General features: G+C 36.0%; 1 protein-coding gene across 1 annotated transcript; it reads left to right on the forward strand.

The window, feature by feature from the left end:
- The first annotated feature begins 11,342 nt into the window (after window positions 1-11,342).
- Window positions 11,343-33,931, forward strand: LOC131733193 (ras-related protein Rab-28-like). The gene is made up of 5 exons (XM_059021156.1): window positions 11,343-11,579; window positions 26,658-26,754; window positions 30,734-30,822; window positions 32,129-32,258; window positions 33,900-33,931. The coding sequence occupies exons 1-5, from the start codon at window positions 11,505-11,507 to the stop codon at window positions 33,914-33,916; spliced, it is 408 nt and encodes a 135-aa protein (XP_058877139.1). The 5' UTR covers window positions 11,343-11,504; the 3' UTR covers window positions 33,917-33,931.
- The last annotated feature ends 20,677 nt before the right edge of the window (window positions 33,932-54,608 follow it).

The raw sequence follows: 54,608 nt of genomic DNA on the forward strand, positions 1-54,608 counted from the left end.
AGTTCTGTAACATTATCAATTTTTTTTTTTTTTTTTTTTTTACAAAAAAAAAGTACTTGGGTAATGCTACAATAAGTGTAGCCCCAGATCTCAAAAAAAAAAAAAAAAAAGTAAAACGCTTTTAGAGTCTCCATGTCTTAACATTTCTTTCATCCGTATAACTGAGAACAAAACTGGAACTGGGTGTTGTGCATTTACTACCATTGTAAGAGACTGAGCCGAAGATATCTCCAAAAACAAACCCGACATTACCCCATTACATTTTACATTTAAATAGAGATAACTTAAAATATATAGATATAATCAGACTACCGTAATATCTTTAAAACGATTCTGTTTGTGTGCTCTCAGTTTATATCTGCTTATTTTAAAGAATACTTTTCAACATATTAGAACCTTTACAATGCATTACATTTAAGGTGGACATCACTTTATGTAACATTATGTCCCTTTATTACGCATGCTTTAACCGTGGTTAATTTACCGTGGTGCAAAATTATTCCCCAATATTCCTATTTCACCGAAATAATTGTGACATTTATATCATAGGAATGTTAAAAAGTATGTTAAACTCACTTCAGCAAAGTTTTGTTTAAATGTTGTGCCTGTGTTCTTTCCAGATACAGTACAATAATCTTATTACAGTTGATCACTTTACAGGGAATAATTTAAAATATTTACATCATGGTTAGATAAAGAAAACTCGTAATGCCGCCAGTTTGTTTAGGCTTACACTACAATGGAAGGGAACACGCCGTTAACATTCGGTATCAGGTGCATTGACAACTATAAACGTTCAGATGACATCAAGAATTAACCGTGATGGATCTTGTATTTTGATGTCCGTTTTTTGTAAGTAGCCTAAGCGATTGTCTCTCAGTTTTCCATGTACCTGAGTAGGCCAGTGAGAGCTCGTAGCCTGCCTTGGATGTTTAAGGATTTTCAACAAACCTCTAACAACTTTTAACAAAAAATGTATTTTGCGTATATATCATTGCAATCGCAAATTGCAGCAAGTGCACTTTACATATCGAGGTACATAATTTCTGGTTGATGTGCTTAGTTTGTAAAAGTATTTCTGGGGACCAGTTTGCTCACAGCGCACAACACTGACCGTAGGTTGGGAATCTTTGATGTGGTCTTGTGTAATTTTTAATCACTTATAGCAAAAAATTCGCTAAAAAATAAAAATGGATTACAATGCGTTACCAACAAAGGACCCATACATTTTATTGATAAATACTGTAATACATTGGGTGTCACATACTGTTTGCATTGTATTTAGGTCAAAGGGGCATTTCGTGTTTTACATCCTTTTTAATGAATCCCCACTCTCTGTATCACAGTTTAAATGTAAGCCAACTTAAAGATCCTGTATGTGGAATATTTGCCAAACTAAAAATGATACGATTGGGGTTTACTTAAAAAGTGCATTACACTTATACTGCAATCATCATATAGTTATTTTACGAAATGCAGAGATCTTATTTAAACAAGGCTGTTTGCCTTGTATGACATAGCTTAACATCAACGCAAATAATCCTATTATTTTTAATTGCAGGATACTCTTATATATATACTAGTCTCCAAACAATATATATATATATATATATATATATATATATATATATATATATATATATATATATATATAGTCTCCAAACAAATAACTTATCTTAACTATCACTATTATTTGCTTTACAGATAATAGGTCCAACTACCAATTCAATTATGATAAACCTCTTCAGAGGTGTAGACCTATCGTCATTACTTTACTGGAAGACAGGAGATACATTTATTTACAGCACATAGATTCACTGCAGTACCAGTACAATGAACGGTATAATCGCAGTTTTATTTGAGCAACGAACAATACATGTATTTTAATGTAGCATTGTTAAATAGTTGTATTATTATTAGTAGTAGTCGTATTATTATTATTTATTTTTTAGCAGACGCCCTTAAAATTGTTACAAGAAATCACATCATTTTTTTACATACAATTACCCATTTATACAGTTGGGTTTTTACTAGAACAATCTAGCTGAAGTACCTTGCTTAAAGTTACAGCAGCAGTGTCCCCCCATCGGGGTTTGAACCCACGACCCTCCGGTCAAGAGTCCAGAGCCCTAACCACTACTCCACACTGCTGCCCTCGTAATAGTAGTAGTAGTAGTAGCAGTAGTAGTAGTATTGACATACATTGCTAAGTATTTTTGGAACTACTATGACGCATTTTCTCCCAAAACGATTGCTCTGAAAATGAGATTACTGTTCTAGCGCACTGGGGCATTCAGAGATATTTTCTAACCTAAAACCAATACGTTTATCTCTTTTTGAAAATCGATTCTGTAACAACTTCACTAAATGTGGAATATACTGAAGCCCGAATAGTTTTTTTTTCTTCTTCTTATTCTGTTAATCATACTTTTATTTGTGTTCAGGAGTCTGAATTTAAAAGTATTATATATAATGTATCAGGTTATGATACATTGTAAAGCTTACACGTCGTTGTAGAAAGGAATACTTGCGCACACTACTTGGTCGTATTACCTGTCGTATTTCACCGACACCAATTTACTTGGCTGTGTATTTAGACAAAGGCTGAGACCATTCACGCGAAGGAGGGCATCAGAAGATGAGCGCGCAGTATCTTTGTCATGGTTTCTTCTTTTATTATGTATTTATATTGTTATTATTATAATAATGCAGCCTATTGTTATTTTGTAATGTTTACTATTTCCTGATACTGTAGACTTTTTGTTTTAACCACGTGTAAAGCGCTTGAGATAATGTGCTATGAAAGGCGCTATATAACTAAATAAACTTGAAAATGTAAACCAATCAAGAAATTATAGTGATCCTCACTGCTTCTGCTGAGCGTATGCAGGGTAAGTTACGGCCCGCTAGCAGCTTTATTTTATTTGCAATTGCCAGTCTTTTTAACCATCTTTGAGGAAAAACGTTACATGGCTGTTAAAAAGGTGTGCTTCTCCTAGCAGCAGGCCTATCTGTAAGATATATTTGCTAGTATATGTTTTCTTTTTGTTGCTGTTTGGGCAGATGCCATTACTGATGTTCCTGTCTGGTTTGTCTCCACAGTTCCCCTTAATAAGTATGATCATCATATTTTGTTTTTTAAATATGTCACGTGTGTTCTAACATATTTAATTTTTTAAAAAATATTAAATTACACGTCTTAAATAACTCTTTATTAGTATAATGATGTGTTTATGGTTACAGTTCCAAACGCGTAAATTACATGGGAATATATAAAATTACATATGCAGCATACATTAGATACAAAATGGGGTGTTAGGTCACTTAAACCTATAGTCTTATATACGCAAGTGTGATTTCCAAGACCATTCAAAATACTGTACATTCCTTGTGTTGCGTGGTCCATGTATTTTCAGACATGGCTAGTCCTGTCGTATCGAAACACTACACAATACGATTTGACTCGAATATACAGGTGATAACTCATCGAGACTGGTGATAACTAGTCGAAAAACCTATCGTATTTGAATTTAAGATCTCGCAATATAGAACTTGGCCACTGGATTCCTTGCAGTGATTAATTTCTAATATTGTTGTATTGCAATGTAAAACACATAATAACTTTTCGGTACTAATCTGGTAAAGGTTTACCATGTTTATGGAGATAACAGCTTACAACAACTGTTGTGGTCTTCAACATACCATTGGAAGAGTTTAAAGTAGACTATCCGTGGGGAAAATAATAAATAAATAAATAAATAAATAAATAAATAAATAAATAATAATAATAATAATAATAATAATAATAATAATAATAATAATAATAATAAAGTATAGGTAATATCATATAATAATTGTATTTTTAAACATGTCCCTGTAGTTTTATTTGGTCAAGGTTATTTTTTTTCATTTGTTATGGTTTAAATCTCCTGCATTAATCATGTTTTATTACACAACATGTCAATCTACAGAAATGACATGACATTTTTTGCTAAGCGTGCCCTGAACTTATCATCTTCGTTTAAACTATCTAAAAACGCAACCACGGAAGGTTAATTTTCCTAACAGATTTGTAAGACATATACTGGGGCAAATACAGCTGAAAATAAATAAATAAATACATAAATAAATAAATAAAAATAAAAATCTTAAAATGTGGTTTTATGTTAATATCGTTTTCCGAGCACAACTAACTATTTATTTGAAGAACATACAGTAGGATATTATTTTAGTTATGATTTTTGTTAACTTTTGGGCTCCTGGCATTGTCGTATTAAAAATCTAATTAAATAATAAATATTACAGAACTTAATATCAATAAAGTTCTTTCTTCAGATTTTTTTAATGGATGTATTAATACAAAGGATTGCGGTTTTTCTTTACACATCTAAAAGTACCAAAATTCTATGAACACTTTGTTATCTAATTTTTAACATTACATATTCGTTGTTTAATACAGTAGTTGTATATGACTATGTATTTTTAATTGGCTTGAATTTAAAACTAACAAAATATAACAATTTCACAGATTATAAGGACGACTTCACGATTCCAAGAATGCCTATGAATTTGTGGTAAGACTTTTTCCGTCAAGGACAATTTCTTTATACAAGTTAATAGAGTACGCTTGACATACATAATAGTACTTAATCATTAAAATTATTTTCCTTTCCTCGCAGACATGTTCCAGTTGTTGTTCTAGATCACATTTCACATTTAATGATAGAAAATTACTATTTGAAATGCTACATATTTTGACACTTAAATCCGTGGACCATATGTTTCCCCGAGCGAGAAATAAATTTGTTCGGGCATATAACTTAATTAAATTATATTAAGGGAAGGCAGATTAGGAAACCTTAATATCAAAGCCCTAGCGTCGTGTGATTAAGGTGTGGCGATTTGTATAAAATGAAATCGGTGAACTATGGTTTGAAAGGTATATAATACATTTTGTCACAACGCAAACCATGTAATCATCTGCTTATACCAACTTGAATTTTCAGAGGTGTAACATTCACTTCAACGTGCGTGTAAATAGGTAAGTTTAACATTATTTGTGTTTGCATTGGTGCTTTGTTTGAATTCTAAAATTGTAAATTGTGAAATAAGAAAGATTTTTTTCTCGAAATAGAAAGCTATAACATTTTTATCAAGGGACTCGCGAAGTAAAACAAATTGAAAGTGTAATTTAAGAGGAGGAACCACTGATATAATCGATTTTATCAATAGTTATGTTTGATAACTTTAATAAGCATGCATGGTTTTTGATTTCTAATTTTTTGTGTGTAATTAAACTTGTGTTGTCTTAATACATAATTAATAATACGTATATTATACAACCCTTCTGTGATACAGAATAATAGTCATTAAAGTAATTAATTATATTTTGTACTATTGCAGCTTTTACCTGATACTATGTATTTAAGTAGGCTATATGTAAGCAAAAAACTGCAAATACTGTATTTCCTGACACCTTATTCATATGATAATATATTAGTAATAACACCTTTCAAATAGTGGGTACGGTAAGGTGTTCCACTTCATAAAGAGGACATTCATAGTGTGCTAAACATTAATGCTTTCATTTTCAAGCCGTTAGGCATAAGACCCGGATCAGCTGAATATTAGACTGAGGTTACAGGCCACAAGGCTAGCGCCAGAGCTAGAAAACTAATAGCTATACCTTTGAACTGTTTTGAAGGCGCTACTGTACCACTCTGGATACAGTATTGTAATAATGTGTTTAACAGTGTTTTTATTTTGAACAGCTGCGAAGCAAAATGTACATCATTTTATGTGTTATAGAACTAGAGACTACTCCAAATATGAATACAGTCACTCCCTCTTTCATGTAACTCATTTGAATCCAAAAGTTGGTCTGTTTCATCTTTCACTGGAACTGTGAAAATGAAAAGTGGGTACACAAAAGTAAAGGTTTTGAAATGCCATTTTATCTCCATTATTATCACCTTGTGCAAATTATATACACAGATAACTTAAACAATAGGCCTATCTATAAAACAATCAGTCACATGAAACATTGAAATAAATAAACAACCATTGTCTCACCTGTGGCAATTGATGTCAACACCTTATTCCAATTTTTTAGGATGATGTACTAGACTTTTTCCTGGTGAAATTCGTGGAGAGATGTCAAAATAACAACTAATGTTTTGTCAACATTGCTGCCAACGCCTAACGCTGTACAATATATAGTAGGGCCCCATAAGTTAAAAGTTCATTTGATTTTGCCAGTATATTGTATATATAGTAAAACATAATGTAGGTGGCAATCTATGTCAATACATTGACATTAATTGACATATAAAAGGTTTCATATAAATAACATGTTACAGATAACAAGAAACTGCTAAGATACACATAGACGCTTGAATGGACCTCGTGAGTTGTGTATGTGAACATCAACATTTAGTTTTCTTTTTTCAGAGAAAGGTATCAGTTGCTAAATGCTTTGTGACTGAGGGTACAGCTCTTAGTTTCCTAGTTAATAGAATCATAACATGTCTAGAAAAATAAAAATCACTCCACGTTTATCAGCAACCATTTACATGGAATTCATTTAAAACATTTAATTCCATATTTAATTTTGGGGGGTTGGGGTAATTGAATTTTTCAATCCGATTATTTAGACAAACCAGTTTTTCACCCGTTTTCAATTACATCTGAAATGCATAGTGCAGTATTGTGACTTCCAAAAATAAATGATTTAACTTTGTTTGAAACTTCAGCTAAGTTTGTTGTCTCTTGGTTTCTACCAATGGAGAATATTTTCTTTTCCATCATTTTGAATGTAGTTGCATGATTGCGTCTCCAAAGTTTGAATAAGGTTGGCTATGCATATGTGTAACTCAAAACCAAAAAATGAACATTGACATTTAGTCAGCAATAAACAGCTGTTACACATTGTTCATGAAGATTTAAAAAAAAAAAAAAAAACCTGCAACTACATTTTTAAATGTGACATACTGTCAGTTCTCGCTATGTATTCTATAATATATAAAAGCGGTATCTCCCTGCTAGCAGGTGCGTCCCTCTTGTCATGGTTTTATTGTTTAAATAGGACCAGCTACTTTATGACAGATGTGACCAATGGCATCAGAAAAATTTCATTCAATCACTATAAAATATGTATAAAATATCTGAAGCTGTTATAAGATTTGTAGGCCTACTTTGATTCTAAAGTTTCAAAAGGGTTTTTATTTTATTTTATTTTATTTTATTTTATTTACTATTAACAACACGCTTCCTAATGCATTCAACTCCCCCTGGGTACAGGGCCACTGGTGATTATATTGTTAACTATCAATTAAATAGGTTTAACAGCTATACACCAATTTGTTTTTTACTCTCCAAATACAAGCATTTACTTTTCAAATACAAGTTTGTCTGCATCAAGGTTTGTTTAATTAAGAGGAGCAGATAACCTTGATGGGGAAAATACCCAAGAGACCCAAATTCCAGAAGATATAAAGTAATTCACTGAACACAAATTTGTTGTATATTAGTTAGATAGCATACATGCTAGGATTACGTTTTCCTAAACAACCTCTTCATCTGTGTTACCATACAAGGTTTGTAGTTAAGCAGTAGTAGTGATAAAGTGTCTAAACACTTTCATTTTTTTTTTTTATAACTGTAGTCGTTGCCAATTATTTCTATTATTTTCTCCCAATTTGGAATTGCCAATTATTTTTATGCTCAGCTCAACGCTACCACCCCTGCGCTGACTCGGGAGGGCGAAGACGAACACACGCTGTCCTCTGAAGCGTGTGCCATCAGCCGACCGCTTTTTTTCACACTGCGGACTCACCATGCAGCCACCCAAGAGCTACAGTGTCGGAGGACAACGCAGCTCTCGGGCAGCTTACAGGCAAGCCCGCAGGCGCCCGGCCAGACTACACGGGTCGCTGGTGCGCGGTGAGCCGAGGACATCCTGGCCCACCTAGCCCTCCCTCACCCCCAGGCGGCCAATTGGGCTCTGCCCCCTGGAAGTTCCCGTCCTCGGTTGGCAAAGAAATAGCCTGGACTCGAACTCGCGACGTCCAGACTATAGAGCACATCCTGCACTCCACGTGCAGCGCCTTTACTGGATGCACCACTCGGGAGCCCTTAAACACTTTCATTTAAAAAAAAAATTAGCACATAGTGCTTCACACAGTATAAAATAAATTCAAAAGCTGGAGGCACAAACAAATAGATAAATAAAATAAAAACTGGGGCCACGCACACAAGCCTAGCAGATGCAGGAGGAGGGGACATATCAATGCCAGAGAAAGTTTTAAATACCATACTTTTGACATCCAAAATTGCAAAACAAGCATAATTTCCTCAATTCAGTCAAATACCACACATCCTGTAAAAAAAAGACAACCTGCACAATGTTCCTTCTATCATTGCACCACACTTCTATTTGCTGTTCCATCTACAACAGACAAAGAACTCTATTTCCCCCAGGATGGCCATCCAGTTTGAAACCAGCACAGGATTTTTATACTCAGGTAGTACCCATAATCGTAGCCTAGTAAACATGTTGTACCATAATTGAAGACTGATTGGGGGAACTAATTCAGGATGATTATGCTAAATAAATATAAAATATTACAGCCATATCTAAGAGCAACAAAGAAAGTAATATACATGTTCACAAATGCTTCTGTTGATATATATATATATATATATATATATATATATATATATATATATATATATATATATATATATATATATATAATTGTACAACTGCACTAGAAAGGACTGAAAAATAAACCCCATGAACCTGTGTTCTCTTCACAGCAAATTTTCAGGCGCCCAGTTAGGACGTTTTTGATGAGAATATCAAAAAGTGTTAGATGTGTAAAATCATCTTCTTTTTTTTGTGAGCAAAACAAACAAAAGATACTTTTTACATTTTGCTTGGCTGTCTCTTTTATGTGACAGATAACACAACTACCATTCATTACACTATGTTACATGTATTCAAAATGTTTTTTTTTTATTTTTTATGAACCAATGGGAATATTTTAATGATTTTAAACACACACACACACACATGCACACACGCGCACACACACACACGCACACACACGCACACACGCGCGCACACACACACACGCACACACACACACACACACACACACGCACACACGCGCACACACACACACACGCACACGCACACACACACACAATGTGTGGATCATTGCCCATTTGTCAAGTACTGTAGTGTATTTGTTACAACATGGTGACTAATGTTGTAGATTGATGATCTCTAATGTTAGTGTTTATATTGCATGTTGGCCTGACCAGAACAAGGTTGAAGATTATCCTCAGCATGCTTCATACTGCTTCAATCTGATCACATAAAGAGTTGATTGAATAATGGTCAATTAGCTTATGTAAAACTCTTAACAGACTTTGTTTTAATATTTAATTTTTTTATTTATGAGTGAATACATTTCCTAATTTTTGAGTTTTTTTTTTTTACTTACATTAAGTGGATGCACTTTATCATTTACCAGCTTTGCTCAATGCACAGCCAGCGTTTTGCAGTTTTAAAGGCAGCATTTAAATAGGGGCAAGGTAACATAAGGTATACTTCTAGGAAATACACTAAATGAATGTCACAGTAACAGATTTGTGTTGATTTAATACATTTTAAACTCAAGTACTGTATAACATAAAGAAACATTAATAAAGACTTCAGATAAAAACAATTGACTTTACATACAGCAAAAACAATTAAACAATTAAGAAAATGTTAGTGCATTGACACAGCTATACAAATGTTAGAATCCCATTTTCATGAGCACCATTGTGTGTATCCAGATCATGCTCCCTCCAGCAACAACTGGTGGTCTTATTGACATGACTGGCTTTTGGGGAACAGAAAATTACCAGATTTGCAGTGGGAGTATGATCTGGATACAGTATGAGGCATAGAAAAAAATATAAAAACGTTTTCTAAAAAGGTTGTATCAGTATTAAAATACATACGGGTCATTTGGAGAAATTTACAGTAACGTCTGTAACATGATTTATTTTGAAACAGCTGGTAGAGGGTTAAAATAAAAATACATGTTTTTTGCAAAGGTGCTTATAGGAACTTAGGCGAATGGATTGTGAATAGGGTTCCCATCTCTGACTAACAAAAAACCGGGACACCACAGTCATTTCGTACAAAAATAAATAAATAAATAAAATAAATAAATAATCATATACTTTGACATTTAATGTCCCAGGAAGTCTTACAGATTTCCCAGGACAGACGCCTCAAAAAGAGAACAATCCAGGCAACACCAGAACGGGTGGCAACCCTAATTGTGAGTAAAAAGTAAGGGTTGTTATTATGCGATTTGTGCTTCTTTTAGCATTTGGTCTACTGGTACCATATAGCACTTGCTGTACATCTACTTTTAAACAGGAGACAATTATATACTCAGCGATACCAATATATTTAGCGAATATGGGGTTAGGTTGTGGTTAAAATGTAATGTAAACAAATGTACATCCCAGTCCTTTGAATTCTTAGGAAACGGGTGGGGTAGCACTGCACTTGTGAGATGCCACTCTCATGAAATCATCAGCATATATCTGAAGAGGGTGATAAGGTTATTTTGTGATTCCCAGATATTCACTTAGAAAGTGGGCTGAGTAGGTTATACTGGCAATAATACCCCACCCCCAGCGCCACTTGTTTTTATAGCTGGCCAGAGCAATAACAATTAAAAGAATCATTACAGTAACACGTGTAGATGCAGAGACAATATTATTATGCAGACTGTGGTGTGAAAATATTGACAAAAAAAAAATCTTTATCTACTTGCAGTCTGTTCACAGAAACGTATTTCCATGCAATAGTTGCACAATTCCAACACTGTGGTTTAGTTGCAGTGGCATGGTCTGTGTCTAGTAACAGTACCGTGTCTAATAAATAAATAATCAAACAAACAGCGTTCGGTGCATAGAGGCTGATTATTCATCTATTTTCGATGTATTGGACATTTAAGGCTACATTTAAAACAACCAGTTTGTCATTTAGCTGTCACAAAACCACAGTACAGTACCAACAATCTCAATAAACAAAAAAATGAAGCTACGTCTTGTTGTAACCTCTGACCCCATTTTCCTTGGATACAGAGACGCGTCATAGATGGAATAAACCATTATAAAACTACAGTTAAAACGCAGCAGGAACATTTATAAGCAGATAAAAATAATCTATTATATATACATTTCATTTTTATTTTAGCGAGTTAATGCCATCGGTCAAACCAAGTTGTTTTTTTTTTTTTGTTTGTTTTTAACATATTTGCATTCTTGTAAAGTGCCTCCTGCTTTTCACTGCAATAGGATTGCCCCAGCATAGCAATTGCGTGAATATGGCGTCTGGTTGCTTAGCGCTAGTTCTTTTAATCTTTATCTGATGACATTTCTTTAATTAATTTCAAGTTCGAACAGTTTAAATTATCGTCTTCATAAACATCATGTCTGACTCGGAGGAAGAATGCCAAGACCGACAGCTGAAAATTGTTATTATAGGAGACGGAGCATCAGGAAAGGTGAGAGATTTTCAGATTCGGGACGACAGATACAGACATTGCAGCATCAACAGAAAAAAGGATTTAGGACTTCCAATTTTATGTACACGCTCTGTAATATATTTTAGTCGAGAAGCATTTGCGCTTCTAGAAAAAAACAAAATGAAATGACCCCGTTTACCTATTCGAAAAGACAGTACGGGTAGGTTTTGATATTACAGACAGTGTTTACACAGTACTGGTGAATAACTTGAATAATTTATGACAATAACATGAAAAAAAAAAGTGGCGTAAATAGCCACAGGATAAGCATTTGTATTGATTAAGCATTTGCAATATTGATTGAATACTGCACAAATCCCCCTAAAAAAATAACTCAAAAACACAATTTGTTTATTTGTATTTATTTATAGCGATTTATAAACAAAAAATATGGAGAAAAAATAAAAACTTTGAGAAAAAAAAGTTTACATTAGAGTGTGCAAATAAGTTACCCTCAAAAGTAGAGATAATATTTTATGTATCATGTAAAATAGAAACTCAAGAATGATTGAATATGTAGTAAGTTGTTTGTTGTGTCCTGTACAGTTTCCCGTTGTTTTGATTCAGTGATAGTGCATGTGCATCGATGACAGCTCTACCCTGTGGCAGTTGACCGTACTGGAGCTATGTGTCCAGAGCTGAAGGCGAGGGCACTAACGAGTCAAGGTCAACTACCATACGGTACTGACTTCACCGAGAGGGAACTATTGCTAGAAAAGATTTTTCACATTACTTTCTTTAAACAGCATTTTAAAATCTAGATTTGCCTTGAACTGTAGGGTACCATTCTGCTGAGAAAAGGTTTAGGAAAATAGTCCAAAAAATGTTCATGAAGGATCACGTACATAATGATAGAGAGAAAAAATGTCTTATTAAACCAATAACTTTTTACTTGTTAGGGGTGCTTATAGTTTATATGGACAGTGCAAGGTTAGTGTCTGGGCAACTTAAGGTTGGTTTATACTTCTCTCGCAGACAAAAGCTGTAGGTCAGCTGCAGACACTTCTACGGGTGTGCCAGAAGGACTGAAGCATCCCCAAGCTGGCAGACTATTTGATGCAGCAAAGTGGTTATAGCTGTCTGTCATACTTTCAGGCAGTCTGCATTACTGCCGGTGTCGACTTGTGATTAGGGTTGCCAACAGGCTCCACAATCGACACTTTGAGACGGGATTTTAAAATTGCCCGTCTCATGAGTGAAGTGAATGTGTAAGCTCATATATATTTTTATGAGCAGCAAACAAGTAAAACTGTTCAGCTGTTCTCCATACTGCCTCCGATCAGACATATTGAACAGCTGAGCAACGTTACTGATTTGATGGGGAAAGTAAATGCATACAGAAAATAAATAGTAACTTTAAGTTGTTAGTGACTCAGATATATAAAAGAATAACAATAATACAAATGAAAATACATTGCATTCATTATTATTGTTATTATTATACAAGTGGTTGCTGCCATAGTAGCCTATGTAAGCACCAATATTAATTTAGCAAAGGTACATTTACGCTTTAATTTCATTGTTTAGAGACAAGTTTAAAATCCTGTTCTGTTCATGTTTATTGGGTTCCTCAAAAACTTGCTCTATCGCGCTTCACTGGCTTGCAACCATGAGACAAATGTTGGATTTTTTCAACATCATCTGACCCTGTGCGTTTCGCTGTCACAGACACACAAGAAAAGGCTGTACGACTTTTCAGAAAAGACGCAGCTTGCGGCAGTGTGAATGGTGTCATTCTGACCACTGTCTGAGACCAAAAATTGGGTCGCAGTTGCAAATAAACCAGGTTGCTGTGGAAAGCTGCTGAGCTCCAGTCGAGCTGACAGTCTGTGATTGGCTGATTTGGCAGATGTGGGTACAGGACTGGTTGCTTTTGTCGAGGCAAAGTATTGATTGGCTGGTTTTAGTGGATAACAAAATATGTTTTGACCAATGTGCTCGTCTACTAGGCCTATTTGCTTTCCAATAGATGTGAACTAAGCTTTCAATACAGCAAGTCAACATGAAATAGCCAACCCTTGCGCAGATTGATTTTAAGTTTGATTTACATTGATGCTGTGGCGTTCCAGCAGACATCTACTGTGTGATAGAAGCCTGCTGGAGCTGGAAACTGATTGGCATATGATACTGAATAGTTTTTAGTAATAGTACGCTCATAAATTAATGGAGTGGGTCATGCTGTGTCAATTTAGTGGTGCACTCAACCAATTTGAAATTCAGTATGGATCACAAAAAATAACTTGTTTTCCCAAAGATTTTCAGGTTAGATCAGAACATCAGATTTGAAAATATCAAACCCAACTTATAGCTCTCATAGCTGTTATTTTCTCAGAAACTGTTTATCAGATTGTAGTTCTTCATAACTTATTGGAAGGTTTATACAGTTAACGATAATTATGCAATGTTCCTAGTTTACCTCATTTAATATGTGTATATATATATATATATATATATATATATATATATATATATACAGACGTGCTCAAATTTGTTGGTCCCCCTCCACAAAAAACAAAGAATGCACAATTTTCTCTGAAATAACTTGAAACTGACAAAAGTAATAATTGGCATCCACCATTGTTTATTCCATATTTAATAGAAATCAGACTTTGCTTTTGATTTTTTATTCAACATAATAATATTGTAAATAAGAAAACAAATGAAAATGGCATGGACAAAAATGATGGGACCGCTAACCTAATATTTTGTTGCACAACCTTTAGAGGCAATCACTGCAATCACTGCAATCAAACGTTTTCTGTAAAAAGCGACGGATGGTGCGATCAGAAACTGACGTACCTTCACCTTGGAGTTCAGCTTGTATCTCTTTGGCAGTTATCCTTGGTTCTTTTTCTGCCATTCGCACTATCCTTCTCTTCACTCTGGGGTCGATTTTCCTCTTGCGGCCACGCCCAGGGAGGTTGGCTACAGTTCCATGGACCTTAAACTTCTTAATAATATTTGCAACTGTTGTCACAGGAACATCAAGCTGCTTGGAGATGGTCTTGTAGCCTTTATCTTTACCATGCTTGTCTATTATTTTCTTTCTGATCTCTTCAGACAACTCTCTCCTTTGCTTTCTCTGGTCCATGTTCAGTGTGGTGCACACAATGATACCAAACAGCACAGTGACTACTTTTCTCCATTTAAATAGGCTGAATGACGGATAACAAGATTGGAGACATGTGTGATACTAATTAAAGAAACTAATTAGTTTGAAATATCTCTATAATCCAATTATTTATTATCTTTTCTAAGGGGTACCAACAAATGTGTCCAGGCCATTTTAGAATATCTTTGTAGAATAAGCAATAATTCATCTCTTTTTACAGCTTCTTTGCTTTATTCTATGACATACCAAAGGCATGGAAGTATACATGATAAAATAGCTTTTAATTTCATCACTTTTCAGGAGGAATGAAGCATTATTTCAATGAGCTGTAAGGGTACCAACAAATTTGAGCACATCTGTATATAGTTGGTCTGTTAATATTAACCTTTTGTGGGGCATAAACCAATGATGACCTTTTGCAGAAGGGTACAATGATCTCAATTTATCCCAAAAGACCAACAAGGGTTCAAAGGTCACGGTTTTACCAACACATACAACTGACTTTTCTTCATGTGGGTAATATTAGTCTGTGCAAGTAAAACGTCTGGGTTATTCCAGCTCAATTGGACCAAAGTGGGTTCATCTACCCTGTAAAAATGGCATGGATTAGGACCCCATAGAATTAAAAAGGTTCAAAATTCAAATTTCAGGGTTGCTGTCCCAGGATTCCTGGTATAAAAAGGTTGGCACTAATCATTTTCTGCCTTGGTTTCATTTTCAACAAAACAACATCCCAGTACTTTGGTTGATCCCATAACTTTGTAAAGTCAGTTTAATAAAGGAAACCAATCTTTCAGCATCAACAACGTAGTAGGACTGCAACAAAGGCTACGCTTTGACCTTCGAAGGTTTGGAACACATTACAGAAGGAAGGTTCGACCCTTCAGTGGTACTAATTTGCATAATTTACTTGTGACGTCACCATAGCTACTTGTTTAGATTTGATTGACAATCATATTATTTTACAGGTAATCCATATAAATGGAGTAAAACATTCAATGTAGTTTAAAATGTGTTATATAGAACAGTAATCATGTTTTTATAATTTAAATAAAAATACATGTTGTTTATTTACACGTAATTGATACAGTAAGCATGCATTGCAGCAGCACCAACTGCAGTGGATTTAGGCAAAACAAAGCTTTATTTAAGTCACTGTTCCAAGCAGGTTATCGGTCACGTTTTACTACTACTAAAAATATTAATAATAATATGAACTTATGCTTGTCAAGTGACCCTGGAGATTGGTTGTGCCTCCATGATACTTCAACAGTCGCCTGCACAATTTGCATTTAACTTTTTTTTTTGGTCATCTGGGCTTTTAACAAAGAAATCCCAAACAGCAGAGGGTTTTCAATACATTTCTTTCAATACAGCTTATGCTATACAGTGCTTTGCTGTCGAGATGGCGAATGAAGAAATTAAAGGTTTGCCCGTGGATAATGTTGTTGAAGCTGACACCCTGGGATCATTCAAGAAGCTGCTTGATCAGATTCTGGGATCAATAAGCTACTAACAACCAAACGAGCAAGATGGGCTGAATGGCCTCCTCTCGTTTGTAAACTTTCTTATGTTCTTATAACATGAGCTGGAGCAGGGAGGGGCGGACAGTGCTCAGTTTTCGAAATTAAAATTATTAGTGTTAGTGCATATTTTGTATGTTTAAAACATATTCTACCATAGCACTTCTTTTACACGGTCCTGTACACTAGCTATTTAGTATGCATTTTCAAGGCTAGAAATTAACTTTAAGGCAGTAGTGAGGATTTGCTACCTGCCTGGAAAGTAGGTAGTAAAATGATCTTATTCGGTAGCGGTTTATTTGACTAATAATTATATATAAAAATTCTGAAAATAAACAACTACCTCATGTTTTAATTAGACTGACTATCCCAAAACTATCTCAAACTATCATATTTAAATGTATTTATTGAAACCACCTTGTGCTCAACTAAGTAATGGAACTAATGCAATTCCTTGTCGAAATGTATTTTATTTTATCCTTAAGTTCTACAAGAATGCAACCATATCTGTCGTCTAAGCATTTGATATGCCATCAGTATGGTTAACCAGGTTATGTTTCATCGGTGCAAATTAAGTGATATGAAATGATCCTCTTGACTGAGATTTCGGTAACTAACAAATCATACACACCCACAAAGACAGCGATTTAAAAAAAAAAAAAAAAAAAGTAATGTGTGCTACATTGTTGTTGAATCCTGCATTGTATGATCTTATAAATTATAAGGTTACAATCACATCCAAGCTGTTTTGAAAATGTTCATATATATGTCAGCTCGCATGGATATTTTTAATACTGTACAATTTTGAAGCAATTAACTAAGTAATAACAGAATAAGGGATATCAACCAAAAAAAAAACAAAAAAAAAAACACGTAGGGTTTGTTTTATTAAACCGTGACATTAGTTAGCTATGTGTGTAAGTTATAGTTTGTATAACATTGTTTGTTAAAGCACTAAACAGAATTACACAAGGTAGTGATAAAAACAGATAGATAAATGAGTGCACCTCAAGATTTTATTTAGTCTACTATTCGTATTGAGAAAACAAGGAAGCCGTTACTTGAATCATGGTAACGTTATAGCTAGCTGCTTGCTCCTTTTTTTTCTGTAGTCAGAAAATAATAATTTTTTATCTACCTATTTGTTCAATTTTAAAGTGAGTGAAACAAGAGTTAACATTATAACAAAACCGGAGCAGCCATTCTCCAATAAAGGGTGATCGGTATGTACAACTATTATTATTATTATTATTATTATTATTATTATTATTATTATTTATTTCTTAGCATATGTGAAAGCTATAGCGAACGAAAGGGTGGGCGCGGCTGGAGATGCCTAATGAGTGCTTTGTTGATATGCAGGGCTTTTTAAACCTGTTTGACTGTGGGAAAAAAAAAACTTTTAAACAGCGCGTCTGAAATTAACTGCTTGTGTGAAAGTAAATTGGACCTGATGCGCCTTAATAAATGGACTGCAAAGGGTTAAGTCTACATGGGATATCTAAACATACTTTAATATAGAAAACATACATGTTTTTAGTAGAAGATGGTGTTTTAAGTTGTATATATAAATGGAGAAACGCACAAAACGATTGGCTTCCTATACATACCGTCCTAAAGTGCTTATATGAACATCTGTAATCCCAGTTGGCATGGTGGATGTACTCGCACAGCACCAAATACTGCACTAATAATTCAGATTGCTCTCCAATTTAATGTAGCACCCTGTTCAAATCTCTGATCCTCACTTCTACAATAAAAGTCCCCACTCACCAGTCTTTGCATTTCAGGAAAGATAAAACGTCATATCACAGGTTATACTTTTTACTTGTAGATTATTTTGTGACGCTCCATGTGAGAACTTGCTCTTAAAGTTATCTGATTTGTTTTAATTATGTTTTACACCAGATCTCATGAATCAAATATAAAGATATCATACAGCATTCACTGCATACCATACAGTAATACTGTTATCTATATACATTTTTCAATAACAAAGATATTTAAAAAAATACACGTCACTGTATTACTTGCCATCATTGTTGTTTACTGTTTGTTTTGCCGTCAGGCACTGGACATACAAACCCATTAACCCTTTGTGGTCATATGTCGGACCAGGTCCAACATTACAATTTTCCCTTACCGGTATGATGTAGGACTCTGTCCGACATCATCAAAAAGACGTAAAACACAGGTCTCTCATCGTTTTTTATCCGGAAAAAGCCGAGAAAACCATTCAATGGCCGAGTGAGACTGACAGGAGCCGAGAGAATCCAAAAAAAAAGGGGGCTATCTGAGCAATACACATAGCCCCGGCACCACAGAGATAACACGGACATAAACAAACAAGATAACTGCTTCCGCATCCAGTGCTCAGAGAACATCACGGACATTTGCAGAGTTTTTTGAGATGTTATAGTAATAAAATAATGACTTGGATCGCATTATTGAGGAGTTTGGTGATAAAATGAGTGATCAGGAGATGATTTATCAGTATGCACGACTATGAAGAGGTATGTTAAAAATACAGTGAACAAGGGGCGGGGCTGGAGATGCAGTACTGTTTTACTGTGAAAAAAAATACTTTTAAAGTGCGTCTAAAATGAAATGCGCATGTGAAAATAAATTGAAACTGACGTGTCTGAGACTCGCTGAATAAATTGACCGCAAAGGGTTAAACTACTTTGCACCTGGATTATAATTGTCTGTCTGTTCATTGATCACTTGCACCTGCGCACTGTTAACCACTGTTTGCCACAATTACACAAATCTTTTTAATGTTAAGTATTTTTTGTTGTGTATTCTGCTTAGAGATAAATGTTTAAAAACATGTTATTCTATGGCCTGAGGGACCTTACAATACTTCCTAAAGTTTTGTTGAAAAATATTGATATCTAGGCAAATTACAAGACATTGTTTCACCTGAGTGATTGCAATGACTCAATACACGTTTATTCTCAGAGTCTTTGAAGCAATAATGGACATTACTCACAATTATTTTCACAAAATAAATATTTATTAATAAAATAAGTTATTCATTCCATTATTATTAGTAATAAGCACAAAGAAAAACTGACCTGACAAATTTAGTTCATGAAATAGTATCTGCTTATATTCACTTGTTTTTTTATCTTTACAAATGTTGTAAAAAAAACTAAAATTATATATATAATATACAGTGCCTTGCATAAGTATTCACCCCCCTTGGACTTTTCCACATTTTGTAGTGTTACAACCTGGAATTAAAATGGATTTAATTGGGATTTTTACCATTTGATTTACACAACATACTTAACACTTTGAAGGTGCAAAATATTTTTATTGTGACACAAAAGTTAATTAAACAAAAAAGACATTTGTTGGTTGCATAAGCATTCACCCCCCTGAGTCAATACTTGGTAGAAGCACCTTTGGCAGCAATTACAGCTGTGAGTCTTTTTGGGTAAGTCTTTACCAGCTTTGCACATCTGGATCCTGCAATTTTTGCCCATTCTTCTTTGCAAAATTGCTCAAGCTCTGTCAAGTTGGATAGGGACCGTTGGTGAACAGCAATTTTCAAGTCTTGCCACAGATTCTCAACGGATTGAGGTCTGGGCTTTGACTGGGCCATTCTAAGACATTCAGGTTCTTGTTTTTAAACCACTCCAGTGTAGCTTTGGTTGTGTGTTTAGGGTCATTGTCCTGCTGGAAGGTGAACCTCCACCCCAGTCCCAGGTCTGGGGTGGACCTATATGGTAACAATATCCTGGGAGACAGCCAGCATGGTTTTAGGAAAGGGAGATCATGTCTAACTAACCTACTTGACTTTTTTGAGGATGCAACATTGAAAATGGATAACTGCAAAGCATACGACATGGTTTATTTAGATTTCCAGAAAGCTTTTGACAAAGTCCCGCATAAAAGATTAATTCTGAAACTGAACGCAGTAGGGATCCAAGGAAATGCATGCACATGGATTAGGGAGTGGTTAACAGGTAGAAAACAGAAAGTACTGATGAGAGGAGAAACCTCGAAATGGAGCGAGGTAACCAGTGGAGTACCACAGGGATCAGTATTAGGTCCTCTGCTATTCCTAATCTACATTAATGATTTAGACTCTGATACTGTAAGCAAACTCGTTAAATTTGCAGACGACACAAAAATAGGAGGAGTGGCAAACACTGTTGAAGCAGCAAAGGTCATTCAAAATGATCTAGACAGCATTCAAAATTGGGCTCTAACAAACTCTGGCGGCTTCCAGAAACAGGTGTATTTAATCTGAGATCATGTGACACTTTAATTGTACACAGGTGGACTCCATTCAACTAATTATGTGACTTCTGAAGGCAATTGGTTGCACCAGAGCTTATTTAGGGGTGTCACAGCAAAGGAGGTAAATAATTTTGAAAATATGTAGATTTTTTTCCCCACTTCGACATTGTGGACTATTTTGTGTTGATCAGTAACAAAAAATCCTAATTAAATCCATTTTAATTCCAGGTTGTAACACTACAAAATGTGGAAAAGTCCAAGGGGGGTGAATACTTATGCAAGGCACTGTGTGTATGTGTGTGTATATATACACTACCGGTCAAAAGTTTTAGAACACCTCAATTTTTCCAGTTTTTATTGAAATTTAAGCAGTTCAAGTCCAGTGAATAACCTGAAATGGTACAAAGGTAAGCGGTAAACTGCCAGAGGTTAAAAAAAAAAAGTTTAGGTTACCAAAAACTGAAAAATAATGTACATTTCAGAGTTATACAAAAAGGCCTTTTTCAGGGAACAAAAGGCCAAAATTCCTACAGGTGTCCCAACTTTTGTTGATTACTTACAAACCCTCTGTCTGTATAAAAACAGTGTTGGAACAGACTGTGTTACTACACCCTCTTAAGCATTATTTGGACAGTATTGTACTGCAGTAAGTAGTATATTGCTCTCATAATGGCGAGAAAAAGGCAATTAACAAAGGAAGACAGACAGACCATTATAACCCTTAACCCTTTGCAGTCCATTGTCAGACTGGGTCCAACATTGCAATTATTCCTCACAGGTCCTTTGTCGGACTGGGTCCGACATCATTATAGCAACGCAATAAACGGGTGTTTAGTCGTTTTTTCTCCGGAAAAAGCAGAGAAAACCATTCAATTGCTGAGTGGGAGCGACAGGAGCCGAGACAAGTCAAACAAAAAAAACAAAAAAAATGGCGTCTCTCATGAATAGTCATACATGGTATCAGGTATCAGATAACGGGGGCGAAGTAAACAAGTTGGCTGACTGAATCAGCGCACAGAAAACACAGACATTTGCAGAGCTTTTTTGAGATGTTATAGTAATAAAATAATGATTTGGATCGCATTATTGAGGAGTTTGGTGATAAAACGAGTGATCCGGAGATGATCGATCGGTATGTACGACTATTATTGTTATTTATTTCTTACATAGGTGAACGCTATAGCAAACGAAAGGGTGGGGCGGGGCTGGAGATGCCTAGTGAGTGCTTTGTTGATATGCAGGGCCATTTAAACCCGTTTGACTGTGAAAAAAAATACTTTTATACAGAGCGTCTAAAATTAACTGCGCGTGTGAAAATTAATTAGACCTGGCGTGCCTGACGCGCAATTAATAAATGGACCGCAAAGGGTTAAAAGTGTAGGTCTTTCCTTCAGAGAAATTGCAAAGAAAGCCAAGGTGTCAGTGAGTACAGTTTCCTACACCATCAAAAGGCACTTGGAAACTGGAGGAAACTCTGACAGGAAGAGGTCTGGCAGACCCAAAGCCACAACAGAATCAGAAGACAAGTTTCTGAGAGTCAACAGCTTGCATGATAGACGGCTCACAGGACAACAGCTTCAAGCACAGCTTAACACTGGTCGAAGTAAGCAAGTCTCAGTTTCAACTGTGAAGAGAAGACTTTGAGCTGCAGGTTTGACAGGTCGAGTAGCAGTAAGAAAGCCTTTGCTAAGATGGCAAAATAAGAAAAAGAGGCTTGCCTGGGCCATGAAGCACTGCCAGTGGACTACTGAAGATTTGAAGAAGGTCTTATGGACCGATGAATCAAAATTTGAAATCTTCGGTTCATCACGCAGGGTTTTTGTACGCCGTCGAGTAGGCGAAAGGATGGTTCCTCGGTGTGTGACACCAACTGTCAAACATGGAGGAGGAAGCGTGATGGTCTGGGGCTCTCTTGCTGGATCCAGAGTCGGCGACTTGCACAGAGTGAGTGGCACCCTGAACCAAAACTGCTACCACAGCATTTTGCAGCGCCATGCAATACCCTCTGGTATACGCCTAGTTGGTCAGGGGTTCATCCTACAGCAAGATAATGACCCAAAACATACCTCCAGGCTATGTCAGAACTACCTTAGAAGAAAAGAACAAGACGGTAGGCTTCAAGTCATGGAATGGCCAGCACAGTCTCCAGACTTAAACCCCATCGAGCTGGTTTGGGATGAACTGGACAGCAGGGTGAAAGCAAAGCAACCTACAAGTGCAACACATTTGTGGGAACTTCTGCAACAGTGTTGGGAAGAACTTTCCGAACAATATTTGATTTCCATTGTAGAAAGAATGCCACGAGTGTGTTCGGCTGTTATATCTGCAAAAGGTGGCTACTTTGATGAGTCAAAAATTTAGATTAAATTTTGTAAAACAAAACGATTCCATGATTTCTTTTTTATCTCCAATTGTTTACTTGTTCTATGCTTTAATTTCAGAGTACATTGAGACATTAAACTGCGTAAATTTCAATAAAAACTGGAAAAATTGAGGTGTTCCAAAACTTTTGACCGGTAGTGTGTGTGTGTGTGTGTGTGTATATATATATATATATATATATATATATATATATATATATATATATATATATATATATATACAGACAACCTTTAGAGGCAATCACTGCAATCAAACGTTTTCTGTAGCTCTCAATGAGACTTCTGCATCTGTTAACAGGTAGTTTGGCCCACTCTTCCTGAGCAAACTGCTCCAGCTGTCTCAGGTTTGATGGGTGCCTTCTCCAGACTGCAAGTTTCAGCTCTTTCCATAGATGTTCGATAGGATTCAGATCAGGACTCATAGAAGGCCACTTCAGAATAGTCCAATGTTTTGTTCTTATCCATTCTTGGGTGCTTTTAGCTGTGTGTTTTGGGTCATTATCCTGTTGGAGGACCCATGACCTGCGACTGAGACAGAGCTTTCTGACACTGGGCAGTACGTTTCGCTCCAGAATGCCTTGGTAGTCTTGAGATTTCATTGTGCCCTGCACAGATTCAAGGCACCCTGTGCCAGGCGCAGCAAAGCAGCCCCAAAACATAACCGAGCCTCCTCCATGTTTCACTGTAGGTATGGTGTTCTTTTCTTTGAAAGCTTCATTTTTTCGTCTGTGAACATAGAGCTGATGTGACTTGCCAAAAAGCTCCAGTTTTGACTCATCTGTCCAAAGGACATTCTCCCAGAAGGATTGTGGCTTATCAATATGCATTTTAGCAAATTCCAGTCTGGCTTTTTTATGTTTTTCTTTCAAAAGTGGAGTCCTCCTGGGTCTTCTTCCATGGAGCCCACTTTCGCTGAAAAAGCGACGGATTTGGCAGTTATCCTTGGTTCTTTTTCTACCATTCGCACTATCCTTCTGTTCACTCTGGGATCGATTTTCTTCCTGCGGCCGCGCCCAGGGAGGTTGGCTACAGTTCCATGGACCTTAAACTTCTTAATAATATTTGCAACTGTTGTCACAGGAACATCAAGCTGCTTGGAGATGGTCTTGTAGCCTTTACCTTTACCATGCTCGTCTATTATTTTCTTTCTGATCTCCTCAGACAACTCTCTCCTTTGCTTTCTCTGGTCCATGTTCAGTGTGGTGCACACAATGGTACCAAACAGCACAGTGACTACTTTTCTCCATTTAAATAGGCTGAATGACTGATTACAAGATTGGAGACGTGTGATACTAATTAAAGAAACTAATTAGTTTGAAATATCTCTATAATCCAATTATTTATTCTCTTTTCTAAGGGGTACCAACAAATATGTCCAGGCCATTTTAGAATATCTTTGTAGAATAAGCAATAATTCATCTCTTTTCACAGCTTCTTTGCTTTATTCTATGACATACCAAAGGCATGGAAGTATACATGATAAAATAGCTTTTAATTTCATCACTTTTCAGGAAGAATGAAGCATTATTTCAAGAGCTGTAAGGGTACCAACAAATTTGAGCACGTCTGTGTATATATATATATATATATATATATATATATATATATATATATATATATATATATATATATATATAAAACATGAGACAGAATAAATGTTCTAATATAACGGTCAAATACATCCTTTTTTATCTTTATTTTTCAATTCAAGCAGAGCACAGGTAAAATCGATGCTTAAAAAAACAAACAAAAAAAAAAACACTTTTTATGAGAAGTCTCATTTAGAGAAACCTCTATCATATTCGACATGCTACAAAACCAAGGTTACCAACATTCTAATTGAAATAATGTTTGGTCACAGCGAAGCTATACCTAGATATAGATCATACACAAATGTTTTAAAAATGTCTCAAATAAACTGTAGAAAACGCAGCATATAAAGTGTATTACATATACTTTTATAGCATACATTTACAAGTAAAAACAATATGCACAGACAAAACAAAACATTAGATAGTTGAATAGAACTAACTTGCACTTATTCCGAGCTCCGCCCCTCTCCTTAAGCACAGCTGGACTTACTGGAGGTAAGGCAGACTGGCCCGCTTTGTCCTGCCGCGGAGACTTCTGCTGTCGATCAGGGTACAGATGAGATGATTTCTTAAATTTATTATCTTTGGTAAAAAATAAAAATTGCAAGTGGTTTTACCGACGGTTATCCTATATAAATTTATTTCAGTCAAAGTCATATTTTTGGGGAATTCGACGTTTAACAAGCTTTACCAATTACAATCGAAAAATAGCAAGCCTAATTATAATGTAATGAGCAGGTTAACTGATGTGACACATTCTGCATGGCTGCCGCACTGACCATCTGGGAGGTTCTGGAGAAGTTAAACTAGTGTTGAAGAGACACAGGAATTAAAAATGAAGGTGCAAAGTGCAATTATTGTGCTAGGTGAAACAGTGTTTTTAAATGTCAGTTTTACTAACCAATGTGTATAGAACTTTGTTAGTTTTTCAAACTGCACTTAAAAAAAACAAAACAAAACAAAAAAAATTACCTTCACTACCTAAAACAAAAAAAGAAAAAAAAATACTCAGCAGTGATTCTTTTTTCCAGCAAATGTGTAGCTTCTAAAAACTGTTTAGGACCTATTTTGCACTGGCTGAATGATACATTACATTAAGCTTAATTTAAAGGTGAAATGTTATTGTTCTGCTTTATTAATACTCATTAATGGTATTTTTCATTGAAAAGTCATGACTGCATAAAATATATTTTTCTCTTTGCAGATTTTAGGATGTTTTATTGCAGATTTCCATGGGGGCTAATTAAAATTGAACAAAAATGGCCAATGCCTGGCATCATCGCAGGGAACTATGTCCTTGCAGGCTCGAATCTAGGCTGCTAAGTCTAGGCCCCCCCCCCCCCCACTTTGGCCTTGATTTAAGCTTAGTGGCCTTGGCGCCCTTTATAAATGTATTGAACTGAAGGCCTTTTTGGCCTTGCCCTTTTTGTTGGCAATTTAGAGCGCTGGTATTAGTTCTGCACAACTCCACTTATAGAGACAGAAGCTAATATAGAACATTTAATGTATTCATTTTTTTTTTTTTTTTTTTTACAAATGCACTACATTTTAAAATAAATAAACAAATAAATGTCAACCCTCTATTACCAGATTGGTGGTTGATACATGAATCCCATGTAATTTGGAAAATGTTTTCAGGATGATGAGTGTGTATAAAGAAGGCATGAAGGACTGTGTTACGTAGCAGAACCAATTCCCACGCACACAGCGAGGGAGCATCTTGATCACTGTACAAAAAAGCTGGGCTCGTTTACAACAGCTGTTATCTGTTGACCTCATTTTACCTTCAGGGGTCAAAGCCTGTTTTTTTTCTACATTTTGACCACCTTGTAGTGTGGTTGCTTCATGGGAGTTTTAAGCATATATTGTTTCAATTTGAGCTATTTACCGCCTTTCTAAGACAGTTTTAGAAGTTAGCAATGCTCTAACAGGCTAAATTGTGACTAAATTCTTGTTAATGCTCCTCAGTGCACAGCAAACACACTTTAATTTCAGAACTTCACATATTGACTGATTGTGCTGAGTCCATAACACTGTCAAACCTGTTAAAATCCTGCTTTAGTTGTTCTTACAATGAAGTGCTATTATGTTTATTTTATTATAGTGTTATTGTTTTATAAGATAATTGCTTGTAGGAAGCACACTTTTATTGAAGAGCAAGAAACTCTGCTAACCACCCTCCATGTTTTTTTTTTCAGTCTTCATTGGCTATGAGATTTGCACAAGAGTCTTTTGGAAAACAGTACAAGCAAACAATAGGGCTGGATTTTTTTCTGAAAAGAATATCTTTGCCAGGTAAGAAACATTTGAGTGAGGTCAATTTTATTTTAGTCTTTCAGGCAAATTATACAAATGTTTCACTTGAATATTTATTTATTTTTTACCTGCAGTTACTGTCAATTTACAGTTTAGTATTGTAAAATTTTAAAGCTTGCTTACAGTGTTCCCTAAATAATAATAATAATAAAAATACTGTACATAAATTACCCAATTTGTATTAATTTCTGCCTGCTCGCTGTATGTATGTTTTATGAAAAGAACAAGTTCCTTTCAGCATCAAGGTAAGTAATGTTTTAAGTTCTTCCAAGTATTTAAATCAGAGTTAATAGTCTTTATTTGTCTTTATTTTAATACTTTTTTCAGAATTAGTACTAATGCAACAGCATGAAGTTCTAAAGAACAGTGGTATTTGTGCTTATCCACAAATTCACACTTCCACTGGAAAAGACGCAGTGTATTTCTTGAACTCTGTATTTGTGATTAAAAAAACAAATATATGATTTTTGTTTAAGCCAATGTGTTGAAACATCTGACCAGATTACTTATTCTCAATTAGATCAAAGGGAAAATAAAGCAAGATATCATATTTTGAAGCAAGTGCAAAGGCACATTTTCTGAAGGAAAATGAATTACTACAATAAAATCAGCAATACAATACTATGTTTTTTTTTTTTAAATTGGATTATTATTATTATTATTATTATTATTATTATTAGTTTTATTTAGCAGACACCTTTATCCAAGATGACCTACAGAGACTAGGGTATGTGAACTATGCATTAGCTGCAGAGTCACTTAAAACAGCGTTTCACACGAAAGACAGAGCACAAGGAGGTTAAGTGACTTGCTCAGGGTCACACAATGAGTACGGGCTGAACGGGGATTTGAACCGGGGACCTCCTGGTTACAAGCCCTTTTCTTTAACCACGGGACCACATTTTGTGAAAACTTTTTAGGATTAATCAAGTTTAAAAGTATAACTTTTAGCTAATAATAATAATAATAATAATAATAATAATAATAATAATAATAATAATAATAATAATAATAAATAATAAATAATAATAAACTTTGTTTTATTTAGTGCTTTTCATGTACAAACATCACAAAACACAGTTCAATAAAAAAGACATTCAAATTTAGAGATTTAAACATTAGGAAAAGCTACTGTATAAAAGTATGTTTTAAGATGTGATTTAAACATTTCTCAGTCTCAGTCCATGATCAACCCAGAAAGAGCATTCCACAATCTTGGTGCATAACTGCAGAATGCGCTGTCACCCATTGAATGTAGCCTTGTTTTTGGAATAATTAAAAGACCAGAGTCCATTGACTGAAAATTGTGAAGGAATATAGTTGTGTATTAAATCTTTTTAGCATAGAGCCAATCCGTTTAGGGCATTATCAACACAATTTTAAAATCAATCCTAGACTTGACAGGCAGCCAATGCAAGGATGCCAAAACAGGAGTTATATGTTTGCAGGATTTAGATTTTATTTAAACCTGAGCAGGCGTATTCTGAACGTACTGCAGCCTGTTGAGAACCCTCTGAGAGACACCAGCAAGCAGAGCATTGCAGTAATCAAGTCTAGAAAAGACATAGGCATATACTAACTTCTTAGCATCAGACAAAAACAGAATAGAACGTAAATGAAAAAATGATACCCTGGTAACATTCCGTACATGTGACTCAAAAGGCTAGACTATGGTCAAAAATAATACCAAGATTTCTCATTTCAGATCTAGACCAAATCTCAATATTGTAACCAATCAGAGAAGAGTGTTTTTACTTTGATACTATATCTACAGCATTACTGTGTATGAGAGTACATGTAACATTTTGGGTGTATATTGAAAAATACAAAGCATTATTTTTGTTTGCTTTGTTTATTACGTAGTGACTAATGCTATACTTGGCTTCCTATTCACTGCATAACCAAGGTGTTCTAAAAGATTTATCGGTTGTTAATGGATCCTATGACTGGTTATGAATTAGTTGTGGAAATCTTACAATTTGATGAATAATGTCTCGGTAATCTATCAATATTACATTGAAACACTGCATTTTAAAACATTTTGGATGTGTCTTGTTTAGGTAAGGAAAAGTGTGTGGTACAGATTAACCATTAAAACCATCAAAGTTATCAAGATGCATATACATCTCTAGTTGTTAAGGGGAAGAACCTTTATAGAATAAGGAGCGGGGTTATGTAAAATATAGCATTTTACATCCCCACATGTTGCTACAACTGTTTAAATAACATACCTGTCATTTTTCTTTAACATCCTGACAACTTTTTACACTTTCAAGTCTGTTTCAAAGCTCTTTTCAAAATGTCTGCTCTAGTGCATTGGGGTTTGAGATCTGCCCTCTAAATCACTGCAGGAAGAGCGATTAAAAAAAATAAAAAAAAATAATATAACAAGTGCTCTGGCTTTTCTGTTCCGTACCACATCATGGATCGACATTGCTGTGTTATCTGTTAGACAACATAGGCAATAATCCCTGCACTACCAGTGCACTAGAGCAGACATTTTGAAAAAAGCCTTAAAGATATAGGCTAAGTGTAAAAAGTTGTCAAGATGTTAACAATCAAAAGAAAAAAATACAGGTACGTTATTTAAACAGTTGTAGCAGACACGTGAGGACGTGTAACGATATATTTTTCGGAACCCCACTACTTACTCTTTAACTCTTATATATAATTTTTTCTTTTTTTTTTTTTTTTTTTAAATCATGGCTCAGTCCTAAAATTCTAGGTGATGCAAAACTTTTGGCCATAGCGGTAGTGTATTCTTTGCCTTTTTTCATTCTCAGGTTAATTTTTATAGCAGGATCATATTCACTAGGTGTCCAGTTATATTTAGTTATTGTAACAGAGAGGCATCAGCGTCTGAATTTATTGAAGAAAAATAACTCTAACTCTATTGCAGATTATTTTACAACAGATGCATTTTTTTATATTAAATGCAGCTTGCCGTGCTGTATAGTCTAGATGCAACCACTGTGAAGATTTTCCTTCCTTAAAAATTGTGAGTCAGCAGGGTCTGCTGGTTTGAGTTCACTGTCAATCAGGCAGTCTACTCATGCAGTTTCCTAAGATCTACTGTAAAATACTTCTAGAAGACCTTTGGTTACTGTCCAGTAAACAGCTTTCCTGTGAAAGGATATTTTTGACTTACTAGCACAAAAAGTGGCCAAGCCAGTGTTTTTAGTACCATTTTGGCTGCACAGCACTTAAAGCAAGATTGCCTGATGAGCCAAATATACTTTACAGTCACTGCTGTATCACAGTAGTGGTTGAATATTATTATTATTTGTTTATTTAGCAGACACCTTTATCCAAGGCGACTTACAGAGACTCGGGTGTGTGAACTATGCATCAGCTGCAGAGTCACTTACAATTACGTCTTACCCGAAAGATGGCGCACAAGGAGGTTAAGTGACTTGCGCAGGGTCACACAATGAGTCAGTGGCTAAACGGGGATTTGAACCGGGGACCTCCTGGTTACAAGTCCTTTTCTTTAACCACTGGACCAAACAGCCTCCACACAGCAGATAAACTGCTTACTGTGTAGTCCCTTTATTTTTGAAGGAAAATAAATATTTATTCAGTTCTTTCTTACTGGACAAAATCTTTTAAGATCTTACATGGAGTCCTTTACCTTCTTTTCAATATAGTAAAAACACCATATCAAGGTTAACTGGTACTTCTTCATAATACAGAAAAATAGTATGCTGAAGAAACTTTTGTGAAACACTATTCAAATAGAAAATGGAATTTCATTTCTTAAACATGACTGCTAAGCAGTCGTTCTCTCATTTTTACTAAAATGACTGTAAATGCTACCTTACAATACGGGCCTTTTTGACACTGCAGACACCAACTCATTGGCTTGTATGGTCTTGATTGACTAATTTTGTATGTTGTGTAATAAAAGCACAATTGTTGTATTTCATATTGTATTAGTAACCAGAAGTTCTTTTTACAGGAAATGCAAATGTTGCACTACAAGTGTGGGATATTGGAGGCCAGACATTAGGAGGAAAGATGCTGGATAAATACATTTATGGAGCTCAGGTACTATAAACACAGTAATTTGGCATGGCTTTAAAATAAAGAGATGTGAAAAACTGATGCTGCACAAAAAGTATGTTTGTAAAAAAATGCACTGATGCCTCTTTTCCTCTGTACAACCGAGCCGCGCCGGGGCCGTACTGAGCCCTCACGGTGCGGTAAGGAGAGCCCGGGTTGTTTTTCCACTGCAGAGTCGAGCAGTGGAAAAATGTTCTCATTTCTGACGCACGACTGCAGATCTTCCTGAACACTACTATCTGCCCACAGAGAAACTAAAGCCTGCACTTCCTCAAAGTCCCAAGGCTGTACTTTTCTCTCATCACACTAGCTGCCTGCCATGTTGCTTGTTTGGCTTTCTGGACTGTACTGACTGATGCAACATAATGACGAAAATCCTTTACTCCGCCCCTGGCCCGGCTTTGCTCCGAGCCAGATTCAGATGTCTTGTGAGGCCAGAGTTTCACGGTTTGGTTCTCGCTCGGCTTGAAAAATAGCCAGTGGAGAACCACCCATACCCGTACCGTACTGAGCCCTCACGGGTCAGATGTGCCAGTGGAGAAGGGGTATGAGATATGCAAAACACTGCAGCAGACCGTTCTTTATTATTTTACCACCGTAGCCCTTATGAAAACTCAAAGCGCCTCTGGTGTTTTTCTTTATAAGTTTAGTGTGATCTTTATAAACAAGATAAAGTAGATTTATATATTTGTGGTGTAGAGAAATTATTATTGCATCTAGAGCAATGCGTCTGATTTTGTACTGACAGGTCACATATTAGAATGGCTACGTTTACAAATATACTTTGCCTCTGTGAACCGAAATACGTATCTAAGTCTATATGCTCAAATTTTCTGCAAATTCTAATTCGAAAATGGATATTTCCTTTAAATAGATAGGTATAACAAAGAAAGTAAAAGGAAAATATAAGTATAATGTGTAGAAGTTTGTGTAAATTGACAAATAATAGATATCACTGCATTTTTATTAAAAACCCATTTGAATCCGAGGTAGTAATTTGGATTTAAAATAGAGTAACAACTTTGACAATCTAATTATAACCTTTTGAAAAGTAGCTCTGATCTGCAATTATTTCTGACTTGTACATATATTAACTGGGTTTTCTAGAGCAGTCACAATGTGGATTTGTTGTTGCTCTGTTCCTGTTTTTATTCATTATTAAGCATGACATCACACTTGTGCTGCAGTGGGGCACTTGATAAATGGTCGAATCCATCCTCAGTGATTGGGTTTAATGAAGGAGCAGTGAGAAAATAATCCTAAAGTCACTGTGTTCCTTATCCCACTTTAGGGTGTGCTTCTGGTATATGACATCACAAACTATCAGAGCTTTGAGAATCTTGAAGACTGGCACTGCATGGTAAAGAAGGTTAACGAAGAATCTGAAACTCAGCCTGTAATTTCCTTAGTGGGAAATAAAAGTAAGTTTATATATATATATATATATATATATATATATATATATATATATATATAATATATATATATAATATATATATATATTTTTTTATTATTTTTGACATTCTTTCAGATAATTGTAACTTTTCACGCTTGAAATGGACAAATTAAACTGAAACTGAATATAAACTTTTATATTGTGGACCTACAAGGGGGCAAAATACATTTCTGATTGTTATTTACTATCTGCAATATGATGCATAACACTTAGCTTTTAACATCCAATAAAAAAGAGAGGCTTTATTTTATATGAATTGAGCCTGTATTTGTTCGGTTTTTAACCCCCACCTCATATAGGATGCTCAGTACTATCGGTGCATTTATATTTCTCATAATCTGATTCATAAGCAGGCTACTCATGTGTCAAACCAACATTCTCCCTAGATTTATTGTAAATAGAAATTAACCCAGGTTGCATGGGAGCTACACACATCTTGATTTATGGTCATGGATCATGGAGTCTGGGGCACTGGTTATCTGTAGCTCCTTCATTTGATGGATGAACGATTTCTGCTCCAGAAAGGTAGAGATATTAACCAGATCCATTTGCAAATAAAGACTAATAACTCTGATTTTTAAACATTCTTCATGACAAATGAGGAAGCAAGGAGAAGAGTGCATCAACTCTAATTAAAAATGTTGACTGTATGTTCTGTTAGCCTCGATTGATTGTTACAGAAGTGGTATCTCTACACAGGAAACTCTGTTCCGTTACTTTGCGAAGTTGAAAGGTTATGTTTTAATGTACGTATTAATTTGTGCCCCCTGCTTCTGAAAGTGATGCATTAGCTTTGCAATTTACAGTGAACTCTTGTAGATTTCGAACAGCAGTCTCTACAGAATCATGTTTATAAACTCAGTGCTCCTGAACATACTCTATTACTCCAAGGATAGAAACCTGAGAAACATTTGTGTGTTTTACTCCTACAGTTTGAAAAATAACACACAAATTGCTCTACAAGGAGCAATCAATTATGATCTGACACCTTTTAAATCCTTGAACCTTCATACAGACTTATTTTTCAGTGGCCATGAAAAGGAGTTAGTCTAGATATCTTAAGGGAATAGCAGACACAGACGTTAGTATTTTAGTTGCCTTCAGAGTAGGTACAAACTTGTAACTTAATGTAGAATACTTTGGGGGTACTTTTTTCAGTTTAGTGCCCTCCTGAAAGAAAGAAAAGCGTGCTAGGCCTAATTAATAGCTATAAGTTACAATGTGCAATGTGCAATATTGGAGGGTCTTTAAAAATATAAATTCAAGCCTTGTCGTCCCCAGGAAATAAAAAATCTGCTTGTGCAGTCCCTTACTGTATGTATTTGTTTGTTTAAAATATCTTTATATATATATATATATATATATATATATATATATATATATATATATATATATATATATATATTGTAAAACTTCAAGTAATCGCCAGTCTCCAATACTCAGCGGGTCTCTAAGTGCAGAGGGCTGCTGGGAAATATGGTAAATAGACGCTGGGTCTCTTTTAAACGCTGGTTATGAATAATAATACGATGCCCGTCATACTGAATGTTCCAGCCAATACACAGACATGGCTGTATAGCGAGCTTACCAATTTGTTTTTCAACAGCGATGAAGAGACCCTGAGGCTCAGGATGAATGATAAGAAAACTGAATTTAATTTATTTTAAGGTACACGTAATGCATGAGTGTGTTGTGGGCCAACAGTGTGAACTTATTTTTCGTATTAACACAGTATTTCATGTGGTGGTTTTGCAATGAAGATTTGTTGCTAGTTAATTTCTCATCGATTGTCCATGCTTACCAATGTACACGTTTGAGTGGGAACAATAAATATAATATGTGTTAATAAAGATTATACTTATTGCTTTTATTATATTTTAAAAACACTTTTTTATTGTGCTGCAAGCCTACCTTAATACACGCCTGTGTTCCAATATTTACAGGGCTGTCTTTAGTGGATTTTACTGTTTTTCTTATTATTACAATACAAACTGTTATTACCCACTGACACAACCTTTTAATGGCGTTGCTGGAATGTTGTAATTTACCTATGTCGTTTCTATAAGGTTGTGTGCAGGCAGCTTTTTCATGATTGCTTCAAAGTATTTGCAGATGTTAGTGATCTTACATAACAAATGCCGATTCTCAAATAGTCACCAGTCTCCAATAGAGAGTGACACGGGAATGAAACTTCAGTCCTGTCCTGTCAAAAATAATCCAGTCCCATCCCATCCCGTGATAAACAGAGATCAACTATTATATGGAGGTACAGATATTTTCGTATTCATGTATTTTATATATATATATATATATATATATATATATATATATATATATATATATATATATATATATATATATATAATAGATAGGTAGGCTAAAAAAAACAACTCAGATTGTCATTGTATGAGGTTGCTGCTTTTAAAAATGTGTAGTATTTACTAAGTAAGTTTACTGTGTAAACATCAGTTCAGTGTTTTATCTACGTTTACGTTTTTAAATAACAGTATTATTGAGTTGAGCAGGCAGCTGGGCCGCCCTACTTAGACAGTGAAATCACTCACTTGTTCTGCACTGGAGCTGAAGCGACACGACTATTCTCTTTACTTGCAATGCCTGTATGTGTTTTTTCAGTATTAATTAATTCGTTCAAGAACTCTTTTGTCATATGAGTGCATTACCCCACGCCTCCACATCAGTAATTATTAATAAAAGCAGAAGCACTATATTATTATTATTATTATTTATTATTATTATTACAAAAATGGAATCCCGGGATTTAAAAATAAAATCAATTCCGAAATCCTGGGAATTGGATTCCCCACTCCAGACCTATTGAGTGTGTTTATATCATACAGTGAGTGCCCATCAACAAGCTTTAATTGTCTTACAGCTGATTAACACGAATAGACTACTGCACTAAACACTTCAACATGTAAGCGTTTTGCTAAAAGTCATTTTTGATTGCCTATACCAATGTGCTTATTCTGGCTATATTCAATACCACACAAAACACTTTTTAAAATGTTTTTTTTTTATTATTATTATTATTATTATTTTTATTATTATTATTATAATGAATTTCTTAGCAGACACCCTTATCCAGGTCGAATTATAATTGTTATAATATTGAGTTTCAATATATACTTTGGTGTGTGTGTGTTTTTTTTTTTTGTTAGGTTTGTTTTACTTTGTAGTTAAGTCTTTGTGATGTTAATACTAACCACTACTGTTGGTATACATCAGAATGTGACGTTCATAAAAAAATTATCAAAAGCACATTCCTTACTATATATATATATATATATATATATATATATATATATATATATATATATATATATATATATGTATATATATATATATATATATATATATATATAATTTTTTTTTTCGAGTTAAGGTGGGAGAAAGCATTAACTATAGAATTATGGGTAAAGCCAATCAAATCGCGTGAATGTCGCCAAAAGGCTTCTACATTCACAGCGTTTTAAAAATCAGAGTACAGCAACTGCAGACCTGTTTCGCCCTGTTTGGTCCTCATCAGTGCAGTGTAACTGTACCCTGACCTAGTGAAAAGCTCAGACTTCCCAATTCAAATTGGATTAGCACATAACTGAATTTATAACGATGTATGCCGTACGCAAAGTTATGCAACTTCATACATTTTACCCTGATCTCTGTGCATTTGATGAGACTTATGTATACCTAAACTCAACATTTTATTTTGATATTTGCATTTTATTAATACTGACACTTTTCATTTGATCCCAGCCTCAGATGTCATTTGTCAAAGGTGCATAAACTAGTGTCACTCACTGTCAGACCACTTACAGTGCATATGCCTCAGTAGCACAGCACAGGCTAGCTGGCAAGGTACTTTTTTTTTGTTTTGTTATTACTGTATGTCAGAATACCCAATAGCTGCAAAATAAAACAAAACAAAAAAACATCTTAAAACAACTTAATTAATGATGCAAAACTGTAAATATATTATAATTCAAGTAACAGTTTTTTATATATATACTTCAGGTCCCAGTGAACTGTCCAGCACTCAATAATAATAATAATAATAATAATAATAATAATAATAATAATACATTTTATTTATAAAGCACCTTTCCAATCCCAAAGACGCTTTATAAATAAAATGTATTATTATTATTATTATTATTATTATTATTATTATTATAGAGTGCTTGAGAGTTCTCTGGCACCTGAAGTATATAAAACACTGTTACTTGTAGGCAAGATTAGCCACAGCATGTGTGAATACTGTATATTCAAGGCCTGTATATGTATGTATGTATGTTTGACAGTCTGCAGTGTTGAGTGAAGTTATCTTCACAAGATGGTGAAAGTGATCTACTGTTTAGAGCAAAGTTATCTTTCCCAAACCCATGTGCAAGTCAGCAGTGTTGAAATAGAAAAAAAAAATAATTAAATGAAGTGTGACATAGTAAAGCTGGTGCCTTTCTCATATTTCTTTACACTGTTGTTTGTATTATTTCTTCAGGGTTACAATGGTCTCTACTGCATTGATCAACACATACCCTCTCTATGTTGGACCCTTAACAAGGATCGCTTTTAAAAACATTAGTCACATGATGCATTTTGCCACCAACATTGTTCTCAATGTTTACTTACTTGGCAAAGTAAAGCAGAATATTTAAAGAGCCTTGTAAATCTGCCATAAATCCTGTCTGTTCAGTGTAGACAGCACATTTTTTAATAAAGAGGTGCTAATAATCCCAGGTTAAAGCTGAATGCGCTTCTGTTTTTGGTTTAGTTGAAAAATGTTGTTTCTGGCTCTGGCCTTCATACTTAGGTCTTCTTATAACAAACTAAAGGCTTTTAATTGCACCTTTGGGGATAGTTAGGCTACAATAGACATATGGTGGACAAAAGCCGAGTCTAGTAAGTGAGGTACTATTATAAACAGGAGATGTATACGTCAGCAGTGTCTGAACTGCCCAGGGAGATACCCACAGCTCGTTGTGTAGAATTGTCATATACAGCATAGTTTTTTATTGCAAATTTTAAAAGCAGTATTTCATATGAAATGTACCATATCAATTTTTACAGTATCCATATACATTTTTCTTGTATGTCAAATTAATTGCAAAAGCAGTAGGCTGTATACTGAAAGAGTATCTCTTGCGTATAATTCTTTTGTCTTATTGGCATTGCCTCATTTTTAAATAAAAATTCAAACAAGAGAGCTTTGGTCATGGGTAAGTATGATTCAAAGGCCTCCCCCATATAAATAAAATAGATACAGTCTGCCTCTTAGGACTTATGGTTTGATGTGAGTCATTCGGAGGGAGGCTTTACATGTTTATCTTATATTTGATAACCAGCTTAGGCTGCATGTATTGTTTTCCAAGTAGAGTTTAATTTCTGACTTGCCAAGACAACAAAATATTAATATTAGGAACATTTTAAGCTCTGCCCCTTTGGTAACCTTTAGGTTACAGAGACAGTGAGAAAACAGGATACATTGCAAGTTGTGAATAGATTACTGTAAAAATTCTAAATGTAAAGAATATTTAGATAATGATCAGAGTAATCATGACAGAAAATACTATGTCCCCCAGTGTAGGAGGGCCGGTATTCATTGACTTGAATACTTCATGTGGTTGATGTGCTTCACCAAAAGGTTAAGTATTAATGGAAAATGTTCACAGCCATGTTACTAAAAAAAAAACATGTTCCTTGTAAGTTTTCTTTGATTTTGCATTTACAGTAACATTGAATGTCTTCATTCATTAAGCCATCCATAAAGCAAATATTGTTGCACATGTAGCGGATAATACGTCTTTTTAAGACAGCTTGTGTGGTATGTCACAGATCATTAACTGCACATAACCACCTGACTTGCGGCTGTCTGGAAGCGTCATTATGGTAAAATAGTCTTTTATTCCTCTATCACTACAGAACATTGATTTGCAAGAATGTCCTTTCTTAGCCACTGGATATACATTACGTAAAAGGTGCTGTTATACATCATTAGCGGTTACCTTTTAAAGACAAGATATCAAATGGTAGCAACTGACTTTGACTATATATATATATATATATATATATATATATATATATACATACATACAGTTGTTGTCAAAAGTTTACATACCCCAATGGAAATTTATAATTTCTAGAAATTTCTCAAACTAATAATTCTAGGAAAAATCTTTTGTATCAAAAGTTTTGCATTTGTGGATGCAAAAAAAGTTTTTTTGCAAAACTCCAAAAATGCTAATTCAGAAGTATTCATACCCTGACAAGGAAAATTAAATTAATAGCTAGTTAAGGCACCTTTAGCAATAATAACCTCTTTTAAACAATTAGGATATTTGTCAATGAGCTTTTGGCATGATTCTTTAGTGTTTTTTTTCATTCTTCAACATAAAATTGTTCCAGTTCATTCAAATTCTGAGGACTTCTTTGGTGCACAGCCTTCTTCAACTCATACCAAAGATTCTCAATCATATTTAGATCAGGGTTTTGACTAGGCCATTCCAAAACCTTGATTTTATTTATTTTATTAACCATTCAGAAGTAGATTTTGATGTATGCTTTGGATCGTTGTTGTGTTGGAATGTCCAATTGCGCTTTAAGCCAAGTTTTTCAGCAGAGGGTTTCAGATGATTGGCAGATATATTTTGGTGTGCTATGGAATCCATTTTACCATGTGCCATTAGAGGAAAAACAGACCCATAGAAGGATATTACCACCTCCATGCTTAACAGTAGGTTTGGTGTTCTTTTCTTTGTACGCGTCAACAGACTTTCTGCAAATGTAATGATTATCAGCGTGACCAAATAGCTCGATTTTTGTTTCATCACTCCACAAAACCTTTGACCAGAACTCATATCTATCATTCAAGTGCAATTTTGCAAACTTTAAGCGATTGTCCTTGTGTCGTTTTCCTAAGTGAAATTTAATCCCTCCCCTATCCAATTATATGTTTCAAGCCTGTACTGCAAAGTACAGTGTAAGTCATTAAAACGAAGTGTGTTTTTTATCATTGTTTACACGATCAAGGCCCTAGAAGCCCACTTCAGTATGATCGTGTTGACACAATCCCGGCCCTTAAAGGGTTAAGGTAATTGTGCTGAAGAACTGTGTATTCTACTGTAGTTGGCAGGTTGTATGGAATTGATTGGTGTAAAACCAAGAGGTTTTCCATCAACTTCTCTGATTGTCTTGGATGGAGCATGTTAGCATGCCAGGCTGTATTCCACTGAAGTATTATACAAATGTTATTGTGTAATGATGGGCTTAGTAATTATCTAGCATTACGTTAAGCATCTACCTGATATAAATAGTTATTTAGATAAAGGTTGCTCTCTAGATTTACATATTTAGGATGGTTGAAAGCAGCAAGCCTGTGCCAGGTTGCAAAAGACTGAATCCCAAAACTCCACATTTGGGTGTATTTAAGACCCTGCTCTGACCCCCACAGTCAAACCTTGGAAAGTGTAGAAGATTTTCTTTTTCTCTTATTAATCAGTATACTTGCCATTCCACCCAACTGAACTGTACTGAATGCTGTATTGTTTAAATCTAAAATACACTGTTTTCTTATATTAACTTAATGATTTGAATTCATGGTGTAATGCTGGAGTTCAAGGCAGTCAAAGCTACCCTCAAGGTTTTAACATAATCTGTCCTCATCCAATTATTTGCTGCAGAGATGTATTCAAATTATTGCAGCTTTCAGTTCTCATATAATCGTAACCTGCCCAAGTTGCTGGTGCTTCTTTCAAAGTCAAATATTTTGAGTACTGCATAGGTTTGTGTGGCCACCCTGAAAGTAAAGTTGCTAAAAGGATGAGTTGTAATTAAATAACTGTTGACAGGATATGTCTGCTTTGAAGCAAACTGATTCCCTTGGCAGCGTTCCCACATCAAACCCGCCAGTTTCTTCAAAACAAAAAAGAAGACTTGAAAGACTAATCTAAGCTTATCACTTTAGCAGCTTCTGTAATATTGGAGACTTCATGCTAACCAACTTTAGTGGTGCAGTGCAGTTATATAAGTCTCTATTGATTTAATTTGTTGGAGATCTTGTTTAGGAATCTATATTAATCGCCCTTGTTACTAAGGTTTCTCACTGTATGGATGTTTAGTTCAACAAAAAATCTTAATACCATATTTGTAAAATACTGTCTAATACACAATATCATTGTCTGGTCTACTTGCAGGAGCTGTTCAAGAGTTACATTTTACATTTAATAAACTTTGTGTTATTCTACAAAAATAAACAATTATAAATTGCCAGTTTCCTGTAAACATATTTTATTTAACAATGTTTGGAGTGTTTTGGGCTAATAAAATTACTCGCTCTAGCATTAGGTAAGATGTGGCTGGAGCCACCAAGGTCTGCTTTACTGAAAACTCTTGTGAGTTCTGAATGGTTTTATGGTGCGCTTAAACAAGAAATGCTTAATATACATGTGTTAGAGTTATAACTTTTCATATGTGTGAAAAGTGAAGGGATTTATAAAATGAGAGCTTTATGTGTAAGTAAGACTAAACAGTATATTGATGTTACTTTATCCTGTTTCCACTGGGGGGTTTACCTTAAGACTTAAGTCATACATTGTATGAATGTCTCTTAACTAAATGTTAGGGTTTTTTTTTTTTGTTTCATTGATGGAAACGTTGACAGAAAATTATGTACAGGGCTGTAGTGCTCTGATTACTCATGTAGCTGTATATATTAGGATTTAGTTAATGCTGATATTTTTTCTCTGGCTAAAAAAGCTCAATAATGTTTACAGTATACAAAACCTAAAATGAAATATTAGCACCATCTTGTGCACCTTACCAGACACTGCAGCAGCAATGTACTTTTATTGTAAGCATGGCATTATTCTCAGGCTTGGGAAGCTTTAGTTCCTGCATCTATTTGCAAAATAATAGCAGTACAGTCAGTTCAGTATATCGCAGTATATCAAATTAATATGGTGTCAAATAAATAATTTTGAATTACTTTGTATTTCTTAACATTCATAGGATTGCAAGGATAGTTAAATAGGTGAATAAGCTTATTTTGATCCCTTGAGGTAGATTCATAGAGGGTTAAGTAGAAGTACTGTGAAACCTGATTTGAAGAGGATGAGTTCAGAAAACCATTGTCAGGTTAATTGACATATCAAGACAATGTTGGAGAGTTCAGCAGAAGGTAGGCTTTTGTTTAATTTGTTACTATAGCCTTTGTGTACATGGTGTGCATTGTACTTCCTTCAAAAATCTCCACAAGGCTAAATAAAAAATAAAATAAACACCAACACCTTTCTGTGATATGTCTGTATTTGGTAAATCTTACATTTATGAATGATCACTTCTAATGACTAACCTCTTTCCTTGTTTATTTTAAAAATACAAATATGCTTGAGTGGCGATCCTTTACATTTCCTCAGTTTTTTACACATTATGGAATGTAGTAATACAGGACACCTATAGCAATGGAACTATCAGTAACTAACACACAGACATACTATGATAAAGAGTTATCATTAGTCACCATAATGGAATAGAAGGCTCCTGGTAACCTGGGGCTGGCCTGCCAGTTTAAAATGTTTTAGTACAATTTGTTAAGATGGGTATTTACAGTCCAGCCATTAGTGATAGAAGGCAAGGGCATTAGGGGAATCCATTTTAGAAGAAACAAGTTCTGAAGCCATTAGTCACAATTACACAATATTTTAGCCGATCAAGCACATCAAATACAGCAAATTCAATCATTTCCCAATGCACACAACTTTCCTGCTCTGTTCTCATTGAGACCCTGTCATGATGCATTTTACTCATTTATGACAAGTAGGCCATTATACAAACATTCACTAACATTGAAAAAATGGAATGTGTAAAGCAAACTAATGAAAGAGGTGCAGTTAATCAGCTATTGCTTAAAGATGGGTAAATTTGTGTTTTGTACATTTTACAATCATAACTGTTCTGTCACAGATCCCTTATCTTACTCCCCACTGAACAGGTAATTAATAAGTTAGCTTGCTATGCAGAATACATGTACTAGTTTTAAATGGAGAAATCTGTTTTTTATGGTATGTATATAAGTTAAGTACAGTATTATAAATAGTGCTTTATCATCATTCATAGTTTCTATACTATTCAACTACTGTACTGTAGGTGTAAATCAAAAACAAAAATACAATTTTTCTTGTTCAGGAAAATGGTTATAGACCATGGGGCTCGATGTATCATTGTTTTTTCTTATCTTGACTTTTCGTAGGTTTCTGTGACTTTGATTACCTACCCGTGATATATTAAAGTCATTTTCATTCCCGTAACTTAGTTTCATCCCTGCTGCGGTAGTTTAGTTACAGCTGTTCTTTTCAAACTACTTTCATATGCAAATTTATGAATCTCATTATAATATAAAAGTTTCATGCATATCCTTGATGTATTATAATTTTTTCCTGATTTACGGCTTCGGTTTGTGCCTGTTATTTTACGCATGCCTCTCACTGGCGTAGATTCAACTAGCTGTTCATATGTGACTTAATATATATATTATTAAGTAAGAATAACTCACGACAGGGTGTGCGATAATACAATTCTTACCGCACGCCCTGGGTGGGTTGTGAGGCACGAGACCACACACCCTGGAGTGGGTTATTTTGCATATAAAATGGCTACTTTTTTTTTTTTTTAATATAATTACACAAACTAGCTTTTTAAAGGAAAAAAAATAAGAAATATATTATGTATCCTTCCACTGAGAAAATAGTTCCTGAAGACTGTTTGATTGTAACAAATATTTTCCCTAGATTGTAAACCAGCATTAGGTGATATGTGGACTAAACGACTTCCGTGTCAGTTTGCGCAGTGCCGCAGTCCTTCCCGTCCGCAGCGAGCACAGTAATTCATTGCTGAACCTGACCTTGTTTAAAAGCCCACCGGTTGTGTCAGCAGAGAGCAGGAGAGATTTTAATTTTGTTTTAAATATGTTTCTGAAATCGGAGGCTAGTGGTGAGATTTATCTGTTGTGTCGAGTTTAAACATTGCATACTCGCTAGTCAGTTTTATAAGGCGATGTTTTTTTTAATAAGTAGATGCCACTGCTGCATAAACAGTATATTACATGCTGAGTGAGACTAGCGTGGTGATTTCTCAGATGGCTTTTGAATAGTGTTACTGCTACTCCTTGCCTCAGTTTTCTTTGTTTTGTTCTCTAAATAAATACCACAGTTTATTTGCCAGTTTTTCTGTAATTCTTAGTGACAGAGATGAAAAAAAAGATTGTTGCGTGATTTAAATGCTGTTTCAGTTGTATGTTGACATTTTTACCTACAGAAAAACTGTTTAGATACTTGTTACTATTAAGGCGTAGCAATATTAATGGATCAGGTAAGTAAGTTGGTCTATGATGTCATGTCTTACCGCACGGTCGTGATCTTGTTCAACCAATCACAGCACTTAATTTATCCAAACCATTATATATATATATATATATATATATATATATATATATATAAATATAATATAATATAATCACCTCCAAAATTATTGGCACCCTTGATAAAGATACGCAGTACTGATTCAGTGGAATCAACCAAAATTACACATTTCTCAAATTATAAATTTAATTCCCAAAAAAAAAAAAAGAAGTGTCACAATTATTGGCACCCTTGTTTTCAGTACTTTGTGCACCCTCCCCTTGCAAGGATAATGTTTTTTCTGTAATGTTTAATGAGATTGGAGAACACATTGGGAGGGATCTTAGACTATTCCTCCATACAGAATCTTTCCAGATCCTTGATATCCTTCGGTCTGCGCTTATGGACTGCCCTCTTCAATTGAAACCACAGGTTTTCAATGGGGGTTCAAGTCCGGAGACACAGATGGCCATTGCAAAATGTTGAACCATTTCTTTGTGGATTTTGATGTGTGCTTGCGGTCATTGTCTTGCTGGAAGATCCACCTGCGGCCAAGTTTCAGCCTCCTCCTCCTTTAAACAATGTCTATGTAAAATAAAGACTGTCAATTTGACACAGGTACTTTATGAAGATGCCTTTCAGACTTTACACCTAGTGCACAGTTTTTCAGCTGTGTCAACACCTGCGTACTTATGTCAGTCACAGTGCACTCAGTGTCAGTTACAGTGCATCCTGTTTGTCTTTTCAAAGACAGCACAGTGTATTGTTAAACTGAAATGTTATGATTCTATTTTTTTTTGTTATTTAGGCAAGTTCCCCAGGATCTGAAAATGTTGAAAACCAATTGTAGTAGTTCTTTTGTTAAGTCATTCTGTCTGTGAATGCTTGTGTGCTTATTAGATTTTTTCCTTTTGTATAAATATAATATGCCGAGGCAAAATAGCCAGTAACAAATTCTCACCATCTGAAAGCAACGAGAGCTACAAAATACAGTACATGACACTCTGTAAAATAAACACATGCTCTGTATCAAATTAATGCATGTCATTTGTGTGTAAGTACAGTAATACTCTGTCATGCTATCTATCTGTGTAGAGGCATAAACAGTTTATTTTGTGTTTAGAATAACTTCCTGGAGGTAGTTAATGTGACATACAGTTTGTCAGAAATGAGGGAAACCAGATCTGCACTTGAGATTGTTTTTCCGATAACCCAGAATTGCTGCATTAAAGAAACACAAACTGTAAGAAGGGTATGGTCTTCTGTTTCAGCTGAATGGAGTTCAAAACTGTAACATACTGTATGTAGTGTATGGTTGGTTACAGCACAATTATTTTTCTGGAATCAATTACAGCAACCTGGCTGTTAATATCTGCTTTTTAATTAACACTTGCAATCATTTTATGACAGGATATCATTTTACCCCAGGCAGGTTTTGTTGCATTTAACCACTTTACATGGATGCTTTGGATGTCAAACTAGTAATACATTAAGTACATTTTATATATTTATTTATTTATTTATTTATTTATTTAACCAGGAGATTTACCCATTTGAGGACTGATTTCAAGGGGGTCCTGGAAACTAATAATATAATAAATGGGGTGTGCAATTCGTATCACCCGACGCCCGTCACAACAAGTTTTGCCGTTATACTTTGCCCGTTGAACAAATAGTTTTTATTTATTTATTTTTCCTCTGTTCGTTCTCTTGTATATTTCTAGAGAGCCACACAAGTTTCTGAAAACTGAATTGCGGAAGTCTAGCACCTACACGCAAACATTTTAAGAAGTGTTGACGTCCCACCCCTGTCACTTCTGATTGGCTAGCTGTGGAACAAGCTTATCTGTTGGTTACAAAGAAACCCTGTAATGGCTGCCTGAGAGCCTCTGGCAATGCACAGACTAATCTTTTAAACTTAAGGTATTATTTAAATTAGCAAATAAGTGATACTACGTTCTTAATATATGAACCTGACATTTAAATACAGCAATCTAGTAAAGTTACAAAAAAAAACCAAAAACAAAAAAACACCCACAATAGTAGGAATTAGCGGATTAGAAAAAATGGTGTTGTGTAATTTATACATTTATTTCTGAGTCTACTTTGTGGTCAAGCGTGTATTTGTTGGGATGTTTTAAAAAAAAGTGACGTTTACTGTTAAGAAGCATTTGAAGTCAAACTTTCCCTGGCAAAAACTTTTTTTTTCTTACTAGATTTGAACAGAGATGGCATTAGTTATTTATTGGATACACAATCCATCGATTTGTAAATTTATTACAACGTGAAGATTGACAAATATGTGTATAATGATAGAAATTAAATGCTTATACATGAGATTGTACAATATTTTATTATTTTAAAACAAAATCCAAACTGTAAATCTCATGGCAGTGTTTTATCTATTAATTTATGTATGGATTTATTTTTCAGTGAGAGTAGGCAAGAAAGAATGTTGCCCTCCCAAAATATTTTTTTTGGGAAACCAGGATCACCCTGCTGCAGCAGTGTTCCACTTAATCATCATGGGACAAGATGTTAGATTAGGAAAAATAGCTGTAATATGTTATACACTGTTTTAAAAAAAGTATATAATAGAAATAACAAAATAAAAAACATATTTTGTCTTTGCAGAATTTGATGGAGCCTACTGAAATATTGTGTGCTTTTTGGTAGAAAAATTGTAAAAAATAATGCAGAGAAACTTGGCAGGTTACACACAAGTCCTTTAAAATCTGGGGTTCAGCAGTTACACAACTGAAAAAACGTCAAGAAAAATCAGAATTTCACAAAGCAGCAGTAATAGTTGGCAATGGTTTTGTGTCTGTGATGCAACAAATTAAAACACCTGTACATCAGGAGTTGGATTCCGCTTATAGAGAAAGAGCGGGAAAAAAACAGGCAGAAGCTATTTTTATATTTGAATAACTCCAAGTATTGGTTATTATAGTTTTACTTTTAGTATGTTACTTAAATGTATTAGCACATGTGTTCCAAACTGCACTGAAAGGAACATTTCATTGAAGTATGTTATATATTTGTTGATGTGAGGTAGGGTCACAGGGAACCTTCTGTGTATCTTGAAGAATTTAGTGAACCAGTCAAGCTACAAGGCTAGATCCGCTCCTGTTAATCACCGATTGATTGTGTTCACTGTTAAATAAAATAAAAAATCCTACACGTTATATTCTTCTTTTTTGTGCGATGGGGAGGGGTCAAGTAGAGTTTTCTAGCATTTTGACCCTTGGAAAAGAAGTTTCTCAAAAATTACACACCGCTGGATAATTGCAAATTATGACCAACACAATAAAAACGTGTGGTTCAAGCTTAATCAGCAGCATACAGAGATCAAAGAACAGAATAAATAAGATATATCAATTTGTTAATGTGGACTGAAGGAGAAACATTGCAGGAGGTTCTAATCAATTCCCAAATACAATCTTTAAAACCAGAGAAAGATATATTATCATACTTTATAGTATGATGGAAACAGTTCCATGTCTTCTGGAGTTGATTTGCAAAAGATAATTCTCCCATATGTGTTTGAACCCTTGGAACAGCTAAATTAACAGAAAACTGAGAGCAGAAAACTATAGCTAATGCTAGTCCTTTTTACCAAGCCTTAGAAACCCTTAAACACAAAACAGTATCAATGAAAAAGCCTCCGGTTCATAAGTGAGAGGCAGCTAATTTCATGTACATGTGACAATGATCTGTCAAAAAGGGACACTCTAGATCAACTCTGCCACATGAATTATAAAGTTAATCTAATTGAAGTAGAGATTGCTTACAAAACAGTGTCTATTCCTCTGTCCTTTTTCTTCAGCCACTTACCGGGTGAGCAAAAAAAGTAGCCACACTGTAGGTCACGTGTGGCAATAACCATCTGGCGGTAGCGTGAGGCATAGTGTGCTGGATAATGTAGTGTTAAAATCCCAGTTCAATGCCCATGAAATACACATTTTAAAAAACAACATTACAGCTCCGTCCATAAATTGTACAGTACTCGCCTGCTAGTAGAAAACAGCCACAAATTAGCCAGTGTCCTTATTCTTCTGTCCTTTTTCTGCTGCCGCATTGTGCTTTGATTTCTTGGTTATAAAAGAACAATGCTTTTATAAACAAACAAGACATTCTTAAATATCAACATCTTCATATGAGTCACAGATTTTTGCTCATTGCCATGGGCGTAGTTTGACTTTTACATTTGGGGAGGGGGGCTGAAGCGTAAGGCGACATAGTATATAGTCGGGTTGGGACCCTGTGGGGGGTGGTGAGGGTTAAAGCTGGTTGGATAATCATGTGACACAGTGGAGATATTAATTTAAAGGGAGTTCTTGGAACAAGCAACATACAATAGGTATATACTATAGCCCCTTTCACACTGGCACTCCTACCTAGGTCCTGGCTAACCGGTCACAATCCCACGTAGTGTGAAACCACATACCTGGGTCAGACACGCTTTTACCCAGCTTGAGTGAGACAAAATGCTTGATGGCCGTTCGTGAGCCGACGCAATAACATATTGTGAGAAGTGTTGAATTTAAATCAAGGGAAGTAATGTTAAAACTTTACAATGCATTAGTAAGACCTCACCTAGAATATTGTGTTCATTTCTGGTCACCTCGTTACAAAAAGGATATTGCTGCTCTAGAAAGAGTGCAAAGAAGAGCAACCAGAATTATCCCGGGTTTAAAAGGCATGTCGTATGCAGACAGGCTAAAAGAACTGAATCTATTCAGTCTTGAACAAAGAAGACTACGTGGCGATCTGATTCAAACATTCAAAATCCTAAAAGGTATAGACAATGTCGACCCAGGGGACTTTTTTGACCTGAAAAAAGAAACAAGGACCAGGGGTCACAAATGGAGATTAGATAAAGGGGCATTCAGATCAGAAAATAGGAGGCACTTTTTACACAGAGAATTGTGAGGGTCTGGAAACATCTCCCCAGTAATGTTGTTGATTTTATATATAGTGCTGTCTTGTACTATGGTGTACTGAACTGTGTGGCAAAAAGCCTGACTTCTATTATAAATAAACTTATGGAAACTATAATAAGATTCAAAATGGAAAATTACCTTTATAATAACAGTATCCTGGGAGACATTCAGCATGGTTTTAGGAAAGGGAGATCGTGTCTGACTAACCTGCTTCATTTTTTTGAGGATGCAACATCAACAATGGATAATTGCAAAGCATATGACATGGTTTATTTAGATTTCCAGAAAGCTTTTGACAAAGTCCCGCATAAAAGATTAATTCTCAAACTGAAAGCAGTAGGGATTCAAGGAAATGTATGCACATGGATTAGGGAATGGTTAACATGTAGAAAACAGTACTGATAAGAGGAGAAACCTGAAAATGGAGCGAGGTAACTAGTGGTGTACCACAGGGATCAGTATTAGGTTCTCTGCTATTCCTAATCTACATTAATGATTTAGATTCTGGTATAGTAAGCAAACTTGTTAAATTTGCAGACGACACAAAAATAGGAGGAGTGGCAAACACTGTTGCAGCAGCAAAGGTCATTCAAAATGATCTAGACAACATTCAGAACTGGGCAGACACATGGCAAATGACATTTAATAGAGAAAAGTGTAAGGTACTGCACGCAGGCAATAAAAATGTGCATTATAAATATCATATAGGAGATACTGAAATTGAAGAAGGAATCTATGAAAAAGACCTAGGAGTTCATGTTGACTCAGAAATGTCTTCATCTAGACAATATGGGCAATAAAAATGTGCATTATAAATATCATAGGAGATACTGAAATTGAAGAAGGAATCTATGAAAGAGACCTAGGAGTTCATGTTGACTCAGAAATGTCTTCATCTAGACAATATGGGGAAGCTATAAAAAAGGCCAACAAGATGCTCGGATATATTGTGAAAAGTGTTGAATTTAAATGTTAAAAACTTTACAATGCATTAGTAAGACCTCACCTAGAATATTGTTCAGTTTCTGGTTCACCTTGTTTACAAAATGGATATTGCTGCTGTAGAAAGAGTGCAAAGAAGAGCGACCAGAATTATCCCGGGTTTTAAAAAGGCATGTCCGTATGCAGACAGGCTAAAATAATTGAATCTATTCAGTCTTGAACAAAGAAGGACTACGCGGCAATCTGATTCAAGCATTCACAATTCTAAAAGGTATTGGACAGTGTCAACCCAGGGGACTTTTTTTGACTTGAAAAAAAGAAGCAAGGGACCAGGGGGTCACAAATGGAGATTAGATAAAGGGGCATTCAGAACAGAAAATAGGAGGCACTTTTTTTACACAGAGAATTGCGAGGGGTCTGGAAACCAAACTCCCCAGTAATGTTGTTGAAGCTGACACCCTGGGATCCTTCAAGAAACTGCTTGATGAGATTCTGGGATCAATAAGCTACTAACAACCAAACGAGCAAGATGGGCTGAATGGCCTCCTCTCGTTTGTAAACTTTCTTATGTTCTTAAAATGGTGTGTATCAAGATGTTTAATATCTTATGCATGGAAAATTAATTTTTCAAAATGTACTAGAAGCAGCAAAAACTGTCTTTTCTGTAATGAAGTTAGTGTTTTTATTTTGTAAATTGTCAGTTTCAATACATAAAAATATACTACTTTTGTACCAAAATTCCCTCTGATGCATGAGTGAACAAGCAGAACAATTTGTTTCATCTAATCTGCAGGTTGATAGTGCACTTACGGTAATGGAGAGAATAGGGAAATGTAGTAAGGCCTGCGTGAAACCTTCGATCTGAAATTGACAGAGTTTGGGAACAGAACATTGTGATTTATAGTCCACAGAGGGAATCCAGCCACTCTGCTGGATTCCTCCCTCTCCTTCACTCCTTCGACTTCTGTCTCTCTCCGTCCCCTCCTACCCACAAAGCTGGCCGTCAAACTGGGACCCTCACCTTCTCCAGGGCCTGCTGCCCCTCCAACCTCTCTGTCCACCCCCCTGGACCTCTCTGATCACTATTTCATCTCTTTTTTCTCTGTCTCTCCCCCCTCTCCCTGCTCCTCCTACCCCCACTGTCCACCTCTCGCCGTAACCTCCGCTCTCTCTCCCCCTCTGTCCTTGCCTCCACTGCTCTCTCTCACCTCCCTCCTATCGACTCCTTTTTCACAACTCTCCGTAGGACTCTGCTACCTCCACCCTCTTCTCCTCACTCACCTCCTCCCTCGACTCCCTCTGTCCCCCTCACCTCCCGACCCGCTCGCCCCTCCCCTCCCCATCCCCTGGCTCTCCTCTGTGCTCCGCTCGGCAAGAATCACACTGCGATCTGCTGAAAAGAAATGGAAAGAGAACCCAAAACTCCCTGCTGCCCTAGACCTTTACCGCACTCTTCTCTCCTCCTTCTCCTCTACTCTCTCCTCTGCTAAATGTGCTTATTTCCAATCTGTAATCCAAGCCTCCACTAACAACCCACGTAAACTATTCTCTACCCTTCTCCTCCCTCCCTAAACCCTCCCCCCCCCTCCTCCTCCCTCCTCTATCTCCCCTGACGGACTTTGCCTCCTTCTTCTCTTCTAAAATCTCAGATATCCGCAAACTCTTTAACACCTCTCCCTCCCCCGCACCCCCTCCTGCTCCAACCCCTACACCCACTACATCCCCTACTAACTCGCCCTCCCTCTCCCACCTTCTTGCCCCTCTCAGACCTCTGACCCTCTCCTCCCTGCTCCAGGGTCCACAAACCCACCACGTGTGGCCTTGGGACCCCCTCCCCACTCACCTCTTTCAAGCTGCTGCTCCTGCTCTACTCCCCTTCATCTCCTCCCTCCTCAACACCTCTCTACTTTCTGGCATCTTCCCCTCTGCCTTCAAAAAAGCCTCTATCACTCCCCTCCTCAAAAAAACCTACCCTCGACCCCACCTCCCTCCAGAGCTACCGTCCTGTCTCCCTCCTACCCTTCCTCTCCAAAAACCCTCGAGCGGACTGTACACCGCCAGCTCTCTGCTTTCCTGTCCAACCACTCTCTGCTTGACCCTCTCCAATCTGGCTTCCGCTCTGCTCACTCCACTGAAACCGCCCTTCTCTCTGTCACCAACCTCACTTAAGTGTGCCCGAGCTGCCTCTCTCTCCTCTGTCCTAATTCTCCTCGACCTCTCTGCTGCCTTTGACACTGTTGATCACTCTATTCTACTATCATCTCTTGCTGACCTGGGGGATCTCTGGCACTGCTCTGGCCTGGTTCTCCTCCTACCTCTCCAACCGCACTTACCAGGTAACCTGGCGTGGGAGCAACCCTCCACACCTCACCCTCTCTTGACTGGAGTCCCCCCAAGGGTCAGTCCTTGGGTCCCTCTCCTGTTCTCTCTCTACACCCGCTCCCTGGGCCCCCTCATCGCATCCTATGGTTTTCTCATACCATTTTCTATGCTGATGATGCTCAGATTTTTCCTCTCCTTCCCCACCTCTGACTCCACCATCTCCTCCCGTATCTCTACCTGTCTGTCCCTGCTATTTCCTCCTGGATGCACTCGCATCACCTCAAACTCAACCTCTCTAAATCTGACCTCCTTTTCTTTCCCTCCTCCTCCCCCTCCTCTGATCTCTCTATCTCTGGTTCCTCTGGAATCTACCACACTCTCCCCCTCTTCCTCAGCTAAAAAACCTTGGAGTCACCCTGGACCCCTGCCTCTCTTATTCCCAGCACATCTCCACTCTGGCACGCACTTGCAGATTCTTCCTGAGCAACATCCGAAGAATCCGACCCCTTCCTCACCAACTATGCTACCCAGCTCCTGGTCCCAGGCCCTGGTACTCCTCCCGCCTAGACTACTGCAACTCCCTCCTGGCTGGGCCTCCCTGCGTCTGCCACCCGTCCGCTCCAGCTCATCCAGAAACTCTGCTGCTCGCCTGGTGTTCTCTCTACCTCGCTTCGCCCACGCTACTCCACTACTCCCGCTCGCTCCACTGGCTCCCGATCACCGCTCGCATCCAGTTCAAGACTCTTGTACTAGCCTACAGATGCCTTGATCAGACTGCACCCAGCTACCTCCAGACCCTCATCTCTCCCTACACCCCCCACTCGACCTCTCCGCTCCGCCTGCACTAGAAGACTGGCTCTACCTCCGCTACGCTCCCCTGCCTCCCGAGCCCGCTCCTTCTCCACCCTTGCTCCGCAGTGGTGGAACGACCCTTCCTACAGATGTCAGGGACTGCCCAGTCCCCTGACCACATTCCGGCGCCTCCTTAAGACTCACCTCTTCAAACAGCAACCTGTAGAACTCCTCTGTTGTATCCTGGGGACACTATCACCCTTCATTTAAATATGCTTTATTTTGCTCTTATCTGCCCCCCTATTTTACTGCATTTAATCCTGTACCTCAGAATATTGTAATCTCCCAAGTGTTTTAATCTGTAGTATTTTGTACTTAATCATATCCTGATGTAACTAATCACTACTTAATCATATCCTGATGTAACTTTCACTATTATCTGCTGTATTATTGAATTGTGGTTTGTCCACACTTGAGAATTATTGTATTTCTTGTTTCTTATTGTATGACCTTATATTGTAACACTTGAATGTATTTGTATTTGCTTGCGATTGTAAGTCGCCCTGGATAAGGGGCGTCTGCTAAGAAATAAATAATAATAATAGTATATTTTTCAGAGGAACTAATTCACTCCATAAATAAAAGCACAGCACAATCAAATTATCAGAAGTTTTATTTGTACATTAATACAATTGGAACAAGCTATTAATAGTGCAGTATGCTGGACTCCTGATCAGCAGAATTACTTTTCTCATGTTAAAACTGAGACTACTGTTTTTTTTTTGTTTGTTTGTTTTTTTTTTTTTTTTTTCAACTGAATAAACCATGTTGTAAACTGGTGTCTGTTTGAGCTTAGACATACTAAATGACAAAAACCCTTTCAGCTAAAAGTCTTTTTTCAATGTCCCTTTGTGAATATTTTGGCAAAAAAAGTAAACACGTAAGTATTTGTTCAGTAATACATTTTGTCGAGCATGGGCTTAATTAGTTTTAGTTGGAATGCCCTGGTCAGTCCCTATGTAAAAACCTGTCTGACCAAAATCCATCCTCCCTAAAATTGAGCTGGCTCCATAAACAAAGAAAGAATCTGAAGCAGTTCGTGCTTTCTGTAAACTGGAGTTCTCTGTCCTGTCATTGTATTGACAGTATCACTGTCCAGCATCAACTACAATGTTAAAGATAACAGGGAGGGCAATGATTGTTTGGTCATATAATTAATTACTAGAAGTGGTGGGAACAGGATAGATCATGGTATCTTTAAGGTTGTTGTTTAATCTTTACAATAAAAAAAAAGTGCTTTTCAATAAAATCCTTCAAGCTGCTTACACCCCCCACCCCCTCCAAAAAAAACATAGATTGAACCACAGTTATGGATATCTTTTAATAGTATTTGAGGAGTTTATAACAGATGGATAATTATACAGATTAAATTTCTCATCTGGCAAAAAAAATATTACAGCAAACAGTGATTGTTTCTGGGGACAAATTATGCTTGTGTAATTAGTTAATGTTACTGTACAGTATATAGGGGACTGTCAGAACTAATTTACTGTAACGTGGTATACACAATTTGCAATGCTTTTTCACTCACTTACAATATGGGTGGATGTTAACCAATACCCTGGAGACTAAATACTAAACATCAGGTCAGTGTATAATTCCACTGCAACATTCAAGCATTTTGAAAAATATTCAGATGTTTTTATTTTCTATTGGCCATGTCATTGTGTATGTTTACTGTAGTCAATTGTTCCATAGTGCACTGTGTATCTTAAAATGGTGTTAATGTTTCATAAGCTTCTCTGACAAGTGATTTATTACCTGGGACCAAGTGTCCAGGAACTAAAGGATTTGTGAAGTTTACTTATAGTAGCCCAATAGAGTTCCCTCTGTACTTAATTATTGGAA

This window comes from Acipenser ruthenus, unplaced genomic scaffold, assembly GCF_902713425.1.
Source record: "Acipenser ruthenus unplaced genomic scaffold, fAciRut3.2 maternal haplotype, whole genome shotgun sequence".
In the NCBI taxonomy this organism is placed as follows: Eukaryota; Metazoa; Chordata; class Actinopteri; order Acipenseriformes; family Acipenseridae; genus Acipenser; species Acipenser ruthenus.

What these genes read in the sequence shown, in the direction of transcription:
- LOC131733193 (XM_059021156.1), top strand. Translation starts at nt 11,505, where the DNA reads ATGTCTGACTCGGAGGAAGAATGCCAAGACCGACAGCTGAAAATTGTT. An exon ending in GAGACGGAGCATCAGGAAAG is followed by an intron (nt 11,580 to 26,657) that starts GTGAGAGATTTT and finishes TTTTTTTTTCAG; the next exon opens with TCTTCATTGGCTATGAGATT. An exon ending in GAAAAGAATATCTTTGCCAG is followed by an intron (nt 26,755 to 30,733) that starts GTAAGAAACATT and finishes TTCTTTTTACAG; the next exon opens with GAAATGCAAATGTTGCACTA.